A 72089-nucleotide genomic window follows, 5' to 3' on the forward strand; every position below is an offset into this window, starting at 1 on the left:
GGAAACAACAATCAGGGTGGTTGGAACAATGGAAACCAAGGAAATCGGGGGCAAGGCTTTCAAAGGCCCCCCAATGTATGAACAACCGAACAATCCACCCCTATTTCCATTCCAAGGTCCTAGTTCTTCCAACAATGAAATGGGGAGAATTGAAATAATGTTTGAACAGATAATGAAAAAGAATGCTGACTCAGATGCCCATTTGGCTTCCCACAATACTTCAATCAGAAACTTAGAGGTACAATTAGGCCAAATCTCACAATCCTTGAATACTCGCCCTAAGGGGGTTCTACCTAGTGATACGGTAGTCAACCCAAATGGTGGGAACAATTCTAGGCATGTAATGGTGGTAACTATAAGAAAGGGACGAGGCGGTGATGTGAATGCCTCCAAACAAAAAGAAATTTTGAGTGATGAAGTTGAGTTGCAAAAAGATGAGATTCCTTTGGTGGTTAAGAATGTGATTGATGAGAACGTGACTAAGGAAGTGAGTATTGATATCCAAGATGCCGAGGTGGAAACTCAGAATGACGTGAACCCGTCTAGGGAATATGTAATAGACATGTCAGAAACGGTTGTGCCTAAAGCCAAGGCTCCTTTGCCAAGGCCACCTCCACCTTATCCTCAAAGGCTAGCGAAGAAGAAAAATGAGAACTAGTTTCAGAAGTTTATTGACATGATGAACAACTTATCCATCAATGTGCCTTTGGTGGACGCTCTAGAGCAAATGCCAGGTTATGCTAAATTCATGAAAGATTTGGTGACAAAGAAAAGATCCTTGGATTGTGAAACTATCAAGATGACCCACCAAGTTAGTGGAATAGTACACTCAATGGCTCCGAAGCTAGAAGATCCCAGTGTTTTCACCATTCCTTGCACCATTGGGAGTGCAGACCTTGCAAAAGCTCTATATGCTTTGGGGGCAAGTATCAACTTGATGCCCTACTCAGTTTTCAAGACTTTGGGTATTGGGCAACCGAGGCTGACATCCATGAGATTGCAAATGGTGGATAGAACAATGAAGAGACCATTGGGTATAATTGATGATGTTCTTGTTCGGGTGGACAAATTTATCTTGCCGGTTGATTTTGTGATCTTGGATTGTGAGGTAGATTATGAAGTTCCTATCATATTGGGAAGACCTTTCCTTGCTACTAGGAAGGCCTTAGTTGATGTGGAAGCAGGGGAACTCACCTTCCGGGTGGGTGATGAGAAAGTGGTCTTTCATGTGTACAAGTCAATGAAACAGCCCAACAGTTCTAAAGTGTGCTCTTTTGTGGATCTTGTCATGGTAGTGATAGTTGATGATACTAGTGCAATGATCAATGTGGAGGACCCTCTAGAGGCGGTATTGTTGAATCTTGATGTATATGAGGATGAAGGTCGGGTGGAGTGCATCAATGCTTTACATGGAATGGGCTCTTACCTCCAGTATTGGAGTTGAATTCGTTGCCTCCACACCTCAGGTATGAATTCTTAGGCCCTAGATCAACTTTGCCAATTATTCTTTCCTCTTGTCTTACTAACATGCAGGTAGATGCCACATTGGCAGTGCTCCAAAAGCAGAAAAAGGGAATTGGATGGACCTTAGCTGATATTCAGGGGATAATCCCCGCCTTTTGTATACACAAGATTATTCTTGAAGATGATGTAAAGCCCTCTTTGGAACATCAAAGGAGGTTGAACGAGGCAATGCAAGAAGTTGTGAAAAAGGAGGTGATCAAGTGGTTGGATGCCGGGGTTGTGTACCCCATCTCTGATAGCTCTTGGACTTAGCCAGTGCAATGTGTGCCGAAAAAGGGTGGTATGACTGTGGTTACCAATGCACAAAATGAGTTGATTCCTACCAGGACTATCACCGGGTGGAGGGTGTGCATGGATTACCGCAAATTGAATAAAGTGACCCGCAAGGATCACTTTCCATTTCCTTTTCTTGATCAGATGCTAGACAAACTTGCTGGGCGTGTCTTCTACTATTTCTTGGATGGGCATTCTGGGTACAACCAAATCTTGATTGCTCCGGAAGATCAGGAGAAGACCACCTTCACTTGTCCATATGATACCTTTGCTTTTTCTAGGATGCCATTTGGGTTGTGCAGTGCACCGGATACATTTCAGCGGTGTATGATGGCCATATTCACCGACATGGTGGAAGATATTTTGGAGGTGTTCATGGACGACTTCAGTGTTGTGGGTGACTCGTTTGATGAATGTTTGAAACATCTTGATAGAGTGTTGACCCGTTGTGAAGAAACAAACCTTATGCTTAATTGGGAGAAATGCCACTTCATGGTTGAGGAGGGCATAGTCCCTGCCATAAAATTTCAAAGTATGGTATAGAGGTGGACAATGCAAAAATTGAAGTGATTTCAAAGCTCCCTCCCCCTACTTCAGTCAAGGGAGTTAAAAGTTTTCTTGGGCATGTGGGGTTCTACCGAAGATTTATCAAGTACTTTTAGAAGGTAGTGAATCCCTTGTGCAAGTTATTGGAAAAAGATGCCAAGTTCGTGTTCAATGAGGGATGTATGCAAGCCTTTGAACTTCTCAAGCACAAGTTGACCACCATTCCTATTATTACCGCACCTAATTGGAGCTTGCCTTTCGAGCTTATGTGTGATGCAAGTGATGTTGCGGTTGGGGCGGTCTTGGGTCAAAGAGTGAACAAAATGTTTCATCTAGTGTATTATGTGAGCAAGACAATGAATGATGCTTAAGTGAACTGCACGGTGACTAAGAAAGAGCTTTTGGCTATTATGTTCACAATGGAGAAATTTCGGTCGTATCTCATGGGTGCCAAGGTCATAGTTCATATCGATCATGCCGCACTACGGTACTTGATGACGAAGAAGGATTCAAAAGCTAGGTTGATGTGATAGGTCTTGTTACTTCAAGAGTTTGATTTGGAGATTGTGGACCGGAAGGGTAGTGAAAACCAAGTGGCGGACCACTTGTCCCACTTGGGGAAGGAGGGGAGGCCTCGTGATAGCCTAGAGATCAATGATTCATTTCCCGATGAGCAACTCCTTTCTGTGTCGGTGAATGGTATGCAATGGTTTGCGGACGTTGCTAATTTCCTTGTGACTGGTATAATCCCGTGTGAGCTCTCTTCTAACAAAAGGAAGAAGCTCAAACGGGATAGTTTGGACTTCTATTAGGATGAGCCGTAGTTGTTCAAGATCTGCATGGATGGTATGATCCAAAGGTGAGTCCCGGAGGAGGAGCAATTGAGTATCTTAAAGGCTTGTCACTCCTCCCCATATGGTAGTCATCACAGTGGGGTGAGGACCGCTTCAAAGGTTCTTAGTTGTGGGTTTTACTGGCCAACTTTGTACAAAGATGCAAGTGAACTTGTAAAGAGATGCGACGAATGTCAAAGAGCGGGTGGAATTTCGAAGAAAGATGAAATGACTCTCAATACAATCCTTGAAGTTAATATTTTTGATGTGTGGGGCATTGATTTCATAGGCTTGTTTTCTAGTTCGTGTGAGAACACATACATTCTAGTAGCAGTTGACTATGTTTCAAAGTGGGTTGAAGTCGTGGCTATACACAATAATGAGGCCCAAAGTATTGTTGCATTTCTCAAGAAGAGCATTTTTACTGGGTTTTGCACTCCTCGTGCAATCATAAGTGATGGGGGGTCTCATTTTTTTAATCAAGCTTTTGACACTTTGCTGGCAAAGTATGGTGTCAATCACAAAGTTTCTACTCCTTATCACCTCAGGCGAGTGGCCAAGTTGAAGTCTCAAACAGGGAAATTAAGAGTATATTGTCAAAGACGGTCAGTGCAAATAGGACCGATTGGTCAAAGAAATTGGATGATGCTCTATGGGCTTATAGGACTGCTTACAAGACTCTGATTGGTATGTCTCCATACCGGCTGGTGTTTGGGAAAGCTTGCCATTTACCGGTTGAGTTAGAGCACAAGGCCATAAGGGCTTTGAGGAAGCTGAATCTTCAATGGGATGTAGCAGCCCAGACTAGTTGTTTTAAGGCCCAAATCTGCCCCAAAGTGTCTTGGCCACCCCACCTGATTTTAATGACTTTTCTTACTCTTAGCAACCACCCTACCTAATTGTAATGACTTTGTATGCCTTAGCAACCACCCTGCCTAATTTTAAGGACTTTTATGCCTTAGTACTCCTATAAATAGGGAGTTCTTCTCATTCATAAGATACTAGATTATTGATTAAGTATATCATACTTTGAGAGTTCTTTTGAACCTTTGTTACTTGTGCTTTGAGATTTATTTTTCAACCTTTACTAGTTCATAGTTCAAGGTAGTAAGATTACTTCTCTTTTATGATATCTTTGATTTCTTTGTGGTATTCTTAGAAGGCGATTAATACTAGTTATTAATTGTTGTCTCAAGTTACTCGTAAAGTGGTCAAGATCCGAATCTATTGTTTTGATTTGCTTTTTAAGTAAAGGCGTTTGATTTCTTCCATAAATCAAGACGTTGTTACTTTGATCTTGTCAAGGCTATAGAACTTGCTTTCTTGGAAGTTCTTGGAATTCTTTCCTTGAATTTTTCCCATATCCTTTATTTTCATCTCTTCAATTGTAGTTGTTCAATTCCTTGTTGTTATTGCTTCCGCATTTACTTCTCAAATTCTTACTCTAATTTGGATTCCCGGCCTAGTTGTTATCAAGTGGTATCATAGCGGTTTCTATCAAGATTTTGTTCTTGATAAGTCTTGGGATTTCTTAAATACTAAGAGCAAAAAAAAAAGAATTAACAAAAAAACAACGAAAAATTAGTTTATAAGAAAAAGATATAGAATTGCTTGCTCTCCAAAAACAAAGGAAACAAGAAAAGGGGATCCTCGATTTTCTTACACTTTCTAATCTACATATTTATCCTTTCCTTTTTGTTCATGACTTGTTTCAACCGATCCTAAAAGTTCTAGGATTTGGTTCCTTTTTTTGTTCCCAAAAAAATCTGAATTTTAGTACTAAGAACTTCATACAAGTTGGGTTTAACTATAAATCTACAAAGTATTTTGTCCAAAGGTTATTCAAAGAGAAAAAAAGAAGCTAATTTGTGTGATACAGTTTATTTTTTTTAAAGATGTCGTGTACAGGTAGTGATGATGAACAAAGGATTATCCAAGAAGCCAAAATCAAAGCAAGAAATAATTTTACCTTGTAAGCTATGCATCAATAATTCGAAAGGTGGAATTTTCAATTCTAAGAAAGTTAAACTTGTCGTTGTTGAATTTTCTAACTATACTGCTATTTGGTGGAAAAAGCTTACTAGGGACAGATTGCAAGAAGGACAAGCACCAGTTGCTACTTGGGCTGAGATGAAGAGGGAGATGAGGAAGAGATTCATACCATCACACTTTCAAAGAGAACTACAACAACGTCTTCAAACATTGAAGCAAGGGTCCATGTCTGTGGATGAGTACTTTAAGGCTATGGATATGCCTATGATCCAAGCCAATTGTACGGAGGAAGAAGAGGCTACAATGGCTAGGTTTTTAAATAGTTTAAATATGGAAATAGCCCACGTAGTAGAATTACAACAATATGTAATAATAGATGGATTAGTTGATTTATCTGTATAGGTAGAAAATCAAAATAATGAAAGTAAGCTAGCTCATGGAAAGGTCGGACAAGCACCATGTCCAAGAAGCCATGGCCAAATCATGAGATAAAGAGTTCTTCTAGACCTCAATAAGACAAGGGAAAAGGTAAATTTGAGAACAAAGGGGGAGGTAAAACCTTTAACCCTAAACCTTTTACACCTTCTAGTTCTATTCTATGTCAAAGGAAAGGGACATATGATGCATGGATGTCCAAGTAGAAGAAACATCATTCTAAAAGAAGATGGAGGATATGAGAGTGAAAAAAGTGAGGGAGAAGAAGAGAGAGATGTGAGTGATGAAATGATGTAGAACTACCTAATGATAGCATGGTTGGGGTAGTTAGGAGGATTATGTCCATCAATTTGGGACGCAATAGTGAAGAACAACGAGAAAATATATTTCATACTAGGTGTGGGATAAAGGGAAAAACTTGTTCTATGATCATTGATAGTGGTAGTTGTGCTAATGTGGTGAGTTCATACTTTGTGGAAAAACTAGGACTTGAATGCATGAAGCACCCTACTTCCTATAGACTCCAATGGTTAAATGATAGTGGTGAACTAAAGGTAAACAAACAGTGCATGATTTCATTTAATGTTGGAAGATATGAAGATGATATTCTTTGTAGCATAGTACCTATGCAAGCTTGTCATATATTACTGGGTCGTCCTTGACAGTATGACAGGAATGTTTTTCATGATGGAGAAAGAATAGATATTCTCTTGAACTAAGTGGCAGGAAATTTACTACTACACCTTTATCTCCTTCTCAAGTGTTTGAAGATCAAAAGAGATTAAGGGAAACAATGGGAAAACCAAGAGGAGGGATAAAAAGTGAGCTTGAGGAAAAATAAAAAAAGGAGAGATGGCCCAGAGAAAGAGAAAGAGGGCAGCAATTTGAGAGAAGAGATAAAAAGGGGTTCGAATGAAAAAATAGACAGTCTTGGTGAGAGGAAAGAGGCGAAGGAAAGAAAAAAATACAGTTTCTATATAAAAGCCAAAGAGTGTTTAAATGCAATAAAAGAGGGGCTGCTCATAATAATACTTACTTACAAAGAAGCTTTAATTAATTCAGAGTTGCTAACTTCTTCTTTGCCAAGTAGTATTTCTTCTCTTTTGTAGGATTTTGAAGATGTCTTTCCAGAAGATATTCCTTATGGATTGCCACCTTTACATGGCATTGAGCATCATATTGATTTTGTGCCTGGATCACAAATCCCAAATAGGCCAGCCTGTAGGAGTAATCCAGAAGAGACAAAAGAACTTCAAAGGCAAGTTGAGGAGTTGCTTGAGAAATGCTTTGTGAGAGAGAGCATGAGCCCTTGCTCGGTTCCCGTCCTATTGGTACCAAAAAGGATGGAACTTGGAGGATGTGCGTGGATTGTAGAGCAATCAACAAGATTACGGTAAAGTATCGCCACCCTATTCCTCGTCTTGATGACATGTTAGATCAATTACATGGATTCAAAATCTTTTCTAAAATTGATCTAAAAACTGGTTACCATCATATTCGAATGAATCCTAGAGATGAATGGAAAACTGCTTTTAAGACCAAATATGGGCTTTATGAGTGGTTAGTTGTGCCTTTTGGCTTGACTAATGCACCTAGCACTTTCATGAAATTAATGAATCATGTTTTTAAGGATTTTCATGGAAAATTTGTTGTGGTGTACTTCGATGATATCTTGGTCTTTTCTAACACTTTAGAAGAGCATGTAGAACACCTAAAACAAGTTTTTGAAGTTCTTAGAAAGCAATTTTTATTTGTTAATCTTAAAAAGTGTACTTTTTATGTGGATCGTGCAATTTTCTTGGGTTTTCTAATTAGTTATAAAGGATTTGAGGTTGATGAAGAGAAAATCAAAGCAATAAATGAATGTCCTAAACCTAATAGTGTAACTAAAGTTAGGAGTTTTCATGGACTTGCTAGTTTTTATAGGAGGTTTGTTAGAGACTTTAGTACCATTGCTTCTCCTTTAACTGAAGTTATTAAAAAGGATAAGATTTTTAAATGGGGAAAAGAACAAGATGATGCTTTTAACTTGTTGAAAGAAAAGTTATGTTCTGCTCCGTTGTTACAATTGCCTGATTTTTCTAAATCTTTTGAAATTGAATGTGATGCTTCTGACAAAGGAATAGGTGTTGTTTTGATGCGATATTTTAAACTTGTTGCCTACTTTAGTGAGAAGTTGTGTGGAGCCACATTGAACTATTCCACTTATGACAAAGAGCTATATGGTTTGGTAAGGGTTTTAACCACATGGCAACATTACTTGTGGCCAAGAGAGTTTGTCATTAAAACTGACCATGAATCCTTGAAATACTTGAAGAGTCAAGGTAAGCTTAGTAGAAGATATGCTAAGTGGGTTGAATTCATTGAAACTTTTCCTTATGTAATTTCTTACAAACAAGGGAAAGAGAATGTTGTTGCTGATGCACTTTCAAGAAGGTATGTCTTAGTTTCTACCCTGACTTCTAAATTGATGGGTTTTGATCAAATCAAGGAATTTTATGCTAATGATGTTGATTTTGGCAAAAAATTTGCAGATTGTAAGTTAGGTCCTTTTGAGAGGTTTAATCTCCAAGATGGGTTTCTCTTTAAGTAAAATAAGTTATGTATCCCTAATTGCTCTTTACGCAAAGTATTTGTAAGGGAAGCACATTGTGGAGGACTTATGGGACACTTTGGAGTCCGAAAGACATTAGACATACTTGCTGAAAATTTCATTTGGCCTGGAATGAGAAAAGACATTGAAAGAATGTGCACGCAGTGTTTGGAATGTAAACAAGCTAAATCTAAAGTGTTACCACATGGTCTTTACACGCCATTACCTGTTACTACTTCACCTTGTATTGATATCTCTATGGATTTTGTGTTAGGTCTGCCTAGAAAAAGGTATGGTAAGGATAGTGTATTTGTTGTGGTAGATAGGTTCTCCAAAATGGCTCGTTTTATTTCTTGTTTAAAGACTAATGACGCTTCACATGCTGCTGATCTTTTTGTAAAAGAGGTTGTCAAATTGCATGGTATACCTAGAACAATTATTAGTGATAGAGATGCTAAGTTTTTGAGCCACTTTTGGCATGTATTTTGGGGGAAGTTAGGCACTAAATTGTTGTTTTCTACTTCTTGTCACCCACAAACTGAAGTAGTTAATAGAACCTTAGGAAATATGTTGAGGGCACTGTTTTTAAAGGTAAATTAACTTCATGCGAAGATCACTTGCCTATTATTGAATTTGCTTACAGTAGAACAATCCATTCTTCTACAGGTATGTCTCCTTTTGAGGTTGTTTATGGATTTAATCCCCTTACTCCACTTGATTAATTACCATTACCTACTAATGATATTGCTAATCCTGATGATAGGACAAAGGCTGAGATGATGAAAGAAATTCATGAGCAAACAAGGCTTGCAATTGAGAAGAAAATAAGCAAACTTCCTTGAGAAAGAATAAGGGTCGAAAACAAGTTATTTTTAAACCAGGAGATTTAGTTTGGGTTCACTTTAGAAAGGAGATATTTCCTTACAAAAGAAAGTCAAAGCCGCATCCTAGTGGAGATGGTCCATTTCAAGTCCCTGAAGGGATTGGAGACAATGCTTACAAGCTAGACCTTCCTGGTGAGTTTCAAGTAAGTCCTACATTCAATGTTTCTAACTTGTCTTTGTTTGACGTAAGATCGAATTCGGGGAAGAATTCTTTTCAAGAAGAGGGGAATGATAGCATCACTGATGAAGATAGAGTTTTGGAAGCTCCAAGAAGGCCATTTACAAGATCTCAAGCTAAAGAATTGCAGACTAAGGTTGCTGGACTTCAATGGCAAATAAAGAAGCTTCTAACTATAGAGGAAGAGCTCAAGCCCAAAGGAGAAGAATTGTCTATGTTTTATAATTTTTTGGTGGCTCACACTGAAGTCCAAGAGAAGGAAGATTGGGTCACCCAAATAAGCCCTTGAAGTCCACCAAATGGGCTCAAAATGAGCTTAAAAGAGGTCCAAAAGGAAGTTTTACAAAAGGAGCCCAATTGGAGTCCAAACCAATGGCCCAAACTAATTTTTTTAAGGCCCAAATCTGCCCAAAGGGTCTTTGCCACACCACCTAATTTTAATGACTTTTCTTACTCTTTAGCAACCACCCTACCTAATTGTAATAACTTTGTATGCCTTAGCAACCACCCTACCCAATTTTAAGGACTTTTATGCTTTAGTACTCCTATAAATAGGGAGTTCTTCTCATTCATAAGATACTAGATTATTGATTAAGTATATCATACTTTGAGAGTTCTTTTGAACCTTTGTTACTTGTGCTTTGAGATTTATCTTTCAACCTTTACTTGTTCATAGTTCAAGGTAGTAATTCTCTTTTATGATATCTTTGATTCCTTTGTGGTATTCTTAGAAGGCAATTAATACTAATTATTAATTGCCACTGAAATCTTCTTACTGAAAGCCCTGCAATGAGGGAGTGTATCCTTTGGAAATGGGAAAAAGGGGTACATTCTTAGTGTTGGAAAAATTGAAAAGTCGCTCACTCACTCAATTGAGAATGTATACTATGTCAATGGCCTCAAGTACAGTCTCTTCAGTGTCTATATGTGATAAAGGAAATAAGGTGGAATTCTTGTCCAAGATATGCACAGTTACAAGTCTAGTAACTGGTGAAGTAGTACTGATGGCCAAAAGATACAAGAATATCTATGTTGCTGATTTTGAGTCTCTACAAAATGGTGATCTGAGTTGCTTGAAAGAAGTTGATGATAATGTTGAACTGTGGCACAGAAGACTGGGGCATACAAGCTTTTCTCTACTAAATAAGCTAATTCAGAAAAGAAGGGACTACCACTACTGGCTCTTCAGACTGGCTAGTAGAAGCAGTAGTTTTGCCTTAAGGATCTTTGCCTTTGGGGTTGTCATCACCCTTTAGGCTGTACCAGGAGAAAGGCATCTTGGGCTTCACCTTCATATCAAACTTCCTTTTCTCCACATCTTGGTCCTCATAGTACATAGTCAAGAAATTTGGGAATGGGTAGGATCTTTCACCTTCATTCACCACCCTTGTAATCACCCTAGACATAACATTTCCGATGTTGATCGAGTACCCCGCCATGATAGAAGCCACTAATATTGCCCAGAGATAGGAAGAGAGTTCTCATGAGTAGTGGGGTCTAGCCTGCTCCAAACAAAGGTCTCCCACCCTTTTGCCTCGAAGTTCAGGGTTCTCCTTAAATTTGGACTCCTGTTGTCAACCATGCTGGGGTGGTACCTGGGATTGCCAAGTAATCTGCTACCCACGGACGGGCTGCCTCATCCAATGCTACCTTTTCTAAGTATAATGTTTCATATTCCTTCGGAAAGCGCAGGTATTCATTGATTGTTTTCCCATCAAACTTTACTGTCAAATTTCGCACCTTAGTCACTTTCATGCCCTTTTTTATGTGGGAAACATTAGCGTAGAACTCCTTGACTAGCTGCACATTTTCCTCTTCAACGTTGCCTATAAAATAGTCCCAACCCGATCTCGCTCTGAATTGCCTCTTCACATTAGGGTTGTAAGGCAGAAGATCCTTGTCAATGAATTTCCGTTCAAGTATCAACTTCCTCTTGGGCCACCACTCTCAAGATTTGTGGTAAGCAATCTCACTGATAAATCTTCTTTTCCACAACTCATGGTTTCTAGTTCTCTCCACACCCCCGGGTTGTGGCACACCCCCTCCCTCTTCATCCGGAACCTCATCGTCGACGGGATCATCTCTAGGTGAAGAACTAGTAGGTGAAGTAGATGCTACACTATCACTGCCCTCAGCTAAGCCCTCAGACGACTCAAAAGAAATTGGAACTGAAGATTGAGCAGTAGGAGTGCCCGGAGGTGAATCTCTCAATTTGTGCCTCTCCGGCCAGTCAGAGAAATACTTTGGCACTGAGTCAGAGTCAGATGCCTCCCGGGAGGGCAAATACTCACTTCTCTCTAAATAGGAAGCAGCTCTAGCTGCAACCTTTATTGATCGTCTAATGTCCTTAATTGCCTGTCGGACTTGGGGGGTCAATTTGATCATTCCTCGTCCCCTACCCAGGGAGGACTCTCCTTTGCCTTTCTGTTTATCACCTCCGCCTCGTGATTTAACCATCATCTGCAAATGGAATTCAGTTAAAGCTTGTTAGTATCACAATGTTAGGAGAAACAGTGAAGAATATAATTGCAGACAACTGACTGCAGACTGCATAAAAAGCAATGCAGCCGTAAAGGGACTACCGCGGACCGCACAAAATGGCACCGCGGTCCGCATTGAGGTGGGGGTCAGAATACCCACACTCTGATTAAGGGCACCGCAAACCGCAAAAATTGTTGTGCGGACGCGGTAGGTCATTGCGGACCGCGAAAATTCGACTGCGGCTGCAGTCCTCAATATCAACCTCCCTGAAGTTTTACCACCGCGATCCGCACAAAATGGCATCGCGGGCCGCAGATAGCCACCATAGACTACAAGAAATCCACCACGGACCACGGTAAGCCTCACTCAGCAACACCAACCTAGGGTTTGAATATTTATCTCATTTTTAGCCTAAATTCACATATTATTAATCCCCTAGGTGGTTAATCATCATTCTTTACTAATTAACCCTAATATAAACATCATTAAGTAACTCTAAGCTAAAAATTGAAAGAAAAAGGGAATAAAAAGAAATAGAAACTAAAAAATTAGAATAAAGTAAAACAAAATTGAAGATTAGGCCAAGAGTTGTTGTACCAGAAATGAGATGCACATAGATGATTGAAATAGTGTTTCAATTTGCACTTAGGGCTAAGGATGAACAGTACTTTTTACTATTTAGAGCAAAAATGAGCGAAAAGGGTAAATAATGGCCTGAGGTCCTATTTATAAAAAAAAGAACCTGGACCCACTATACCTACCCACCGAGGACCACACAAAATGCACTGTGGTTCGTGGTACTCAAACATATGAAGCACTGGAGAGGCAGGCACCGCGGACCGCAAGAAATGCACTGCGGCCACGTTAAGGCACCGCAGACCACATACAATGCATTACGGTTGCGCTGACAATCTTCAGAGAATCTCCACTTTTTACCATTCAACACTGCGGACCGCAATGAAATTTTGCCCCCCAAAAATGTCATTGCGGAAGCAATCCAAACTTCAGAGAGTGCATCATTTTTCCAGTTTAGTCCTGCACTGCATCAAAACAATCCTACACACATATACAACCAGTTAGACCAAAAGCAAATCCTATACTAAAAAGAAAATCAAAAAGAAATACACATGGGTTGCCTCCTAAGAAGCGCCTGATTTAAAGTCGCAGCACGATACAGGTTACCATCAAATTACATTAAATGGATCAGTGCCACCACGTGGCTGTCATAAATCTTGCCAAGGTTGATAACAACTAGGTCGGGAATCCAAATTAAAGTAAGAATTTGAGAAGTAAATGCGGAAGCAATAACAACAAGGAATTGAACAACTAGAATTACAGAGATGAAAATAAAGGATATGGGAATAATTTCAAGGAAAGAATTTCAAGAACTTCCAAGAACGCAAGTTCTACAGCCTTGACAAGATCAAAGTAACAACGTCTTGATTTATGGAAGAAATCGAGTGTCTTTACTTAAAAAGAAAATCATAACAATAGATTCGGATCTTGACCGCTTTACGATTAACTTGAGACAACAATTATTCCATCCATTTTTCGACATTGTGTATGGATGATGATATAGAAATTGAGTTATCCGAGCCTTTGGAGGAGCCAATGAACGAGGAACAAGGTCCTTACATTCTTGAATTCTTCATGCCAGAGAGACAAAATTACATACCTCATCTGAAAGCTAAGAAGTATAGAATGCGAAATTGGTTGCTTTACCCAATTACATCTATCATATCACCCTGAGAGCGTAACAAGAAGCTTGAAGTCAAATTAAGAGTTCAATTCATAAGTTCGAGGTGATGGCAAAAATGGTTCAATTCGTACCGCGACTATAAATTAGGCACTTGTTGGGAGGCAACCCAATTTTACTGCTTTTTTTTACTTTGGATTATTTATTATTTTTATAGTGTTGTTTTGTTATGTAGAATTTTTAGCATAGGAAGCAAAGTCATTGGAAGAGTACAAAAGCGAGTAGATGGTTGGAACTAAGTGTGGGGTGCCTGCACAAAGGACCATGCATGGGAGAAGTCTGAGTACCCCGTGAGCCGCTATTGCTTCGGTCTTTGGCCTTTCAGGAAGTTTCTTGTCCACCCTCATTAATTTTTTGCTTTATTTGTGCATTGGGGACATTGCACTCTTTTAAGGGTTAGGAGGGAGAATTCCTCTAGATAATTAGTAGTAGTATGTTAGTAAAAATGTTAACTTCTTATTTTGATTTTAGCTTCTTATTTTTGTTTTCATAGTTGTGTAGTATTTTAGTAGGTTAATATTTTTTTAAATGTCAAAAATAAGAAAATTCGAACCTGCACAAGGTGCTTATCAGTGGTCAGTCCAGCAGACCTGGCCCGAGCATGTCACAACCGCCACGCCCTCCTACAGCTTGTTTTGAGTGTGGCGATACACTCCATATGGTGAGGGTTTTCCCTAGACTTAGGATAGGTGCACCTCCATAGCCTTCTCAGCCACAATGTGCTCCACCAGGTCCTCAGGCTATGATTGCAGCACCAGCTGCCAATCCACATGCTCAGCCAGCCCGAGATGGAGGTCGGGGTGGCAGGGGTCGTCCTAGAGGGGGAGGCCACGCCAGATACTATTCCCTTCCTGCCCGTACTGAGGTTGTCGTCTCTGATTCTATCATCACAAGTATTGTTCTGGTGTGTCATAGAGATGCATCGATTCTATTCGATCCAGGCTCCACTTATTCTTATGTGTCCTCTTATTTTACCCCGCATTTGGGCGTATCTCGGGATTCTTTGAGTTCCCCTATTTATGTTTCTACTCCTGTGGGTGATTCTCTTATTGTGGACTACGTTTATTGGTCGTGTTTGATTGCTCTTAGTGATTTTGAGACCAAAGCCGATTTATTATTGCTCAGCATGGTAGATTTTGATGTTATCTTGGGCATGGACTGGTTGTCACCCCATTATGCTATTCTTGATTGTCATGCCAAGACCGTGACGCTGGCTATGCCAAGTGTGCCGCGAGTAGAGAGGAGAGGTACTTTAGATTACACTCCCAGTAGAGTTATTTCCTTTATTAAAGCTCAGCGGATGGTTGAGAAGGGTATGCAGCGTATCTAGCATATGTGAGAGATGTCAGTATTGATACCCTTGCAGTTGATTCACTCCTAGTAGTGCGGGATTTCCCTGATGTGTTTCCAGCTGGTCTTTCGAGCATGCCGCCGGATAGAGATATTGATTTTGGCATAGATTTTTTGCCGAGCAATCAGCCCATCTCTATTCCTCCTTATCATATGGCTCCTCCTGAGTTGAAGGATTTGAAGGAACAGTTACAGGAATTGCTTGATAAAGGCTTTATTCGGCCCAGTGTGTCAGCTTGGGGTGTTCCTATCTTGATTGTGAAGAAAAAGGATGGTTCTATGCGTATGTACATTGGTTATCACCAATTGAACAAAGTTACAGTGAAGAACCAGTATCCTTTGCCTCGTATTGATGACCTGATTGATCAGTTACAGGGTGCTCGAGTGTTTTCTAAGATTGACTTGTGTTCAGGTTATCATTAGTTGAAGATTTGGGAGCCAGATATCCCGAAGACTGCTTTCAGAACTCGGTATGGTCATTACGAGTTCCTTGTTATGTCATTTGGGTTGACCAATGCCCCAGCAGCATTTATGCATTGGATGCACAGTGTATTCCATCCATATCTTGACTCGTTCATTATTGTCTTTATTCATGACATTCTGGTGTACTCCTGTGGTCGGGAAGATCATGAGCAGCACCTGAGAATAGTGTTTCAGACCTTGAGGGAAAAGAAATTATATGCGAAGTTCTCAAAATGTGAGTTCTTGTTGGATTCTGTGACATTCTTGGGTCACATAGTATCGAGTGAAGGGATCAAGGTGGATTAGATAAATTACTCTATTCATAGAAATACTAGGGGTGTTTATATTCTTGATTCCCCATGAGAATTATTATTATCTTCTGTTCATGGGTCTCAGAATAATACGCAGTTGAAAAAGGTTATCCGAAAGGAATATTGAGATTATTACGTCTTTTTCATGCATTTCACCCACTGATACATATGCATTGACCCATAAATAGAAGGCGTTATATACGCGTATAAATGTAAATATATGTATATGGGATATGGTAAAAGGTTACGGCGTTATATACGCACCACCACCTGATCAGTTGGTATATGTTGATGATGTTGCCCATAGTGGCCGAGACGATATGATGGGATGCCCTCAGTGGCTTGATGATATTATGTACACCCATACGCATGTGCATGACATTATAAATGTTTCAGAATTTACAAAGTTATTCAGATTTAAAGATGTGTTTCTTTATTCCATGTTTCATCTATGTCTTTTATGTACTAATTTTCATGCCTTATATACTCAGTACATTTTTCATATTGACGCCCTATTTCACGGGGCCTGGTTTCACGCATGCAGGTGCAGGGAGGCAAGCTGACGGTCCCCCTTCTTAGGATCCCTGATCAGCGAGAGTTGGCTTGCTCCACTTGATCCGGAGCTGCTTTTGATTTTGGTACGATACTTTTGTATATATACATGGGTATGATGTGGCTCAGTCACGTCTTTGTACAGTTATATTTCTAATAGAGGTCTGCAAACAGTATGTCTAGTTGGATTGTATGTGTCCTTGTCGGCTTTCAGTTTTGGATGTATAGTTGTCTATAGCAGCCTTGCCGGCTCGCCCACTGTATTCTGCATGTATACGTACACATGCCTTGTTGGCAGGTTTCCTTCATGTATGTTATTTTCATAATTCAGCAAATGTTATTCAGGTTCATATCTTAGAAGCTTGCTTAGGGGTGTTTGATAGGTAGGACTCAGGCACCCGTCGCGACCCATCGGTTTGGGTCGTGACAAAAGTGGTATCAGAGCAGTTCTGTCCTAGGGTTGTCTACAGACCGTGTCTAGTAGAGTCTTGTTTATGGGTGTGTTGTGCACCACACTTATAAACAGGAGGCTACAGGACATATAGGATATTATCCTCTTTTTTTATCTTAGATCGTGCGATATAAGAATTCAAGTTCCTAACGATATGTTATATTTTCAGCAATGCCTCCAAAGACTACAACCGCCCAGAAGGGAAAGTCTGTGGCTGGTGAGATTATTAGTTGAGCGCCACGAGTTACCAGGGCTCGGGGAGAGTCTCATAGTGAGGTTCCATCTCAGACTTCACATACCCCACCCTTTCTATTAGAGTTTCGAGAGGCACCAGCTCTAGCACCCGCCGTTGTACCTCCAGCTTCTCAGCCAGATGCACCGGGTCAGGAGATGAGAGATGTTATTCCGTTATTAACCCGATTGGTAGCCGCACAGGCTTGGCATCAGAAAATAGGTATTGGTCATGTAGATAGGTCTATCAGTGCGAGGGTTCGTGACTTCATTAATTTAGACCCTCTGGTATTTACCGGGTCAGATCCGAACGAGGACCCTCAGGTATTTATTGATAGAGTGCAGAGGACGTTACGGGTAATGAAGGCCACTGTGATTGAGTCAGTTGAGCTAGCTTCCTATAGACTTCAAGATGTTGTAGTTAATTGGTACGAGTCTTGGGATTGTCCAGAGATGAGGATGCCCCTCCAGTAGTATGGCAGGAGTTTACAGAAGCTTTTCTTCGTCATTATCTGACACCAGAGCTTAGACGGGCCAGAGTTGATAGGTTCTTGACCCTTCGATAGGGTAACATGAGTGCTCGAGAGTACAGTCTTCAATTTGATTTGTTGGCTAGGTATGCTCCCACTATTGTATCTAAGATGGAGGATCGGGTTCACCGGTTCATGATGGGATTAGAGCCTCACTTGATTAATGATTGTATGTCGGTCTCACTTCAGCAAGACATAGATATTTCTCGTATTTACGCATACGCTTAGGGTGTAGAGGAGCGTAAACAGAAACATAGGGCCAATCGTGAGCATGATAGGGCCCAGAATAAGAGAGCGAGCTCTTCGGGTCCTTCATGTGAGTTACGAGGTGGTCAGAGGCAGCAGTACCCAAGGTATCCAGCCCAGCCATCAGCTAGCGCGCCCCCTCAGTTTGGCGGTAAGAGATTTGATCATTCCTCATATTCATGGTCTGGTCTGAATTTTAGGGCCTTAGGTTCTCAGTATAGAGGTGAGTTAAAATCAGATGAGTCTGCCCTTTCCACGATGTGCTCAATGTGGTAAGCAGCATACCGAGCAGTGCCGTATAGGATTAGGTGTTTGTTATACTTGTGGTTATCCGGGCCACGTTATGAGGGATTGTCCGATGAGAGGTAATGTAAGCATAGCTCAGCCAGCGGGATCTGTAGCCGGTTTATCACCATCAGTACGCCCCCTTGGGCAAGGTCCACAAGCACCAATGAGTCGTGGTAGAGGAAGAGGCGGAGCATCTAGCTCGAGAAGCCCTCAGAACTGCATTTATGCGTTGGCAGGACGTCATGACCAAGAGTCATCGCCTGATGTTGTTACAGATATATTATCAGTCTCCTCATATGATGTATATGCACTGATTGACCCAGGTTCCACCTTATCATACGTTACTCCGTTAGTTGCTAGTAAGTTTGGAATAAAACCTGAATTGGTTAAACCTTTTGAGGTGTCTACACCTGTTGGGGACTCAGTGATAGCTAAGCGAGTATATAGGGGTTGCATCGTAGTGGTTCATAGTCGATCTACCGTAGCGGACCTAATCGAGTTGCATATGGTAGAATTTGATATTATAATGGGTATGGATTGGTTGGATTCTTGTCATGCCAACGTTGATTGAGATCAAAGATAGTCCGATTTCAATTTCTAGGGGAGCCTGTTTTGGAGTGGAAAGGCAATATAGTGTCGCCGAGAGGTAGATTTATTTCCTATCTCAAGGCAAGGAAGATGATCAGAAAGAGCTATATTTATCACTTAGTTCGGGTTCAGGTTGTGGAAGTAGAGTCACCAACCATTCAGTCCATCCCTGTGGTTAATGAGTTTCCCGATGTTTTTTTTATGAGCTTTCGGGTCTCCCGCCAGAGCGAGAAATTGAGTTTGCCATTGACCTACTACCAGATACTCACCCAATATCTATTCCTCCCTATAGAATGGCCCCCGCAGAGTTGAAAAAGTTAAAAGAACAACTAAAGGACTTGCTTGAAAAAGGCATTATCAGACCTAGTACATCACCGTGGGGAGCACCTGTGTTATTTGTGAGGAGGAAAGATAGTTCCTTACGGATGTGTATTGATTATAGACAGCTGAATAAGGTGACGATCAATAATAAGTACTCGCTCCTGAGAATTGATGATTTACTCGATCAGTTGCAAGGTGCCAAGTGTTTTTCAAAGATAGACTTGAGGTCCGGGTACCATTAGGTAAGGGTTAAGGATGAAGATATTCTGAAGACAGCATTAAAGACTAGATATGAGCACTTTGAGTTTCGGGTTATGTCGTTCGGTCTGACCAATTCCCCAGCAGTATTCGTGGATTTGATGAACTGTGTGTTCAAACCCTTTTTAGATCTGTTCATAATTGTATTTTTCGACGATATATTGGTGTATTCTCGTTCAGAGGCTGAGCATGCAGATCATCTGCGTACTGTGCTTAGAGTTCTACAAAAAGGGAAGTTGTATGCAAAATTCTCTAAGTGTGAATTCTGGTTAAACACTGTAGCTTTCCTTGGGCATATCATTTCGAGTGAAGGCATCTGGGTGGATACACAAAAGATTGAGGCAGTAAAGACTTGGCCTAGACCCACAACACCGACGGAGGTTCGTAGCTTTCTTGGTTAGGCAGGTTATTATAGGAGATATGTAGAGGGATTTTCTTCCCTTTCAGCACCTTTGACAAAGTTGACTCAGAAGGGAGCAAAGTTTCAATGGACTGATGCTTGTGAACGGAGTTTCCAGGCATTAAAGGACAGATTAACGTAAGCACCGATTGTAATGCTTCCAGAAGGGATTGATGGTTACGTTATCTATTGTGACACTTCAAGCGTTGGGTTGGGTTGTATGCTGATGCAACATGGTAATGTTGTGGCTTATGCTTCTAGACAACTAAGAAAGCATGAGAAGAACTACCCGATCCACAATTTAGAGTTAGCCGCGGTGAACCCGATCCACAATTTAAAGTTAGTCGCGATGATTCATGCACTAAAGATGTGGAGGCACTACTTATATGGAATTCATGTTGACATCTATACGGATCATAAGAGCCTCCAGTACATCTTCAAGCAAAAGGAATTGAATCTACGTCAAAGGAGATGGTTGGAGCTACTTAAAGACTATGACGTTGATATTTTATACCATCCGGGAAAGGTGAACGTAGTAGCTGATGCCCTTAACCGTAGGTCTATGGGTAGCCTGTCGTATTTACAGCCAAAAAAGAGGGGAATAGCCCATGAGGTTCATCAGCTAGCTAGTCTTGGAGTTCGGTTACTGGACTCAGGTGATATTGGAATTACTATTCAGGATACAGCAACATCCTCTTTAGTAACTGAAGTAAAGGAACGCCAGTACGAGGATCTTGTGTTAGTTCATTATAGGGATACCGCTCTTTAGAAGAAGAAGACACCGTTTGATATTAAGAAGATGGAGTCCTCAGATATCAAGGGCGATTATGTGTGCCTAATGTTGTAGGGTTGCGTCGGCAGGTTCTAGAAGAAACTCACTATTCTTGTTATTCTATCCATCCAGGAGCAACAAAGATGTATCATAATATCAGGGAAGTGTATTGGTGGGACGGAATGAAAAAGGATATAGCAGAATTTGTTGCTCAGTGTCCTAACTGTCAGCAGGTTAAGATTGAGCATCCAAGACCCGGTGGGTTATTGCAAGCTATGGAGATTCCGACTTGGAAATGGGAAATAATAAATATGGACTTCATCGTAGGCTTACCTCGTACCCAACGTAAGTTTAATTCGATATGGGTGATTGCTGATAGGCTTACAAAGTCAGCCCATTTTCTTCCCGTTAGGACTACATATTTCTCAGAGTATTATGCAAGGCTTTATATTAAGGAAATAGTACGACTGCATGGTGTCCCTGTATCTATTATCTCGGATAGAGGAGCTCAATTTACAGCTAACTTTTGGAGGTCCTTCCAAAAAGGATTGGGGACTCAAGTAAGTCTTAGTACAATATTTCATCCCCAGACAGACAGACAGGCTGAGCGTACTATTCAAACACTAGAGGATATGTTACGAGCTTGTGTAATAGACTTCAAAAGTAGATGGGATGATCATCTGCCGCTTATTGAGTTCGCGTATTATAACTACCATTCCAGTATTCAGATGGCTCCATATGAAGCTCTTTACGGACGGAAGTGTAGGTCGCCTATAGGATGGTTCGATGTTGGAGAATCTAAATTACATGGGCTAGACCTGGTTTAGCAGGCCATAGAAAAAGTAAAATTTATCTGGGATCGACTGTTGACAGTTCAGAGTCGTCAAAAATCATATTCTGACGTTCAACATCGAGATTTAGAGTTCGGGGTTGATGACTGGGTATTCTTAAAGGTGTCACCTATGAAGGGTGTGATGAGATTTGGCAAGAAAGGCAAACTTAGCCCATGGTATATTGGGTCTTATAGGATCATTCGGAGAGTGGGCCAAGTAGCTTATGAGTTAGAATTGCCCTCAGAATTGGAGTCTGTCCATACGATTTTTCACATATCTATGTTACGGAAGTACATTGGTGATCCTACCCAAGTGGCGTCCACGGATGATGTACAGATTATAGAGGACTTGTCATATGAGGAAATTCGGGTTGTCATCCTAGACCGACAAATCCGCAAGCTGCGGAATAAGGAGGTAGCCTCCGTGAAAGTACTTTGAAGGAACAACAATGTGGAAGAAATGACTTGGGAGGCCGAGGAAGACATGAAGTCTAGATATCCCTACTTATTTCCTCCTCCAGAGAAGAGTCCGACTGAGACGTCATAACCATAAGGTACGTGTATAAATTCTTGTGTTGGTTATTGTCGTTGGTCATGTAAGGACATTGTCGTTATTCATAATTATGGTCATGTGTGGCGTTGGGTTATTAAGCTTCTACGGGGAGAGTTGGTAGTGGTGTTGTTACAGAGACAACCCTGCCAAAGTTATATAGATCATGGGGAGTTAAAAATTCAAGGACAAATGTTTCTAAGGGGGAAGGATGTTACATCTCACATTTTCGTACATTAAAAGTTTTGTCTTAAGTTAATTGACGTAGACTCGGGGATGAGATCATTTTGACTTTAACGTATTTACACTATTTATAACAAGCGATAAATAAGTGATATGAAAGATAAAGGGATACACGAATTAAAAAAACGAGTTTCGTTGAAAGTGGCCAATTTGAGATAAAATACGGGTCGAGCGATAATATCCGATAATTATGAACTAGTACCATATGACCACGGTATTATAATTTATAAATTATATTAAAAATAAGTAGAATTTTAAGTAATTTGGGGTAATTTTTAAATTATGCGGGCAACTGGTTAATTACCGAGTAACAGAACATTACTCAGTTAACTAATAAGTGAGTAAAGATTAATAATCTTCACCACACTCCCCACGTAGCAGTAGGCCACTATTCAAGCATATGACTAATTAGTCATATAAGCTTAGTAGGCCCAAAACGTGTAAACCACTGAAAACTTATAAGAAATGTTTGGTCATTTTCAAAGCTTGGTCATTTAAAGGCTTGGTCCTTTGAAGCTTCGTTCATTTTAGTCAGAATGAAATTTAATTCTTGCTTCCTAAATTCAACTCTCCAAGAACAGGCGCCAAGTTTCAAATTCTCCAACGGAAATTCTTGCAAACAGTTATAACAAGAATTGATTAAAACCATAGCAAAGTAAAATTTTGCGGTTCTAGTACGGTGCAATCTTCTCCAACAATATTATACGGAATTTTCCCTACTCCAGGTATGTTAAGGCCATCCCTTCTTTCTTTTGGCATGACCCAAATTATACAAAAGAGATGGGTAAACGCACAGTTTCCATAAATTATTCTATTCATAGAGATACTAGGGGTGTCTATATTCTTGATTCCCCATGAGAATTATTATTATCTTCTATTCATTGGTCTCAGAATAATACGCAGTTGAAAAAGGTTATCCGGAAGGAATATTGAGATTATTACGTATTTTTCATGCATTTCACCCACTGATACATGTGCATTGACCCATGACCAGATGGCGTTATATACGTGTATATATGTAAATATATGTATATGGGATATGGAAAAGGTTACGACGTTATATACGCACCACCACCTGATCAGTTGATATATGTTGATGATGTTGTCCACAGTGGCCGAGAAGATATGATGGGATTCCCTTAGTGGCTTGATGATATTATGTACACCCATACTTATGCACGACACGATATTTATACGCATGTGCATGACATTTTTAATGTTTCAGAATTTACAAAGTTATTTAGATTTAAAGATGTGTGTCTTTATTCCATGTTTTATCTATGTTTTTACGTACTAATTTTTATGCCTTACTTACTAGTACATTTTTCGTACTGATGACTATTTCATGGGGGCTGCATTTTATGCCCGCAGGTGCAGGTAGGCAAGCTGACGGTCCCCCTTCTTAGGATCCCTGATCAGCGAGAGTTAGCGTACTCCACTTGATCCGGAGCTACTTTTGATTTTGGTACGATATGTTTTTATATATACATGGGTATGACGTGGCTCAGTCCCTTCTTTGTAAAGTTATGTTTCTATTAGAGGTCTGTAGATAGTATGTCTAGTTGGGTTGTATGTGGTATTGTCGACTTTCAGTTTTGATGTATAGTTGCCTATAGTAGCCTTGCCGGATCGCCCACTGTATTCTGCATGTATATGTACACATGCCTTGTTGGCAGGTTTTCTTCATATATGTTATTTTCGTAATTAAGCAAATGTTATTCAGGTTCATATCTTAGATGCATGCTTAGGGGTGTTTGACAGGTAGGACTCAGGCACCCGTCGTGGCCCATCGGTTTGGGTCGTGACAATAGTGCCTAAAGAGCAACGTATAGTAAAACTCCCTGGATCTCCACACTTTTGTGGGAGTTTATTTTGTAAGATTGCACTACAATGCTCTTTGAGATTTACCACTGAGGTCTCTTCTATATTTGTCTTCTTTGTCAGGATCTCCTTCAAGAATTTGGCATAAGCTGGCATTTGTAAGAGCATTTATGTGAATGGTAGGTTCATATTAACTTGTTTCAGCATATCAAGAAATTTCTCAAACTGCTTGTCCAGCTTTTCTCTATGTAGCTTCTGGGGAAAAGGTAGAGCAGGCATATGCTTGCTCTCTTCATGTTCCTCCCTTCTCGAATTCTCTTCTTTCTTCTTTTTCTCAGCTCCCTTCTTGTCTTTCTTCTTCTTATCAATATCAATTTTCAGTTGCTCCCCACTTCCTTTTTCAGGTTCCATATCTTTTTGGACTGGGGTGGGCTCTTTCAACACTTGCCCACTTCTCAGGGTTATAACATTCACTGTTTCTTTGGGGTTTCTCTCTATATCAGTGGGCGGGGTACCTGGGAGTCTCCCAGATAATATTGTTGTAATTTGCCCCCCTTCCTTCTCTAGATTTCGAATTGCTACCCCTTGTACTTCAAATCTTTCATCAGTTTTCATAGTAAAGGCCTTCATGAGATCTTCTAGACCAGGCTGAGTGGGATATTGAGGTTGAAACTGCTGCCTCTGCTGATTCACAAAACCAGAGCTCCTTGTCCTTAAAATCTGGGGTTGTTTTGTTGCCATGCATTTGCAGTAGCCCCAGGTGAACTCCATGAAAAATCGGGGTGCTTCTGACCCATTGCATTGAAGTTATAATTCCCCACAACATTCACTTCCTCAGTTAAGGCTTGACACTCATGAGTAGGGTGTCCTCTTTCACATATGTCACAAGCTGCATGAGGTTCACTATGTATGGTGGCTAAGGTTAGCTTTCGTATTTCTTTGGCCATAGCATCAAGTTGTACCTGCATAGAAGTATTAGCATCAACTTGGTGCAAACCAGTTGATCTTCTTCTTTTAGCGCTCTCAGAGGGCCACTGATTTGCATCTTCAGATAACTCATCAAGAATTGTAACTATCTCCTCTGGATTCTTCTTCATCAAAGGGCCTCCAACTGCATTGTTCAATGTTCTACGTGAGGCCAGTGTCAATCCATCCCAAAAGTCCTGGAGTTGCATCCAGAGTTCAATTCCGCTATGTTGACACTTTTGCACTATCTCCTTAAACCTTTCCCATGCTTCAAACACGGTTTCAGTCTCTTTCTGGAAGAAGTTATGGATTTCTTTTCTAAACTCGCTCGTCTTAGCTGAGGAGAAATATTTATCAAGAAATTTTCTGGTCATCTCCTCCCATGTTCTAATCGATTCCTAGGACAAGCTTCCAAGCCACTGCTTTGCTTCATCTTTGAGTGTGAAGGGGAATGCTCTTAAGTAAACTGCATCTTGTGACACACTATTGTATTGAAATGTGTTCATAATCTCCTCGAAGTCTATTAGATGATTGTTTGGATTTTCATTCATATTTCCTCAGAAGACACAGCAGTTCTGAAGGGTTTGAAGCAACCCTTGCTTCAACTCAAAAGTGTTAGCTGCAATTGGAGGTGGTCTAACACTTGATAGTCCTTGGTTGTAGACCGGTCTAGCATAATCGCCAAGTGATCTCCCAGTCCCAGGAGCTATATTTCCAAACTGATCTGCAACCAAGGGTTGATTTTGAGCAATTCTCTAACCCCTCTCTTCTTCATAGACTTCTTCTACAGCTCAAATAGCTTCTTCCTCAGCATTCCATGTAGCCTTTTTCTCTTTGTTGGGCTGCTTCTCTTGCAGCCAAATCCACATTTTCATCATCACCGATTCCAGCCATAGTTTCTTTGGTTGAGGATTGCCCAACCTTTTCTAACTTCTCAGTGAGATTTCTTTCCTTCCTCAGCTGTCGCAATTGTTTTTTATCTCGGGCTCGTATGGTTGCACTTTTTTCACAGAAGCTCGAGTCATGCACCAATCTAAACCTGCAACCTGCGCACAGTCAAAGAACACCAACGCCCGGCAATGACGCCAAAAATTGACGGGTGCAAAACAACACTTATAATTATGCTCGATAATCAAATATAGTATAGTATAATATTATATCCACAGGGATTGGAGTTAAACAATATTTTCGTAGTTTCTAGTTTAATTGCCATCCAAGATGATCAAAAGTTGAGTTTGATGTGATTAGTACTAAAATTAACTAAGAATTTAAAGCTATTGACTAATGACAATCGACGTAAGGAATAAGAAAAGAAAGATATCAATGGAGAAGATAAGGTTTTGATAGGATAGGTGCAAGATAATTGTTTGGGATCTAACTCTAGATAATTCACTTCTAATGTTCAATTGAGTCTCTCGAATTCACTCAATTATTAGTTCAAATGTTTAGTAGAAACACCTCTTTCGATTAAGTCTCAACCTCTCAAGATTAACCAATTTAAGCTCTGTAAACATATGCAAGAATGCGTAGTGGATTGGTCATTCGGAGAACCTCTCTCGATTATCCGCCTAACTAGGTTCAATCAACAATTCAACTAGCCTCTTCCGATTACTAAGAAGAATTAATGAATTCAACCAACAAAATAATGCAAAGATATCAGAAGTTATGCCTCTCTCGATTACATGAACAAGTGAATATAGATGCAACAATTAAATCACCCAAAACGATTCAATATATAAAACTAGAGTTATAATCCACAAACAAATATCAATACACCAAATCCATCAAACCCTAAAGAGAACTACTCCATAGATAAGGAGCAATTCATCACATATATGTTTAAGTTAAAGGAAAACATAAAACGATCCAAACTCGAGTCTTGAGTGAGGATTGAATGATGAAATCCTTGTGTTTTTGCTTCTCCCACTCCTCCTTACCATCCTTAGTTCTAAAATATGTCAAAAGTCCATAAAATAAAGTTTTTCCATGTATTTATACCAAGTAGGGTCGGACCCAGATGAAACCACCTTCTCCTAGCCGAAATAGGACATTGGCTCTGTAAAAATTACATAGGCGCGCCGCATCATGCGGGGCATTAGTGGGGAAATCCAGAGAGCTCAACTTCTATCAGGTAGCCAAAAATACACTACGGCCTCGCACTATGCGTCGCATCATTGCAAATTTCTTAGAGTTTGCTTTTTGCTCGATTTTTGAAGTCCAGATGTAGTTCTCGACCCCGAACGCGATCTCGGCTTAATCCTTTGGGCTTTTACTCAGACTTCAAAGATCCAGATAGCTCGAATTAGTTCCACAACATTTACATAGCTCGGAATCACTCCTACAAGGCATAAAATACACAATAAGTACAAAACACTAGCGATTAAAGCTCAAACCCAAGTAAAGTGCAGTGAATTAGAATGGAATAAGCGACTAAAATATGAGATTATAGTCCACCATCACTCAGCACCCAGATCTAGTTCAGCTGGCTCTTGTGAAGCTTGTATTGCTTCTAAGCTCGTTAAGGGCCTTATCACGATTCTCTTCCATCTAATTTTGTCGCAATGTGATGTTTCTATGTCCATTGAGAGCCTTTCGACAGTATCAGCTAGATTCTTGATATCGAAAGCCATTACTCACAGCCCGAAGAGTTATGCTCTGACCAAATGATGCAGCTGCAATGGAGCAGTACAAATTTGGAAGAGAAAACTAATTTAAAGCTAAAGCTAGAATTAAACTAGGAGAAATTTTCATTGACAACAAACCCTAAAAGCCATTATAATATATAAATGATGAAATCAGAAATAGGATAAGATTGCTAAGCAAGGAACTAGTAGGAGCTCCCTTCCCAGCTATCTTGCCAGTTACCGTATTGATAGAGGATGGAATCTACTAAAAAGACCTAATAGTAATAATAGAAACTTGATAAATAAAAATATTAGGGACTAAAATGCTAATGGCAAAACTTGGACTCTCCTCCTTTAAAACTAACTCCAATGGCTAAGTGCAACTCCAAAAACGAAGGATACCACTTCTCTGTTGCGATACGCATCAAGGAAAAGCCCCAATTAAAGATCCAAAAATAGAAAATTTAGAGACACTTTTTGTGAAGTCAGGTTCCAAGATATAGAAAAATCTATTCAAAACAAAGCAATCACAGACACTCATGTATTCTTGGATCATAACATTGGCCTTCAACCACCACTGGCATCCGTACGATCAGAATCAAGATACCAGATTATGTGAATATCTATCTCATCTAAGGAGAATCTCTCATTGGTTACATGGGCTGATTAGTCCTCTAGAGAGTGAGTTGATAAATAATGTCTCTACGGCAGGTTTGGTGAATTACGTGGTGACTTCGACCCTTAATGTAAATTTCGACTTAGAGTTATCTTCATTCAATATGGCTTGACTCTGTTTCTTATATGCTTCATTTTGCAGAGTACATTGGTTTCTATTGAGCTTATGCAGAGAGTGTTGGAGCATATAATACTATCTCAGAGTATAAGAAAGCCACCGAAAGACTAAAGGCTGAAAATAAAAAGATATCAGGTCATCAGGAAAAATCGATTACTAAAGAGTTAGAGCAGATGGAGGCAAAATTAAAGGAATAGGGAATCTCTTTTGCTAAACAATTTTCTAAAGCAAGCAAAGAAATTTGGAGTCTCAAAGCTGCTCATTCAGAAGGACATATACTCAGGCTAGCTTGTGGAAGAGTATTCTAGGGCCATAAATGATCTCCAAATATTGAGAGATAGAGTAAAATCTCTTAAGATGGCACTTGAAGTTTCGGAAGCTGCTCTTAAAGATTTGAAAACTTAAAATGCAGAGCTATAAGCCAAGAATGAAAAAACGTCTCCAGACTATGAAGATCTCAAGATCTAGTCCGAGATTGATCCGAATTGAATTTTTTTAAAACCCAGTTAAAAACTTAGGAAGAAGCTCATGTCGCAATACCCAATATTAAAAGGAAAATTGAGAAAGCCAAGCTAGCAATAAAGAATGCTCGGTGAGCCATGAATTCATCTATCTTTGAAGGAGATTCGTTAGAGGAAGGGGTGCTTCTTGACCAACAGGATGAGACAGACAAAGAAGAAGACACTGAGCCACATCCTACCTCTCCATTTTCTCAAGCTAATCACCTCCAAACTGCTCTGTCAACTTCCCAATTAGCTAATCTGGATCCTGCCTCCCATGAATCAAATGATTCCTGAGAATATATCTTTTTTTGTGCCTTGTACAGTTTGTCTGGACTTTTTTGCCTTGAAGTATCAATGAAACCTTGCAACTCATATTTTTGAGTTTGAGTATTTCGTACTTTAAAAATAGGCAAAATACATAAACAGGTCTTCAAGTTTTCTCAACGGTTAGCCAGACACCTCAACTGACCCGTTTATCATTTTAATACTTTTTCTCCACTAAAGTACGACTTCGTGAATCCTTCACGCTGACATGGCAAAGTGTGTGCTTTATACTTAATTCTAAGCGCGTGAAATGCTCAAAATTAAGGTTTTTTTCTTTTTTCTTTTAATTTAACTTTATTTTATGTGGATTCCACTGTATTTTATTTTTCATACATTAATTTCACTTTCTTCCCAAAATATTTCATCTTCACCAAACCTCTTCCTTCCGCCATTAATCCACCCCCTCTTCTTCATAAACAATTACTATCAATAGTGGTGTAAAAGCTAACAACAATGGAGCTATGTTCAATTTTTGCAATGTAACCTAGTTCAACAATGGAACCTGGTTGAATTTTGCGTGCCTAAGCAAAAGATAGAAACAATGGAACCTGATTCGTCTTTGCAGTGATCCAAGCAGCTACAAGACCTTTAGGCAAATCGCGAATCTTGCCGAAAATGCCTATTTCCATCATCCCTTCCAAACCCCAAAATTCTGAAACCCTAGCCTTAAATGTGAAAGGCCCCGAATTGCTCGTCTTTGCTTCAAATCAGCAGTTGATACAAAATGGATGAACACAATTATTTTGGTTCTTAAATTTTCTGTTGGGTAACAACATTGGCTCGATACAAATTTCACAGGTAAAATTTTGATGTTCATCTGGTAATTCTGCCACTGCAATTTCTTGTGCTTGGTTTTGTTCTGAATTACTTTGGCCATGTTTTTGCAGTATGTTTCCCATTATTAGTGTGAGTGGTGTGTTTGATTTTATTTTTTTTGCAATTTCCCTCTTCTGCAAAGTAGTTGCTGAAGAAAACTGGAGACGAGGAGGAAGGGCCGGTGGTAATTCATAGAGATGGTGATTAAAGGAGCTTTTTCCATAATTATTGTTCTTCTTTCTTTTTTAAATTATTATTATTGCTTTTTTTGTTTTGTTTTATAATAGGTGGAAAATTTTTTAATTAAAATTACACATGGCATTTTCTCGTTTGTTCGTTTGAAATGGATCCGAGAGTGCATTTCACGCGAGGTGGGCTGATGAGGTCGGGTGTTTAATTGACCTACTTTATTGAAGACTTGAAGTGTCCAACTGAAAATGGGGTCAGTTGAGGTGTCTGGTTAACCGTTGATGACAACTTGAAGGGCCCGTTTATGTATTTCGCCTTAAAAATATTTTTGTCTTTCTCCATTTTCAGAGTTACCATTTCTATTGAACGTTTATACTTAGTCGCATTGACTTAAGTTAATTTCTATTTATTTTTTTCAAAGCAAGAATTTAGAGCCTAAATGTTAAGTATTGGGCTTAAATATAAAAGAGGACTTTTTTATATTTTTCGATACTTGTGGAGATGACATCTCATTTTTATTTAGGCGTAAAATGAGATAACAAACCCGGATGGATATCTAGTCTGAAGGAATATCGATTTCGAATTAGAATCGTGAAAATACACTAAGTAAAATGGGACATACGTACGGATAATATAAGTAATATTCGAAATTCTTATTAATTTGTACAAGACAATTGATCCTTATACAAAGTACGAATAGCAAGTCACTTTAACACACTTGACTAATGGATAATAAAACAAAATACAACGAGTTGTTCGAAAGGCTTTACATTTGATCAAAATGGTCGTTGTAGGACCGAATACAAAGTATGTAAGATATAAATGCTTTTTCGGAATGAACTTGTTCCGATTGCATCACTTCATGTCATCTTGTGCAAAACATTTCCTGAAGTAATTTTTTAACTGATCTTTGGTCTTCGTAATGCATCTTGATAATTTATCTTCACGGCTATATGGTGTAGTCCTCTCCCCCCCCCCCCCCCCCCAGCACAGTATTTGTGTTGTAGGTATGAAAACTCTAACATCCGTTTAGTCGCTTAATTATCTTAATCCAATTGCTAGACTCTGTATTCTAATAACTTCATCTTTCATTGGTCCATTTCCTGAAAAGGAAGCATGGGAATCTCCCAAATATGATTGGGGGGAGGGGTAGTGGCAGGGAGAGAAAATATATAAGCGATATGGTGGAGGGGATGGAGGAAGGAAAAGAAAAAAAATTAAGCTTTCATGCGCTTTTCCACAGTGAGACTCAAACTATGTGTCATGTCAGCTAGTTGTGTTTAATAGACACATTTTACTTAAGTTTAGGTGTTAAATAGGTACAATCTCAATTAAGATGTCTAAACGGTAATTAATATCATGTTTAAAGGGCTACATATGTATTTGGCCTTTAAATATTGTCGTATTAGGAGGGAAGTAGAAGCGTTTCAAGTATTAATCAAGCAAAATCCATTGATAACTCGGCTTCCCAGAAATCAACTCTAAGATCTCTGCAGTCATCTCTCTTGCAGAAAGTTAAGCACAATTATGTAGTTACAATTCTTGATGCATTTCAATTGAGAAATCCGGACTATGCTTTTTCATCTATCGTCAACTATATCATTCAGTATGGTTAAAATATTAACACACGCTTTTCATTCTCATGATTCATTTGAAAGCTATTTCCGAAACTGATATGTGAAAGGAACAGCCATGACAAAGAAGCTTTGTGCAGTAGGGGGATAATATCATAATCAAAATTTTGATGTCGATAAGTTTCAAAACTTGTAGTGAAGTATAAAGAAAAAAGTGACATTATTACTCATCAGTGAGTAACCAAACCAAGTGCCAAGTGGAGGTGAAAATAGTACCAAGTGAAAGTGAAACTTAGCCCCTTGCATTTATGCAGCACAGGGCTAGTAACCCGAAACATTTTGCTCCATACCGATCAAAGATGTTAAAAGGAAAAGGATACGTCATAACTTGAGCTTGACCTAAGTAATGCCATACCTCTTAATCAAAGATTACCTCTGTTTCAATGGATGTAGTGGAGGAACTCATCTCAGTGTGAAGTTTGTTAATTTCTATTTGATGTCAAATTGGCACCCGTGATAGTGAGAAAAGAACTGAGCAAACAAATTAATCTTTGCATGTCGTGGATGGATTCAAGGAATACATGAAAGTCAATGAAGATCACAAGTTAAATAAGCAAATAAAATTTTCTGAAATAAGCTTCTTAGAAACAATAATTTCTTGCAAGCAGTATGATTTATTGATAGTTGTAGGCTCTAATTCAAAAAAATCTTTCTTTCTTCAGATATCATTTTTAGCGCCATTTTCTACAACCTTTCTTGTTATCATGCCTTATCTAGTGGTGCTAACGAACACCGTAAAAGACACTGAGATTGAAAAGGAGAAAACTAGTAAAAGAGAAAGGTAGAAGGAGATAGAATAAGAAGTTTCTATGTACTGAAGATGAAGGGAAAAGAAGAGGAACTCTCTAGTCTCTGCAAATACTATGTATTAGAAGCAGGAGCAATCATCATGTAATGATAGTGGAAGCAAATAAAACATGTCCAAACAATGACAGAATGGTATAACTAACAAAATTAAAGCACAAAACCTCGCCAGTCATCTTTGGTAGGTCGTTAGCAGTCATATGTTAATTGTGTATTCAGTGGTTTCCAGTTCAAAAGGCAATGCATTGTACCAAAAAGAGAAACTTTTTGATACAGTGGAATTCATATTTATATAGAGAGAGGTGTTGCAAGTAGTGTGCCTGGAGGTGTTACCACCAAATGATATTCATACAAGTTTAATGGTCGGATTCTTCTTCATTGTCTAAGCTGAACCAAATTAATCGATATGCTGGTAATGTAAATCATATTACACCTCTGGCAGTGAGCGTGAGTATAGATATATATCTTCGATTAATATATTTTATAATAATATGTTTGAAGCCAGTGAACGAATACTACATCTGCCCAAAAAGTGACCGAGTCCTTGGGGAGTTATATATGCCTGGTTCCCAATTCCCATTTCAACAAGTGGGGTCTGGGGAAGGTAATATATGCGCAGACCTTAACCCTACTCCGAGGGAGTAAAAAGGTTATTTCCGATAAATCCTCGGCTCAAGAAGACGAAAAGAGACAATATATCAATATCATCAACAGAAACCATAGAAATAATAACAACATTATAAGAACCAGAAAATAGATGAAAAGCAAAAATAATAACTAGTAAATAAAGATCTGTCACTATGAAAAAGGAAGAGTAATGCGAACACAACATTGACCACATAGCAGTCTAAGACAATATTCTATCAGACTAGCCTCACACTGGTACGAATTATAAATATACTCCTAATCTACAAGATTAATACTCGACCTCCACAGCTTCATATCAAGGGCCATGTCCTCGGAGATCTGAAGTCACGTCATATCCTGCACGATCACCTCTCCCTAATAACTCTTAGGCCGCTCTCTACCTCTTCTCGTTCCCACTAAAGCCAACCACTCGCACCTCCTTACCAGGGCATTTGGGCTTCTCCTCTGTACGTGCTTGAACCATCTGAACCTCGCTTCCCGCATCTTGTCTTCTATGGGAGTCACGCTCACCTTCTTCCGAATATCTTCATTCCTAATCTTATTCATCCTAGTGTGACCGCACATCAACCTCAATATCCTCATTTCTGGTACTTTCAACTTCTGGATATGTGAGTTCATAATTGGACAACACTCAGCTCCATAGAACATGATCGGTCTAACCACCGCTCTATAAAACTTACCTTTGAGTAGCGGTGGCACTTTCTTGTCACATAGGACTCCAGATGATAACCTCCATTTCATCCACCCCACCTCTATACGGTGTGTGACATCCTCATCGATCTCCCTATCCCCTGGATAACTGGCCCAAGGTACTTGAAACTTCCTCTCTCGGGGATGACATGTGATTCAAGCCTCACATCCATGCTCACTTCTCTCGGCTCAGCGCTGAACTTGCACTCTAGGTATTTCATCTTAGTCCTGCTCAACTTGAAACCCTTGGACTCAAGGGCATGTCTCTAAACCTCCGACCTCTCATCAATACCGCCTTGTGTCTCATCTATCAGAACTATGTCATCAGTGAATAACATACACCATGGAACCTCCCTTGAATATAGTCTGCTAGTGCGTCCATCACCAGGGGAAATAAGAACGGGTTGAGCATAGATTCTTGGTGTAACCGTATAACAACCGAAAAATACTCCGAATCGCCTTCCACTGTCCTAGCCCGAGTCTTAGCTCCATCATACATATCCTTAATCGCCCTAATGTAAGCAACCAATACACCTTTAGCCTCTAGGCATCTCCAAAGAACCTCTCTAGGAACCTTGCCAAATGTTTTTCGCAGATCAATAAACACCATGTGCAGATCCTTCTTCCTATCCCCTGTACTGTTCCACCAACCTCCTAATATGGATAGCTTTCATAGTAGAACTACCCAGCATGAATCTGAAGTGGTTGTCGGATATACACACTGTCCTCCTCACTCTCACTTCTGCCACTATCTCCCAAACGTTCATGGTATGACACCATAATTTGATACCCCTATAGTTGTTACAACTCTGGATATCACCTTTGTTCTTGTACAACGGAACCACCGTACTCCACCTCTACTCATCTAGGATCCTCTTTTTCTTGAAAATACATTAAACAACCCAGTCAGCCACTCCAAACCTGCTCTACCTACACCTCCAAAATTCTATCAGAATTTCCTCTGGCTCAGTCGCTCTACCCCTACTCATCTTACGTATAACCCCCATGACCTCCTCAACCTTGATGCATCTACAGTACCCAAAGTCACGGTGACTCTCGGAATGCCCAACTCGCCTTGCATAATATCCTGATCTCCTTCTTCATTCAGAAGTTTATGAAAGTAAGCCTGTCATCTCTGCTTAATCTGAGCCTCTCTCATCAATACTCTACCGTCCTCGTCTTTGATGCACCTCACTTGGTTAGTCTCGAGCCTTCCTCTCTCTCACCTTGGCCAACCGGAATAACTTCTTCTCCCTGCCTTTGACCACTAGTTCCTCGTATAGACTACCAAAGCCACAGTCTTAGCCTCTGTGACCGCCAGCTTCGCCTCCTTCCTAGCTACCTTATACCTCACTCTGTTTGCTCTCCTCTCCTCCTCGCTTGTGTTCCCTATTAACTTCAGGTACGCCGCCTTCTTCGCTTTCACTTGACCTTGGACCATTTCATTTTGCCACCAGTTGCCTTTGTACCCGCCAGAGTAACCCGCCGAGACCCCTAACACCTCTATCGCCACCTCCCTTATATAGTCCACCATCGTCGACCACATATCGCTCGCGTCCCCATTACTCCTCCATGCTCCCATAGCCAATAAACTCCATTCTAACTCCTGGGCTTTTTTCGTCCTCGTGTAGACCTCTTCTTTCTTTATCATGATAGCGACATCTATCACCAATTTCCATTACCACAAATAAATTGTCAAGATTGAGGCACTTCAATGGTGGAGCAAAAAAAACTCGCAAGATACATATAACCTCTTGATTTGAGTCCAATTAAATTACAGTAAATAAACAATTTGTCTTTATCCTACGATCAGGCTTTGCTACATTAAGTTAGCTATCAGGGACTTGACATGAGAAATGGATGCTTCACTTGAATTAGGGTTGTTGGTTTGAAATTTAAACTTGATTATTAAAATGTATGAAGGTACATATATCATGTGCACAATGAGTCATCTAAAGGTGGAATCTTTTTAACAATTAGTATTCCATAAAGTTCTCATCAAATATTTCTTTTTTTTTTTTGTTGTGAACGATATATTGCCATATTTTTCTTCTTCCTTCTTTAGACCATATTGTCGAACACATAAATGTGGCAAAGGAAAGGCCAAAAAAAGCGCTTCATAATTGCCAACAAAATTCGAAAAGTTAAAATAAAAGAGATAAAGATATAAGAACCTAAAAAGAAGCTACTTAAGATAAACCCAAAAAAACATTGTCAAAGAGATGGTGAAGAGATACCATTGTTTCAATTCAGGGCTCATTTTCTGGAGTCACAGTTACCTTATGTAGTCAATATAAACTTATACTTTAATGCATACTAGGATTTCGAATATGACAATCTTACAATGAACCCTTACAAAAAGCGTACCTAAAGTGGAAGCCATTATCACGAAGCGGAGGCATTAATTAAATTGGTTTCTCGCCTCTTGTCTTGGCTTTTGTTACCGCCGCCTTTGGTAATGGAAAAGAAGAATAGAATAGGTGGTAACCCTAATGAATGGGGAGATGACCAATTTATAGAGGTTCTCACTTTCCGATAAGTCCATCAAGTAACCGATCAGACGGACGAGATTTTGTTATTAGTTAAATATTAATTAAGGGCCTTAAACCTATTGGGCCACACACGTAGGAAAATCTTACGTTCTCCTACTGCACTCAATAATCAATAATATTAATATTTAATAATATAAACATTAGTTTCATATAAGCAAATCCGTTTATGTCCATCATATATACCATAATACGACAAACTATGGAGGTTAAATATATTTTGTCCTTCTTCAAAATTTACATACTATATGGTACAAGGGATTCCCAGCGTCTCATAGAAAAAGAGTATGTAATGTAGAATTTGAAGAAGAGTATTTGACTTTTATTATTTTTATTCTGTTATGTCAATTGGAGTAGTGTGACTATGTTACTATTGATAGATTTCAATGCCATAAGATGTATGAATAATTTTCTATTCTAAATAGAAAGAAAGCCAAATTTGTCTAAATACTAGACATAAGGAAGCATGGGATAAATGCAGGGAACAAAAAATTCTAGGAGAGATTATACTCACTTTCGTATATACAACAGTAGCAACTTATCATACCAAGTCCATAAACTATAAAATATTATGGTCCACTGTAATGTCTCATTGAGACTTATCCTTTAATATCTTAAAATAATAATGTATACACCATAATGAGAAATAGAAATCATTAATGTACATCAGAAACACATAAATGAGCTCAGAGTATCAAAACATCATAAATACAGCTAAGACTCATTCTATGTACATATTCTTTAAATATCTTTGGATGTAAACCTTTCGTTAATGGATTTGCAATCATGCGCTCAATCCTAATATGCTCAAGTGACACTCCTTGTTTCTGAACTTCCTCTTTGATAGTAAAGTACTTCAATTCCATATGTTTGGCACCTTTGGAGTACTTATCGTTCTTAGAGAAGAATACTACTGCAGAATTATTATAGTAAATTTTTAGCGGTTTGGTAATGGTGTCGACATCTGCGCATTTGAATTAATATGATTTAATAAGCTCAAGAATAGAAAGTCTCATAAATATCTGATAAAAGCAACTGTAACTCTATTATAACTATCCCAAAATCCTGGTGTTACCGAGTAGAAAAGCTACTAAGTGCCTAACATAGTCTAAAACTCTAGTACAACTATCTGAGAAAAATAGAATAATATTGTACTAGCAATTACCTCGAAGTCTTCGAGCAGGTACTAGCACCAGATCTAGCAATCGCCACGTCCATATGTACCTAGATATGCACACGAAGTGAAGAGTGTAGTACAACCAACCCAATATATTCAATAAGTAACAGGACTAACCTTGGGCTGAAAGCAGTGATAAACTCAGAAGGATACAGGCAGAACCAAAATAATAACAACACTGATATAGCAAAGAGAATGACAGTAATAACTCAGAGAAACTTCCATATACATCTTGTTCACAGTGCAGAAATTTAGTCATGAATTCCCTCAGTACCAAGTTTAGAAGTGTTACTTACCTCAAATTGCGCAATTCAATGCTCCAACAAACCCTTTCCTCGCGAATCGGCCTCCGAACGACTCGAATCTAGTCACAAACAACTTAATATAATCAATACAAGCTATAGGAATCGATTCCATACAATAAAGCTAAGTTCTTTAACCAAATTAAAAAAAGTCTACCTAAAAAGTCAACTATAGGCCCACACCTCGAAACCCGGCAAAATTCACAAAATCCAAATACTCATTCAATAATGAGTCTAACCATACCAAAGTCATTTAATTCCAACCACAAATCGACCCTCAAACCCCCAAATCTTACTCTCCAATACCTAATCAAAAATCCCCCAAATTTCACCTCAAAAACACATAATCTAAGTTGGACCACAAATGGGTATTCAATATTAATGGACAAAAATGATCAAAAGTTGCTTATATCTTAATTTGTAGTGAAATTCCTCAAAAAATCTCCGCTAGCCGAGCTCCACAAGTCAAAACATGAAATAATACAACCCACGATTAGGGGTTTTTAAATCTGTCTAGGTGCTCCTCCTTTGCAAACACGGAAAATGCCTCACGTTCGCGAAACACAGAATTTCCCAGCTGAAATACCTCTTACGTGAACGCGAAGGCAAAATTCCTGGTGCCCCAGTCGTCATCATCATTCTACGTGAACGCTAAGCCCCTCTCGCGATCGCGATGAACAGACCCACTAGACCTTCACGAACGCATGGCCTTAATCGCGAATACGAAGAACAAAAACCTCCTACCCTTGAACAACTCTATGCTAACGCGATCTCTTCATCGTGAACACAATGAAAACTGCACCAAACACTAGATCAGCAGTTCTATAAGGCCAAAACTCAATCCAAAATCAATCGGAATCTCACCTGAGGCTCCCGGGACCCCATCCAAACATACCAACACATCCTAAAACATCATAAGAACTTAGTTGAAGCCTCAAATCACATCAAACAATATCAAAAATACTAATCGCACCCCAATTCAAGCCTATTGGAACTAATGGATTCCATCTTCTAAAACCAATGCCAAAACCTATCAAACCAATTCCGATAGACCTCAAATTTTTTACACAAGTCATAAATGACACAGCGGACCTATTCCAACTTCCGAAAACAAAATCCGAGCCTGATATCAACAAAGTCAACTCTCAATCAAACTTTTCAACTTTCCAACTTTCGCTAATTAAAGCCAAAACGACGTACGAACCCCCAAATAAATATCCGGACATTCTCCTAAGTCCAAAATCACCATATAAAGCTATTGGAACCATCAAAACTCCATTCCGGAGTCGTTTACTCATAAGTTAACATCTTGTCAATTCTTTCAACTTAAGCTTCCAACCTTGGGACTAAGTGTCCCAATTATTTTGAAACATCTCCGGAACCAAATCAACCACCCTAACAAGTCACATAACCACAAATGAACATAAAATTAGCAATAAATGGGGGAACGAGGCTACAATACTAAAATGACTGGTTGGGTCGTTACATTCTCCCCCTCTTAAACAAATGTTCTTCCTCGAACTGGTCTATCATCATACCTAGAGTCTCTAATAGGTGTGGATTTCTGCTCCGCATCTCCCGCTCGGTCTCCCAAGTAGCTTCCTCGACTGGCGGACCTCTCCACTAAACTTTCACTAAAGTTATATTCTTTGATCTCAACTTTTGAACCTGCTAATCCAAAATGGACACTGGCTCCACATCATAAGTCATATCTCCATCTAATTGTACCATGCTGAAATCCAAAACATAAGACGGATCATTGTAATACTTTTGAATTATGGAAACATGAAACACTGGGTGAATACTCTATAGACTAGGTGGCAATGCAAGTTTGTAGGCCACCTCTCCAATCCTCTTAAGCACCTCAAAGGGCCATTATACTGAGGGCTCAACTTGCCCTTCTTCTCGAACCTCATAATACCCTTCATGGGCGATACTCTGAGAAATACCTTCTCTCCCACACTATATATGAAATATCACGAACCTTCCGATCGGCGTAACTCTTCTACCTAGACTGTGTCGTGCAAAGTCGATCCTGAATCAACTTGATCTTTTCCAAGGCATCCTGAACTAGATCCGTGCCCAACAACCTAGCCTCCCTCAGCTCAAACCACCCAACTGGAGATCGACACCACCTCCCATATAAGGCCTCATAATAAGTCATCTGAATACTTCATTGGTAGTTGTTCTTGTAGGTAAACTCTACAAGTGGTAGAAATTGATCCCAAGAACTCCTGAAATTCATAACATAAGCGCGTAGCATATCCTCTAGTATCTGAATGGTGCGCTCAAACTGTCCATCCATTTGAGGTAGAATATTGTACTCAACTCAACTCGTGTTCCCAGCTCTCGCTGCACTTCTTTCCAAAATTACGATGTGAACTGTATGCCCCGATAAGAAATAATGTACACCAGCACACCGTGTAGGTGAACAATATCAAGGATATAAATCTCAGCCAATCACTCTAAAGAATAAGTAGTCACAACTGGAATGAAATGTGCGGACTTAGTCAACCAGTCCACAATCACCCTAATAGCATTGAATTTCTTCAAAGTCTGTGGGATCCCAACAACAAAGTACATAGTAACATGCTCCCATTTCTACTCAGGAATCTCAAGTCTTTGAAGCAAAACGACCGGCCTCTGATGCTCATACTTCACCTGCTGACAGTTCAAGCACCGAGTCACATACTCCACTATATATTTCTTCATTCTTCTACACCAATAGTACTATCTCAAGTCTTGATACATCTTCGTGGAACCCTGATGAATATAATACCGCAAACTGTGGGCCTCCTCAAGAATCAACTCACATAACCCATCCACATTGGGCACACAAATCCAACCCTGTAATTGCAACACCCTATCATCTCCAATGGAAACCTCCTTGGCATCACCATGCTGCGTCGTGTCCTTAAGGACAAGCAAATGGGGGCCGTCATATTGACGCTCTCTGATACGCTCATATAAAGAAGACTAAGAAACCACGCAAGCTAGAACCTGACTAGGCTCCGAAACATCTAACTTCACAAATTGATTGGCCAAGGCTTGAACATCTAATGCAAGCGGTCACTCACCAATAGGAATATATGCAAGGCTACCCATACTCACCGTCTTTCTACTCAAGGCATCAACCACCACGTTGCCCTTCCCAGGATGATACAAAATGGTGATATCATTGTCTATCTCTACTGCCTCAAATTTAGATCTGTTTGCTTGAACAAGTGATGTAGACTCCGATGATCTGTAAATACCTCGCAAGATACACCGTGGAGATAATGCCTCCAAGTCTTCAATGTATGAACAATGGCTACCAACTCTAAATCATGAACGGTGTAGTTCTTCTAATGGGGCTTCAACTGGCGTGTGAAGCATAAGCAATCACCCTACCCTCCTGCATCAAGACACACCCAATACCAATCCGAGAAGCATCACAATACATTGTATATGAACTCGATGCTAAAGGCAAAACTAGAATTGGAGTTGTGGGCAAGGTAGTCTTGAGCTTCTGAAAGCTCTCTTCACACTCATCCGACCACCTAAATGGGGCACCCTTCTGGGTCAATCTAGTCAAAGGTGCAGCAATGGACGAGAAACCCTCTACAAATCTGACCACCTAAATGGGGCACCCTTGACTTAAGTCGTAATTCTGCTCCTTTAGCTTAAAAAGAGAATGTTGTAATTGTGAATTAACAAGATAACTATTTTGTTGTGAGAATGTAATTAACTTGATTAAAAAAACCAAGTTTGTGTCCCTATCAATGCAATGTAATGCTATCGGTGTTAATATGATATATTTCTAATGGAAGGTCCTTTGATACGCAAATGGTTTCTAAATGACTACCCAATATTTTCCAATAGTTAGGTAGTATTTTCTCTTTATGATTTTCCCAAATATAAAAGAGTGGCAATTAAGAATAAATAATTTATGCCAAATAGAACTCACTTATTCCTAAGCGATTCTATTAAACAAGGTTTAAAGCCTTGAGTTTTTGATATTCAATTCTACCAAACCCTAACCCACTTTTCCAGGTAAATAGAGTAAAATGGAATTAGTCAATGTTTGCAACCACCAACAATAAATGAAGCATAAGAAATGAATAAATATCAACCAACCATTATATATATATATATATATATATATATATATATATATATATATATATATATATATATATATATATATATTCAAATGTTAAACACCCATTAACATTACACCCATTTAGGGTCCACAACCATAGTATTTAAAACTAGCTACTCATACTAGAATCCAAGAACAAAGCAATAAATAAAGTCATAAAGCTTACAAAGTTACACGACTCTCTCTTTAAAAGCTTCCAAAATAATGGTGTATTCAATGCCTTCAATGTAGCCTCTTTTTCAGACAAGATGACCTACAAAAATCATAGTAAATCTATTTATAATGGGTCAAAAGTTTGGGTCAAAGTTAGACAAAAATGCCCCTGCAGAACACATCTGCGACTGCAGAATGGTCGCAGATCATGTATGCAGTCCACAGACTTGCTAGGTCGCCGCATAATTGCGTGCCCAGTTGCCTAGTTCCCCATCGCAGATCCATTATGCGGTCCACATATTGATTATGAGACCGCAAACTTCATTGCAAATGCGCTCTCGCAGAATCTCCTGTTGCATTTATGCGGTCATTATGCGGTCTGAAGAAGAGTTATGCGACCGCATAATAGACCGCATATTCCTCTCTTCAAGGGCTGGAAAAACTGCTTCAGTCTGTGGTAGGTTTGCGGCCCGCACATCACTTCTGCGGTTGCAGACCTGCCGCATTTCTTCTCTTCTATGGCCTTTTGTTTTCTTTTCCATGTTTGTGGTTCTTTAAGTCTCGTACACTACAAAACACCAAAACTTCATAAGAAATAGTTAAAATACTTTAAAAGACGAGCTAAAGTCTATGTAATTAGTATCAAAAGTGTCGAAATTCTACAGCACATCAACACCCCCAACTTAGACGCTTTCTTGTCGTCAAGCAACTAAAACAAAATCATCCTATCATACACTACTCTATTTCCGACAGATCACAAAACAGCAGTGACTATAGATGGGGTTGACTATCAGCTAACAAGCATGTAATATCTTTTATTCACCTTCGTGGAAGACAACTATCATTTAGCAATTCCACTAATCAACTTGTAAACTTTGGGCCTCAAGCAAAATGACAGAATGCTACCCACAGCTAAGTGTGCACTTGTATTCTACTTCAAGAACCTAACTTCTGCTAAAACTTTTAATTCATGTGTGCACACCACAAAGAAAATCCCCAACTCACAAATTTGTTAAGGGAATACAATCAAACATTATTTCACTCAGAAAGAAAGCTAAATGCTACAAGTATCAGTCCATATGCTTGCCTTATTTTAATTCGCTTCTATCTCAGGAATAATTGGTTTAGATCACCAAGGACTTTTCACGGGTTATAGTGTAGGCTTCGGGACGGGTTGGACAAATATTTGGGAATGTAGTGGCTATATCCTCCTTGAATTCTACATACACTTTGCTTCATTACCACATAGCACTTATTGACCTCAAGTTACCGACATAGAACCACCTCAACATATTTCTTCAGTTTTCACAAGACTCCACTCCATTTCTCTCTTATTATATATATATATATATATATATATATATATATATATATATATATATATATATATATATATATATATATATATATATATATAATATTTTTTTCCTTCTTCGGAGCTTGAGTATCTTCATATATACAACTTTGAGGAATTTCCACTTAACACTGGCACCCCCAACTTAGGCTTTTAGCCTCATTCTTAATTGTTCAAGGAAGGATGGGTTCAAAAAAGGGAATTATTTCACAAAGGGGTAAAGGTTTGTAATGTGGTAGCCAAATAAAAGGTTAAAGGCTCAACGAGGGTAACTAGGGTAATTGATGAACCAGGGAGGTCAATTTGGTCAAAATTAGCTAGCAATCACAAATAGAGCCTAAGATCATTTCAGCACCCAATCATTAACCTGAGAGTTGCATTAAGAAATCAACCGGGCAAGTTGTAGACATCACAAGTTAAGCATATGCATTATATATATAAATCCTCACTCACTCACAACGCATGAATGTTCGACTCAGCATAATTTCATCCCTCAAATGAATGCAAGGCAACTCAAAGCTTCATCACACAATATTTGAGATTCTAAGTAGGCATAAAGTCAGAGAGCGAGCCTCGAGACACACATGCTTGAAACTAGACAATTACACCAAACCGATCAACATGCTTCTTTCTACTGTGCTGGTTCTACTATTACACCCTTGAAAAAGAACCCGACGAAGAAAAACCAAGGGGAATTCATTGCTAATTACTAAAGATGGACATTCAGCGTTTATATTACAAGTTTCATACAAACATTGGACTATCCTAACCCCAACTAAAAAGCATGCATTGTCCCTAATGCATTGAGAAAGTAAGAGCAAATTTTAGGGGTTTCCTGAGGTACACTAGGTGCTAGGAGGGGCCGAAACAATCGGAGCAGCTGTGGGGTCAGATGTTGGCACTATGGAAGCAGCATGTGGATCTTCTAACTGGACAGTAGATGGAGTATCTGAAGTGGCCGTGGGGCTAGAGGCAGTGGGTGGCACCTCAGATTGTGCAGTAGTGCCTGGGACCAACATAAGAAGCTCTGCCAATTGCAAAGCTGGGTCTTGGACCTAGGAGCTTCTACCCTCACCCAATTATGACTGTGTGGTCACAAGAGTGTCTTTGGCGACCATATCTACAACAGAATGTGCAATAGCTTTCTGCACACATCTTCTTCCTCCTCATCCGGTGTCTCTATAAAAACAGCAATCTGCTTGGCTTTGTTGTTCTGCTGACCCTCATCCTCCTCAAGTAACCCTTCCTCCTCAGTTTCCTCTTCATCAGTTTCCTCCTCAGACCCTTCGGATTCCTCTTCTGAATGATCCTCTATGTGCACAATAGAGCTTGCAGCTTGTGATGTCTTAGTACCATGGCTCACCTCAGGGGCCACCTCAGCTGTCATGAGGTTGTTGAAGTCAAGTCCAAGGCTCGGAATCTGGGAGGTACCAGTGCCCTGCTCCCCTGCCTCCGGAAGAAGAGAGCTAAAATCAAACTCCAGTTTTTGCACTGCAAGCAACTCTGACTTTAGCTTAGCTACCTCCCTCTTAAGTTGAGGCATGTCCCCAACTTCGCCTCGCTCAACCCTCTCAAGGCGCACTTCAAAGTGCTTGAGTCGATCTTCATGAGATAGATTTTGTTTTTGAAGACTAGTGATTGAGGTTTGGATTGGGGCCAGTGCTTGTTGGATGAGAAATGTAAGTTCTTTCAGTAGTTTGTCTACTTTGGCATTTGCATGTTGTGCCAGTAGACTAAGCTTTGAGAGTGCAGGCAATGAGGCAGTTAATGGTGTAGTGGCTTGTCTAGGAGTAGATGTGGAAGTGGCTGGTACGGAAGGAGTGTCTGATGAGGTAGCATGTGTTGCTGAGGATGGAGGAGGAGTGAGTGAAGGCTCCATTGGATTGTCGACCTGTAGCATCATTTATCAGGGTGATGTCAATATCCTGAACAGCTTTTGCTATGAGATCATGTTTGGGAATAGGAGGAATCGTTACAGCTTTACACAAGGCATGGATTAGGCATGGAAAAGGGAGCCAAGTTGTTGTCTGCATGCAATGAGGATTTCCTTCTCAATGCTTATATCTGTTTTATTTCTTGAGGGCATTAGATGGGAACAGACAAAACTTAGCCAGTACCGACCTTCTTAGGTAAGATCCCTCTTGTGGATCATTTGTTTAGATGCAATCCAGGGCGGAGTTCCCTTGGCTATGACAGAAGCTACCCAAGCACGCTCGGATTCCCTGTTTTTAATCTTTTCGTCATATTTTGCAGTGCCTGGCTCCCAATCCTCTAAGTATACATCATTGATTGATCTTGCATCATAGAGGACTTCAACTCCGTGGACTAAAACAGAGTCCAGCAACCTACGGTTTCTCTTTTGTTCTGTGTTCCTAGATGCAGCATAGGCAACATAGAATTCCCACGTGACTGTCTCATTGTACTCTCCTGGGACATGACTGAAGGACTCCCACCCCCTTTTTTTGATTTTTTCTAGTATATGGGGATAGTGTTCTTTTAAGCCGTTCAAGCTGAGCTTCTTCTCTTCAAGGATTTTTCTCATTCCTAAGCCTTCCCTGTACATGGTCCGAGAGCCGGAAACCCCAAACCTGAGATCTTCATCATTTTTTTGGCGTGCTTCAGCAAGGAGGTCAATAGGTGGCACAAGATCAGTCTGTGTCTCCTCCTCGTTAGACTGGGAGGAATGCTTAGATGTCCTTATGGCTGTGTTAGGCCGGGTGCGTTTGAATTGGTGTGCTTGTTGGCTCAGGGCAGCAGCCCGTTTGTTTCCTCGAGCAGGAGGTGATTGCAATATGAGAGACTTCTTTGGTGCCATTCTTGTCAATGAATTAGTGGGTGAGTAGTTGATATAGAATGGGAACATATTGAGAGAATTTAAAGGAAGCAAGAAGTATTTGTGAGGAGTTATGCGATCGCATAACAACTCTACGAGCTGCAAACCCATCGCTAAATTATAGCTCTCAAAAGCCAAAGAAGGAATGCGATCACAAAAGTTACCACATAATAGGTTATGCGACCGTAGAGTGGTCGCGTTTTTACATACCAGATGTTGCAAACTATCTACCTCAGTCTGTGCAATTTCATGGTCCACAAAATGAATCTGCGATTGTGAACCCAACCGTAGAAGCTCTTCTTAACAGGCCACTTAGGGCACCAAATGCGACGACTCTGCGGACTGCAAACCAGTTATGCGGACCGCAAAGATCATCATCCTTAATCAAAAGGTCGACCCACTCATTTTACACAGCTTCTAACATCTAAATTCCAAAATTTCACACCTATGACATGGAAAAAATTCCCACTCTGTTCTTTACTCCTATTGTACAGATTAAATCTTTGAAACCCAGTTTACCCCCAGCCTCAATTTCCTCCAAACAATGATTTGTACATCAATTATGCACACATTGATACCCTCAACAAGGGATTGAGAAGAAGGGGAAAAATGCAAAAACATGATATTCTTCAATGTAATTAAGCAAGAGAGGGAGTAACATTTACATACCAGATATCTGAGTAGTTGAAGAACTTGTTTTGAGATACGAACCAGGTGACCTCTTTCTGTGCAATTCCTTTTACTTTTTGTGATTTTGTGTTGTTAATATGGTGTTTTTGGTCTTTTTCTTGTTCTTCCCTTTTCTTTATCGCTTTGTGTTGTGCGGTGCTTGTGTGTGAGAGACATAGGGTGTGCGACTGAAGTACAAAAGGCCCTATGGCTTACTACCTGGGGGTTCTGCGGTGGAAAAGTGGATTGCATAACACATTATGCTGTCACATATGTGTTATGCTTTGAGTTATTGACTGCTTTGCTAAAACTTACTTCGTGATGCATTCTGCATTCGCATAATCGTTATGTGGACTGTAGAATTAGAAATCTCATTGTATTTTTGAGGGCTAAAATTGCATTTTCTTCTGAGTGTGTCTGCGACCACTATGCGGTCTGCAAATCCATTATGTGACCGCATAGTTACCGCAGACCACAGGTCCTTCGTTCCTTCAATATACTCATTTATATCCACAAAAGGGTTCTCTTCGTCGTATTCGGCCATGTTTACCTAGTAACACCAAGCAAAGCAAGCAAAGTGTTTTGGAGTAGAAGAAGACGTAAAGTAAAGCACACACTAAATAGTAATTTCAAAATTGTATTCCCCGGCAACGGTGCCAAAATTTGATATGCTTAAATTACACTTAAATAAATAGTGTAAAGCGGTCGGTGTCAAATATAATAACCCAACACGTTGTTGTCCTGAACCTTGATAGGGTTGCCTTTGATAACCTCATTGAGAGTTGTTGACATAATTTGCTTCCTCGCAATCCTCATTTGACAAGGGTTGCACATCTTCCACAACATTCGCCTTTTTTGTTTGGCTTTCAGTGAACATCTTGGTCAACACGTTGATGTTGGTAGCAAGCCGGGAAATTACTTGATCTCTCTTTTGGTTCTCCTTAATCATGTTGGTCAAGGAGGGAGTACCATATGCAATTCCACCCGTAGTGTCTTCCGAGTGCCAAGCTTGATTATGTTCTGCCATCTTGTCAATAATTTGTGTGACCCTTGAAAATGTTTTGTCCATAAAAGATCCATCAGCTACATTTTTGGCTATGGATTGGTTTAAAGGATCCAAGACCATGTAAAACTTCTACAATAAAATGTTGTCCGAAAAACCATGATTCGGCGACCTCACTAGATATAGCTTGAATCCATCCCATGCCTCATGTAGATGCTCTCCGGTAGTTGCTTGAAGAAGAAAATTTTATCCCGAAGCTCGGACTTCTTGCTTTGCGGGAACCATTTAGCTAGGAAAGCTCGGACGAGTTCAAGCCAAGAATGAAAGGAATTAGGTGGTAGATTTTGGATCCATTTCCTTGCCTCTCCGGCTAGTGAGTACTCGAACACTCTCGGCCTTAGAGCATTATTTGAGACGTTATTCTTCTTGTGCATCGCACACACACCCAAGAATGTTTTGATATGTTGTGTCGGATCATCATCTGTGGAATTTCTGAAAACTCCCTCTGCTTTGAGCATTAGGATTAGACTGTGTTCCATCTTGAAGGTGGCAATATCAACTCTTGGAGGGACAATGGCATTTGTATCCTCAATATACTCATCTATATCCACAAAAGGGTTCTCTTCATTGTATTCGGCCATGTTTACCTAGTAACACCAAGCAAAGCAAGCAAAGTGTGTTGGAGTATATGAAGACGTAAAGTACAGCATACACTAAATAGTAATTTCAAAACCGTATTCCCCGGCAATGGTGCCAAAATTTGATATGCTTAAATTACACTTAAATAAATAGTGTAAAGCGGTCGGTGTCAAATATAATAACCCAACACGTTGTTGTCCTGAACCTTGATAGGGTTGCCTTTGATAACCTCCTTGAGAGTTGTTGACATAATTTGCTTCCTCGCAATCCTCATTTGACAAGGGTTGCACATCTTCCACAATATTCACCTTTTTTGTTTGGCTTTCAGTGAACATCTTGGTCAACATGTTGATGTTGGTAGCAAGCCGGGCAATTACTTGATCTATCTCTTGGTTCTCCTTAATCATGTTGGTCAAGGAAGGAGTATCATATGCAATTCCACCCGTAGTGTCTTCCGAGTGCCAAGCTTGGTTATGTTCTGCCATCTTGTCAAGAATTTGTGTGACCCTTGCAAATGTTTTATCCATAAAAGATCCATCAGCTACATTTTTTGCTATGGATTGGTTTAAAGGATCCAAGCCCATGTAAAACTTCTACAATAAAATGTTGTCCGGAAAACCATGATTCGACGACCTCACTAGATATAGCTTGAATCCATCCCATGCCTCATGTAGATGCTCTTCGGTAGTTGCTTGAAGAAGAAAATTTTATCCCGGAGCTCGGACTTCTTGCTTTGCGGGATCCATTTAGCTGGGAAAGCTCGGACGAGTTCAAGCCAAGAATGAATGGAATTAGGCAGTAGATTTTGAATCCATTTCCTTGCCTCTCCAGCTAGTGAGTACTCGAACACTCTCGGTCTTAGAACATCATCTGAGAAGTTATTCTGCTTATGCATCGCACACACACCCAAGAATTTTTTGAGATGTTGTGTCGGATCATCATCGGTGGAATTTCTGAAAACCCCCTCTGCTTTGAGCATTAGGATTTGACCGTGTTCCACCTTGAAGGTGGAAGCATCAACTCTTGGAGGGACAATGGCATGTGTATCCTCAATATACTCATTTATATCCACAAAAGGGTTCTCTTCGTCGTATTCGGCCATGTTTACCTAGTAACACCAAGCAAAGCAAGCAAAGTGTTTTGGAGTAGAAGAAGACGTAAAGTAAAGCACACACTAAATAGTAATTTCAAAACTGTATTCCCCGGCAATGGCGCCAAAATTTGATATGCTCAAATTACACTCAAATAAATAGTGTAAAGCGGTCGGTGTCAAATATAATAACCCAACAAGGTTGGGGTCGAATCCCACAGGGAATAGGTGTAAAAAAATTACTTGAATAGTGTGAAACTTGACTTAAGTTGTAATTCTGCTCCTTTAGCTAAAAAAAGAATGATGTAATTGTGAATTAATAAGATAACTATTTTGTTGTGAGAATGTAATTAATTTGATTAAGGAAACAAAGTTTGTGTCCCCATCAATGGAATGTAATACTATCGGTGTTAATATGATATATTTTTAATGGAAGGTCCTTTGATATGAAAATGGTTTCTAAATGACTACCCAATATTTCTCAATAGTTGGGTAGTATTTTCTCTTTATGATTTTCCCAAATATAAAAGAGTGGCAATTAAGAATAACCAATTTATGCCAAATAAAACCCATTTATTCCTAAGCGATTCTACTAAACAAGGTTTAAAGCCTTGAGTTTTTGATATTTAATTCTACCAAACCCTAACCTACTTTTCCAAGTAAAGATAGAATAAAATAAAATTAGTCAATATTTGCAACCACCAACAGTAAATGAAGCATAAGAAATGAATAAATATCAACCAACCATTATATCTATATATATTCAATGTTAAACACCCATTAACATTACACCAATTTAGGGTTCACAACCTTAATATTTAAAACTAGCTACTTATACTAGAATCCAAGAACAAAGCAATAAATAAAGTCATAAAGCTTATAAAGATACAAAATTCTCTCTTCAAAAGTTTCCAAAATAATGGTGTATTTAATGCCTTCAATTTAGCCTCTTTTTCAAACAAGATGACCCACAAAACCCTTGTAAATCTATTTATAATGGGTCAAAAGTCGGGGTCAAAGTTAGATAAAAATGCCCCTGCAGAATACATCTGCGACCACAGAATGGTCGCAGACCATGTATGCGGTCCGCAGACTTCGCTGCATAATTGCACGCCCAGTTGCCAAGTTCCCTATCGCAGATCCATTATACGGTCCGCATGTTGATTATGCGACCGCTGACTTCATTGCAAATATGCTCTCGCAGAATCTCCTATTGCATTTATGAGGTCATTATGCAGTCGGCATAAGCGTTATGCGACCGCATAATAGACCGCATATTCCTCTCTTCAAGGGCTGGAAAAACTGCTTCAGTCTGTAGTAGGTTTGCGGCCCGCACATTACTTCTGCGGTCGCAGATCTGCCGCATTTCTGTCCTTCTATGGCTTTTTGTCTTCTTTTCCATGTGCTTTGGTTCTTCAAGTCTCGTACACTGCAAAACACCAAAACTTCATAATAAATAACTAAAAATGCTTTAAACGACAAGCTAAAGTCTATGTAATTAGTATCAAAAGTGCCGGAATTCTACGGCACATCAGTCTGCGAGCGCCGGGCAGGTATACCTTGAAATCTTCGAACTGTATGGTGCACTCACTAATGCCTAGACTTAGTCGAGGTACCTAGATCTGTACAAAGAAGTGAAGAAGCGTAGTATGAGTATACCACAATGGTACCCAGTAAGTATCAAGCCTAGCCTCGCTAGAATAGTGACGAGGCCAGGTCAAGATACCTACTAGGTCAAGCTAAACAAAACAATAATATAATAATAGGATGTAATGGAAAGTGGAGAATGAGTGATAACAAGCAGTTTAATATGTAAACTAATGATGGGATTTTAAGCAAAAAGGCAACAAGAAGGATACACATAATGAAAACCACAAATAATCAAATACGGACAAAACTGGTAAGACAAGGAATAATAAAAGCAACAAGAGTTGTTCAACCAATAAATTTTTTCAATATGAAATGTACAACAAGAATCACAATCGAGGTACCGCCTCGTATTCACATTTCACAATCTCAATCGCAATCTTTCCTTATATCACCATGTGAGCCTTACATTTAGTTTTGAAAATCATTTTTCCTGAAATAGCTACACGCGTTTTATCTCACCTTATCTCACCGCGTGGCTTCAAGTAGTTCCCTACTAGCAACATGCGTATCAAGATCACCTTATCTCACTGTATGCGTATCAACCCCTAGCATTATGCCACCGCATGCGTATTAATATCATAACACAATCACAACTTGCACCACAAGTGCCCATATGCCACAACTTACCAAAAAGCCAATAATACCAATGGTTCCCCAAAACATAGCACATGGTTCAACCACAAAGTATATAATAAACTCAATAACAACAAGATGAATAAGGATTACTCAACAAGAAAAGATACACCTCAATATGATAATGACTTTTACAACTTCAAAACAAATAACCCAATGGGAAGATATTCCATGAAATAACAACCTCAAGTAAGAGTAATTCAAAAATAAAGAGGTAATAAAGTAATAAGAAAAATAACAACTTCAACTAAAACCTATGAGAGAAAATATAACTAGTAAGAGGTAGAACAAGTGCTGCAACATCAAATAGAGCATGTAAGAGTAGATTAACACATGTAAGAGTAGATTAGCAATGAAAGATGTGACATGTTATAATAATTCAATTAAAGGCATGGAAAGAGACAAAATAGCCTAAACCAGTTAAACACCACATATAGCCTGTGTACGCATTCGTCACCGTAGACTTCCACATGACACAAATAGCACAATCAATCCAAATCCTAAGGGGTAGTTTTCCCCCACACTAAGTTAGGCAAGATATTTACCTCAAACAAGCTAAATCAACCCACTAGTAAGACTTTTCCGCAAAAATCCAACTCCGCACGGCTCGAATCTAGCCAAAATAACTTAATACCATAAATACAAACCATAGGAAACCATTCCAGATAATAAAGTTGCAATCTTTAAAGAAAATCAAAAAGTTAACTCAAAAAATCAACTTCGGGCTCGCGCCTCGAAACCCGACCAAACTTATAAATATCCGAACACTCATCAAATAACGAGTCCAACCATATCAAAATTATCCAATTCTGACCTTAAATCGACCTTCAAATCCCCAATTTTCACTTTAGGAAGTTTTACAAAATCCCCCATTTTTCTCACTTTATTTCACACAATAAATGATAAAACTAAGATGGGATCATGATTATTAACAAATCCGAGTCAAAAATACTTAACCATCAAGGCGTGAAAATCCCCTTCGAAATTGACCAAAATCAAGCTCTACAACTCAAATTATTTTAAAATGAACCAAACCCTCGAAATAGAGTACTATATAGTCTGCCCAGTTATTACTCTACACGATCGCGGAAAAGCACTCTCGATCGCGGAGAACAAATACCACCATCTCACAAAAGCCTCTTACGCGATCGCGAGAATACAGTCGCAAACGCGATAATCAGTCATCCTCAGGCTACGCGATCGCAGATGAGTCAACGCGAACGCGATGAACAATGCATGTCACAACACAGCCTCACCTTCCTTCTACGCTGTCACGATTCCACACCCGTGTTCGTGATGCTCAAACATCCCACCCTTCAGCGAACGGTCCTCATCCCTGCAAATGCGAAGAGAAAATATTCATCTGCCAACAAAGACTCTATGTGATTGTGACTAATCCTTCGGGAACGTGATGAAGGAAACCAGAAGCACAGAAAACCAGTAGTCTCAACAGATGAACGAATGGTCCGAACTCAATCTGAAACACACTCAAGGCCCCCGAGACCCCGTCCGAACATACCAACAAGTCCTATAACACAATACAAACTCGCTCAAAGTCTCAAATCATATCAAACAACATCAAAACCAATTGCACATCGATTCAAGCCTAATGAACTTCCAACTTCTAAAATTAATGCCGAAACACACCAAACCAACTCTGAATGACCTCAAATTTTGAACACAAGTCGTAAATGACACAACGGACATATTCAAACTTCCGAAACCAAAATCCGACTCTGATATCAATAAAGTCAACTCTCGGTCAAACCTCTCAACCCTCCAAACCTCAAATTTTCCAACTTTCACCAATACAAGTCAAAACGACATGCGGACCTCCAAATCAATATCCGGACATACGCCTAAGTTCAAAATCATCATACGAAGCTATCAGAACCATCATAACTCAATTCTGGAGTCATCTATCTAAAAGTCAAACTCCTGTCAACTCGTTCAACTTAGGATTCCAACTTTGGGACTAAGCGTCCCAGTTCACTCTGAAACTTATCCGGAACCAATCCAATCACCCCGGTAAGTCACGTAACTACAAATGAACATGGAGGAGGTAGTAAATAGGGAAATGGGGCTATAATACTCAAAACGACCGGCCGGATCGTTACAATTTCACAGCCATAATGCATGAATTGTGGCTTCAAAACCTGCCACAATTTTTGCTTCCAACGTGAATGTGGCAATGACAAACTGTTTTGCACTCGTCTATGATATTGCTCCTTAAGCTAATAGGAACAAATAACCAAACGTGAATTTTCTAGTATTTATACATCCAGCGAAATCAGAATTTGAGTATCCAACAACTTCCAAATGTTTGGATCTCCTATATATGAGCATGTAATCCTTCGTTCCTTTTAGGTACCTCAAGACTTTCTCTGCAGCTTTCCAGTGATCAATTCCTAGGTTACTTTGATATCTGCCTAGCATTCCGACCGCAAAGCTAATATTCGGTCTTGTGCAAGTCTGAGCATGCATCAGACCACAAACAATAGAAGAGTAAGGAATTGATTCCATTTCCTTTTGTTCTATCATTTTTAGGGCATTGCATAAGACTAAAGTTGTCCCCTTTTTGAATTGGAACAATTCCTGCTAAACACTTGTTCATATTAAATCTCTCTAGAATTCTTTCGATATAGCCTTTCTGAGGCAGTCCCAATAATCCTTGTGATAATGCCTCACCATATCTTTAATTTCAAAATTCTTAGAGAGAAATTCTTTAGTCTCATGTAATATGCCAAAATCATTAACAGCAAGTAGAATACTGTCAACATATAGGACTAAGAATATAAACTTGTTCCCACTGATCTTTTGATATATACATCGATCAACAGTATTTTTCATAAATCTAAAAGATGTTATGGTATTATTAAACTTTATATACCACTGTCGTAAGACTTGTTTGAGTCCATATATTGACTTCTTCAGCTTAAACACCATTTGATCTTTTGCTTTAGTCTTGAAACCCTCTGGTTGGTCCATATAATCTTCTTCCTCGACATCTCCATTAAGAAAGGCAGTTTTCACATTCATTTGGTGTAATTCTAAATCATAATGAGCCAGTAAAGCCATAATAATTCTTAACGAGTCTTTCTTTGAGACTGGTGAAAAGGTTTTTTTTATAGTCGATACCTCCTTTCTAAGTACAACCCTTGGCAATAAGTCTAGCTTTATATCGTTCTATATTTCCATTTGAATCGCGTTTGGTATTAAAGACTCATCTATACCCGATTCTTTTAGAATTTTTTAGCAATTCAACAAGGTCCGAGACTTTATTGTATTCCAATGGATTTTAATCTTCCTTAATGGCATCAATCCAATTTCCAAGACTCATTACTTTCTACGGCCTGTGAAAATGAAACCGGATCCTTATTAAGTCCAAAGTCAAAATCTGACTCTTGCAAACAAATCACGTAATCATCTGAAATAGCTGAGTTTTTTACTCTTTGAGGTTTTCTTAATGGAATTCCTTGTGGTTCATTTGTGTTAGATATTTGTGAGTTAGTTTCTTCATGAAGTGTTTCATCCAAATGTTGTTTGGCATTGTCAAAGTGTTCTTTAACAACTGGAACAATATTTGATATTTGTGTGAAAATAGGCACATTCGTGGGTAATAACATTGATCTTCTACACTTTATTTTTCAACACTCCCACTAACTTCAACATTCTCAATGAATATTGCATTACCAGCTTCAATAATTCTCGAACTATGATTTGGACAGTAAAACACATACCATTTAGATTTCTATGGGTAACCAATAAAGTAACCATTTACTGTTCGAGAATCTAATTTATTTTCTTATGGGTTATAAACTCTAGCTTCTGCTAGACAATCTCAAATATACAGGTGTCTTAAACTAGGTTTTCTTCTCATCCACTTTTCAAAAAGAGTCTTTGGAACTACTTTATTAGGAACCATGTTTAATAAATATATAGAGATTTTAAGAGCATACATCCACAATGATTTGAGTAATGAGGAATTATTCATCATGCTGCTAACCATATCCATAAGTGTTCGATTACGCCTTTCTACAATACCATTTTGTTGAGATGTTCCTGGCATAATATACTATGCACATATGCCACGTTCTTCGAGGAACTCTGCAAATGGACCTGGACATTGTCCTGATTCATTATATTTTCCATAATATTCACCACCTCTATTTGACCTAATAATTTTCACCTTTTTATCTAATTGCCTTTATACCTCATTAACAAATACTTTGAGAGAATCTGTTGTTTGAGATTTTTCTTTCAGCAAATAGATGTATCTATAACGTGAAAAGTCATCGGTAAAAGCGATAAAATATTTTTCTCCACCAAAAGATGAAAAATCAAAAGGTCCACAAATATCAGCGTGTATAATTTTAAGAAGCTGAGTGTTTCTTGTGGCACCTTTCTTACTATGCATGGTGTGCTTTCCCTTAATGCAATCCAAACATATATTAAGATCAGAAAAATTTAGATTCAGAAGAATCTCCTTCTTTACTAATCTTTCTAACCCTTCTTTGGACTTATGACCCAAACATCTATGCCACAAGTAAGCAAAACTTTCATCTAGTGAACTACGTTTAATTCCAAAGTTATGTTGAATAGTGAGAAGGGATTTAGAAAAACCAATATCAAGTTTTAATTTATATAAATCATCAATAAGAATACCAGAACTATAAAAAATAACATTCTTATATAAACTGAAACATCCATTTCCAAATTTTAAATCAAATCCAGAAACATCAAGTCTTGAAAGATAAATCAAATTCCAAGAAACTGAAGGTACATAAAGAGTTTGTAATAGATTAAGGTTATGTTCAGTCTCCATGATCAAACGATAAGTCCATATCCTTTCAATTGGAGCTTTCATACGATTTCCCATGAACAAGAAATCCTTATTTAGATTTGTGGATTGGATCGTAAGGAATCCATGCAACGTAATAGAAGTAATAGATACATGAGCAGTTACACCAGAATTAAGCCACCGGGTATTATTAGGAACTTCTACTAAATTTGATTCGAAACATATAAAAGTACTAATTGTACCTTTCTTTTCGAACCAAGCTTTACGTTTCAGGCAATCGTTCTGATAGTGTGCTTCCTTGTTACAGAAATGACACATATTTGCCTTATGTTCCTTCTTAGCCTCATGTGAAGCTTTATAAAGTATTTTCTTCTTCTTGAACTTGTTAGCTTTCACTTTAAGTCCTTTACCAGCTCCTTGACCAATGAGGTTAATTGAATGACTTCCTTGTTTCTTAATTCTTGACTCCTCCTAAGTAAGCATACTGGACAATTCACTAACATTCCGCTTATCCTTAATAGTGTTATAGTTAATTTGAAAAGGTCCATACGCAAGAGGCAACGAGTTCGGAATAAACTAACCAAGAAGGAGTCATCCACTTTCATCCCCAAGGTCTGAAGTCTTGCTGCAATGTTAGTCATCTCGATAATATGATTTTGCATACTACACGGCCATCAAACTTTACGGTCGTGAGTTCAACCATTAATGTACTAGCGAGAGACTTATCTACAAGAAAACGTTCTTCCACAAACTTCAGGTACTCCCTGGCACTTTCTGTTTGTGGAATAGTACTCTTAATGTTATTGCAGCGAGTCTCATAGGAGTGCTGCAAACAAATCGTGGATTGTCCATTAAGGGATTTGCAACGGTCCTCCGCAACGGCAGATCCGACGTTATGATATCGGGTTCATATGAACCCATTACTTTTCGCATGGAACATAAATTTATGCATAAAATCCATTAGAAATCACATCAAATAGTAGATATGAGCTCATTAAAAGTATAATGAGTTTGATGCGAAAAACTTTAAAGTTTTTATCCTAGATCCGCCTTTGGTCCTCCGATTTGAGTGAGTGTCTTGATACATGGGCATAGCACGCTGAAAACATCAAATTGGGAAGCTGAATTCCCAGAATAAGAAATGAATGAGTTACTTTCTTACTGAAAGAAACGGGAAACTAAGGATAGTTGACCTTTTCACCCCCTTGAAAATCAAACTACTCATTGTCCATAAAATTCCAGTCAAATGGAAACCAAATAGAAGTGCACTTCTTGGAGCAGGCTAAATTAGCACCTCAGACAAAACAGAGGAAAGGGGGATAAAAATATGTCAATTTACCGGAAGTAAGTCATGCCATTATCAATTCACAACTGGTATTGAACAGAATATGAAATGTTTTTCTTTTCTTCAATTCTAGCAGAAGTGAAGGACTTATTTATAAGGTGTTTCGGGGTCTCCATTGAAAGCACAGTAAAACTAATTAATCAAAGATAGAGAAAATAAATCAAAGCAAAGAATAAAATGCAAAATAAACCAGTACTTAAAAGCGCCATTGCTCTATCCAAAGAAAATAGAAAAATTGAAAATTATTACTAATATAGTAAAGTAGTAGTCACAAACTTGTTTCAGTATCTCCCACATCCATGTTTGATCAGTATTTCCCATATCCATCTTCAAGTTCCAAGCTCTCGAAATAGCGCCCACGCACTGACATAAACGAAGCAAACTCTTCTTCCTTTGGCGCATGAAAATAGTCTATCTTTTTTGTAACCAGATCATAAGTGAAGACTTGCTTGACAGCACGAGTTTGTAAAACTACTACAAGAAGCTTATCATCATTCCAGATTCCCAAAGGGATTGCCTCTTTGGAGAAAGGCTCTATAATAAATTTCTTAGTCCAAGATTATTGTTGAATGCCACTTTTATTCATCAGTGCCCATACCTCAGTACCCCTAGAAGCATCCTCAACGGAGACCATCATGGCAAGAGATCCCCTTAAAACCATAAGCCTTCTTCAAACATGTTCACGTTCAAATCCACGATCATCAGGAACGTCTACAAGTTTGAATTCGTCCTTAATCAAATCGAAGCAAATAATAAATTCCACAGCTGAAGTAGCCAGCCAATACACACAACCATCCAGCGAAATTTGAGGTCCCCATGCAACAGTTAGGCTAAGAAGGGTGAACGGTACAGTTTTCCATGGACCTGAACTCAGGGTATAAACCCAAGCCATTTTGGACGCATCATCATTACTCTATGGCTCAAAAGGGACTTTCAAAAGTTTATAGTCTTTGCTTTGTTGAACATAACCGAGTTTTATATAAGTATATCAGGAGCACTCAGAAGGTACACTGATGCACTTATACTTCCGAGTAGCAGGATTCCACAAGATATCTTCTGGTGACATATAGATATCCTTCATCAAATATATTAAACCATTGTAGCAAAACTCAAAATTTGCAGTCCTTAGCCTCAATAGCAAAAGGTAAAGGCAATGGGTTACTAAAATATATTGGATGAAGATGGAGTAAAGAGAGGTCAGGGAAGCAGACATAATTCTCTCTGTTGTAAACAATAAGGGCAGAGAAGCAGGATGAGAAATTTGATGGGAGAGGTGCACCTTAATGAAATGAGGGCTCTTAAGGAAATTGTACCATGATTTGCAGACAGACCTAAAGCGGAGCAGCGACTTCACAGGAAGCCTTAAGAGTATCTGCAACATTGCATCTTTGGGAAAACTGCAGGCCATGAGTGAGTACTCTTCTTCATCGTAGTTGTTGTTGATTTGATCCGCCATGAAATTAAGCTGTAAATTAATTGGTGCTTCACGTCAAAGCTTCTAGAGATGAGGAGAAGCTGAACCACAGCTTCTAAGAAAATCTAGTTCTAAACAGATATTTCACATACTAAATGAAACATTAATCACATTATTGTCAGACTCAAACACTTAATCGAGCGTAATCAACATGTAAAAACAGTATACAAACACAAATAATGAGAAAAAAGGTTCCTTACATTATGAGCTCTATGGCAAAGCAAACGAGTAACCTCTTATGTAGCACAACAACAACAACAACGACCCAGTATAATCCCATAAGTGGGGTCTGGGGAGGGTAATATGTACGCAGACCTTACCCCTACCCCGAAGGGTAGAGAGGCTGTTTCCAGGAGACCCTCGGCTCAAAAAAGCAATAGGAGATGATATATTAGTGCCATAAAAATGCGTAATAAAAATAACAACAACAATATATAAGAGATATGAAATATGAAATACAGGATACGAAATACGAAATACGAAATAGATGGCTGGTATAGTACAACTAGAAGGGAAAGCTCTGCATCAATAGACGACCAATGACATTCCTAGTCTAACTCCTAACTGGATAGTCTCCCTCTATTGTGCTGTAGAAATATTCACTCTCCCCTAACCTACAACCTTAATGCTCGACCTCCATAATTCCTTATCAAGGGCCATGTCCTCAGTAATCCTAAGTCGCGCCATGTCCTGTCTGATCACCTCTCCCCAATACTTCTTAGGTCTTCCTCTACCTCTCCGCGTGCCCACTACAGCCAATCGCTCACACCTCCTCACCGGTGCATCAGTGCTCCTCCTCTGAATGTGCCCGAACCATCTGAGTCTTACTTCCCGCATCTTGTCCTCCATGGGGGCCACACCCACCTTCTCTCGAATATCTTCATTCCTAATCTTATCCATCCTTGTATGCCCGCACATCCACCTCAACATCCTCATCTCTGCTACTTTCATCTTCTGGATGTGTGAGTTCTTTACCGGCCAACATTCAGTTCCATATAACATGGCAGGCCTAACCACTGCTCTATAAAACTTACCTTTTAGTAACGGTGGCACTTTCTTGTCACACAAGACTCCCGACGCTAACCTCCACTTCATCCACCCCACCCCTATACGGTGTGTGACATCCTCGTCAATCTCCCCGATCCCCTGCATAACCGATCCAAGGTACTTGAAACTACCTCTCTTGGGAATGACTTGAGAGTCAAGCCTCACTTCAACTCCCGCTTCCGTCGGCTCAACTCCAAATTTGCACTCGAGGTATTCCGTCTTCGTCCTACTCAACTTGAAACCTTTAGACTCAAGAGCATGTCTCCAAATCTCTAGCCTCTCGTTGACGCCGCCTCTTGTCTCGTCAATTAGAATAATGTCATCAGCAAATAGCATGCACCATGGAACCTCCCCTTGAATATGATGAGTCAGTGCATCCATCACCAGGGCAAATAGGAATGGGCTGAGCGCAGACCTTAAATTAAGTATCAAGACTAATTGCTTTTCTTTATCACACAGCTGCTAGGTTAATTAAAGCGTATGACTAATCCAAATTATTCTAAAGATTTCTATTTTTTCTATAAAGAATGTATAGGAATTTCCATCACAAGATTTAGAAGATCTTGTGTTGGTATATTTTCTTTACTATTTAATAATAGTATTATATTATTTAATTAATAGCACTAGGATTCGAATCTAGGTGTTGGGGTTTTTCTTGGTTGAATACAGGATAAGAAGACTACCTTTTTCTTTGTTGTGCTTCGCAATGTCGAGGTAAGGTCTCGTTTTTTTTTTTAAAGATTAAGACGTCTGAATCTGAATGCACGTCTGAATATTAAGATGTGGTATGCAGATCTGAACACTGGATGATTAACTTGAACAAAAAAAATTTATTATTTGAGATAAATTGAAATATTATAAGATATAAATTAATATTTTATGTAAGATCCAATTGTTAAACTATTTGAACTATAAATGAAAATTATATATAATAACAACAATTGTAGTAACGAAATGTAACCAAAAAAATATTTTGAACGTAAAGTATTCATACAAGATATATGACTTTTAGCTTCATTTAGTAATATTATTATTTATATTATCAAGTGTTAATTCAAATTAGTAAGATGTTAGCCATATGTTTGCAATGCATTATCTTGGATCTTGATATAAAAAACTTTATTTGCTAATACAAAGATTTGAGTAGTTTAATTTGAAGTTCTAGAATGTTTCTTATGTTAAAAAGTAAATATTCTTTGTTTTTTTGAAACCTTTTGTACTCAACCCGTATCTTGTTCATTCTGGAAACACGTCTTCCTATTCCATCTTTTCTCGAATCTCCTTTAACGGAAGAAATAGAAGCTCAAGAAGGAATACCAAAACCTATTTCACTCGCTGAGTCTTTTTGCATCCATGGCTGAATGGTTAAAGCGCCCAACTCATAATTGGCGAATTCGTAGGTTCAATTCCTACTGGATGCACGCCAATAGGACCCTCCAATAAGTCTATTGGAATTGGCTCTGTATCAATGGAATCTCATACAAAGTTCAGAATTGTCTAAGTCAAAATATTATTACGTATTTTACAACACTTTTTACAAAGTTCAGAATTGTAAGTCAAAATATTATTACTTTTTTCTCCAAAGTTCAGAATTGTCTAAGGCCTCATTTGTTTGCACTTAATGGATGTCTGAATCTTAATCATTCAGATCTCAGACATTAAGTGCGTTTGTTTTTAAAGTCTGAATCTTAATTATTCAGATCTTAATCATTAAGTGTTTTTGGTTTTTTTACTTCACAACCACTTGGTCTGAATAGGTCTGTATAATTAAGATCCATAACAGAGACTTAATTTCATTAAGATGCTATCACATATTCATTATTAACTGCCACCACCGCCTACCATTATCAACTACCACCATGCCGCCACCACCACCACCACCTCCACCACGCCACCATCATCTTCAATTATAGTCATCACCATTATCAACCATCACCACCTACTATACCCACCACTCCGACCATGATCATTCTCACCCACAATCAACATTCATCCACCTCAACTACCACAACTGACCACACTATCACCATCAACAACCACAGCCGGCACTACCCATCATTATAACCTATCACCGCCCACCCACCACCTTCCTCAGTCACAACTACTATCACCACCCGCCATTATTAACTATAACCACCCACTACCATTCTCAATCATAATCGCCACCACTATCAATCACTACTAGCTACTACCATGAACCATCATCATCAACCAAAACTACCACCAACCACCGCCTCTAGTCGGCATTCACCCGTTAGCCATCACCACCAACAACTATCATATTTTAATAAACTATATATTTTATTGATAGAATATTAGATTAGTTAGTATTTCATTTGAATTTTATGTTTATTAATTTTCAAATAAAGATAAATTTTATACAAGTTAAAAATCAAACAGTCTTAATTATTTCTATTCAGATCTTTATACACATCTTAATATATTCAGATGTGTATTCAGATTCAGTTGTCTTAATCTTAATACACATCTTTATATTCAGATGTGTATTCAAATTCAGACGTCTTAATCTTAAAAAAAAAAAATGAGGCCTAAGTCAAAATTGGGACTGTGAACGTCCCAATCTACAAAAGAGAAAAAAACATTGCTAACAATTTAGAACACGTCCCAATTAAGATTTACGATTTAGAGAATCGGGATGTCAACAAAATCAAGAAAAAATACAGAAAATTCAAAGATTCAATTAAAATAGAATATCCAAGAGTGAGAACAAGACACAAATAAGATGCAAGCAAAACCTTCTACTTTAGCCCCTTCTCAATCGTATTTTAAAAGGGGTTTTTTTAAATCCTAAACTCGAAACTGAAATTTACCATTAGAAAAGTGGAAACAAGATGGAGAATTCCAAGTAGAATTTTCAAAATCTTACCCAGAAAAAGAATCGGCGGCTGCTTGATCCTTGAAGAGAGAGACGTGTAAAGGATGAAATTTGTTTTGGGTTTAGAAGAAATAGAGCCCGTTTGGCTTAGCTGATTTAGAGTAGCTGATAAGTATTAGGTACTGAAAAGCATTTTTAAGTGCTGAAAATGATTTAAAAAATAAGCATTTAGGTGTTTGGATAAAAGTGCTGAAATTTATAATATGCAGCTGAAGAACTGGGTATAAAAAGAGTTTTGTTTTAAAAAGAAGTATTTTAGGGATAGAATAGTAAATATTTTGGTCAAACTTAAAGTGCTTATAAGCTGAAATTTGATAAGTTGGAGAATATCAACTTATGGCTTTTGGCTTATTTTTGGCTTATAAGCACCTAACTTATAAGCACTTTTAATTTTACCAAACGCGTAGATAAGCCAAAAAATGCTAATAAGCCAGTTTGACCGGCTTATAAGCTAAGCCGAACACCCTCATAGCCTGATGTCAAGAGAGAGAAAAAAGAGGCGTGTATTTTCGGTATTTTTAACCTCTGAACGGAATTAAGACTCAATTAAGGTCTGACCGAATCAGACCCAATCAGACCTATTCACACTTTTTAAAAATAAAAAAAACAAATATACTTAATGGGCTAAGATCTGATTCATTTAGATTCAGACCATTAAGTGCAAACAAATGATAAGTAAGGTATACGAAGGAAAAGGTTATTTGATAATGAACTGACCAAAAGGAATTCGTTTTTCAAAAAACTTTAGCTTGTACACAAATACAGCATCCATGTGAATTCATCTTTGTAGTTTTTCATTTCACCAGGCCGGTAAAATGATTTGAGTTCCGAAATTCATAAGATTGGGGATGAAAAGAAAGGGAGTCTCATCAATTCTTTTATTGAATATGTAATTCTGGTAATCAACAAACAATTATAATGCATTAGCAGTAGGTCCTAAAATAATTCTCTGCTAGTCACAAGAACCATACACTCGATAAAGAATCACAATGCGGTTAATATGAGTCAGAATTTCATTGAAATAGGACAGGCTTATAATAAGAGAATCGGGAAGTTGTTAAAAATCTTAATCTGTTCCAGAAAAGCATATGAAAGTTGGACAAAACGTACGAAATTCTGATGTAGGAATATGGAGAAGAAGACGTACCTGGACTTGGTGAGTTGACGAAATTAGATTGGCGAACTTTGACTCACATTCACTTCTCCTTTGTATGCAATGATTTTGAACAATGATTTTGATCGATGGAATTTCGCAGTTACAGTTTTTTTGGTAGGTTTAGGGATTTTGATCGAGAAAATGACACAAATGATCCCTCCCATTAGGGTATAGGTCTAAAATAGTCTCTTAAATTTATTTTTCAGCAATTTTAGTTCTTTTAGTTTATCAAAACAATTAATTTTGCTCTTCATCAAATATAGCTCTTAAGGTTTGTTTGGTACAATAGTGGAATATCACAGGATATATCATGAGATGGGATATTCTATGAGATTAGATATTCTACCTTTTACATGGGATAATTAATTCTACAATTTTAGTTTAAAAGTTATAATACCCCAAATCAAATAGGATAAAATTAATTTCAAACTTTATCGCCGAATTATAATCCTTATCCCAGATACCAAAAGACTCCTTACGGTTAGCTTTCATAGAAACCAAAAAATAAAATTAATCAAAAACATTACAAATATCCCATCCAAAAATTGCAGCATAAAAAACTGTACAAAACACTGAAATAGATTAATTATAACAGAAGTTGTACCTTAACACTTGTATTTGCAAATACAGAAAGTCAGGATAAACTAACAAATAACTGGATAAACTAACAACTATTGTTTATTAAAATATTTAACGATGACCAAAAGTGCTAACTGGCAAATTCAATGAATTAAAACTACTTAGGGGTATTTAATTAACTATTTTAGACCTTTGCCACTACAATTCTACCTTTAGTTTTACCATTTTGAATTAAAATCAATTGCTTAAGTACTAAAATAACCTAATTCCTAAAGTACTATTTCAATATTTTTTCGAGGAAAACACTCAAAAGATTAGGATGCTGAAACTAAAAAAAGAAAGCCTCAATTAAAATGAACAAATCTAGTGAAATATCACATTATAAAAGTAAGAGGTTGCTTCCTATAAGAAGGGGGTGAAGATGTTATGTTTAAACTTTTGGGGCAAACTGAAATATAAAACAATATCCCAAACCTTATAGCGCTCTCTCAAAATTCAAATTAGGTCTGTGCTGGATACCAATCTTTGCTCTTGCACCGGAGTTTCCATTTCCACTCACTGGTACTTGCATCCATCAATGTCGATTAACACTTCAATACAGTACAATGACCTCTTCTCCTCTCTGGTCTCTGACATCAAATCCTACAATGGCAAAGACCCTCTTTGCCCTTGGCTCCGGTAAGCAACCCTTGAACAAAACTCTCACATTTCTTTTGTATCCATTTCTCTGAGTTTTCAATAATTTACTCTTTTATTTTTTTGATTTGAAGAGGAATAAAGAAAATGAAAGAGTCACTACCTCCGCAGCTGCTGAAGGAGAAACTGCCACGTTTTCTTCAGAAATGTGCACAGACTTTTGAGTCCGATCGCCGTTATGCTAATGATATGCGTTATCTTCGTGTCTGGTTACGACTGGTAACTTCCTTTTTGTTTTTCTTTTTTGTTTTAAAAGAATCTATTAAATCTGGGATTTACAAATGAAATTTTTTTGCAGATGGAATATGTGGATGAGCCAAAAACGGTACTAAAAACCATGGAGTTGAATCGTATCGGGATGAAAAAATCTGCGTTTTACATAGCATATGCTCTTTATTATGAAAAGGTTAAAAAGTTTGAGGCTGCGGAGAAGATGTACCGTTTGGGTGTGCAGAAGTAAGTAACTAATAGTACTAGCTAGTTCCAATTTTAAATATATTGAGTTAATTAGTTTTAAGAATACTTTAATTCAAATTTCTTTATGCATCCAAGGACATTTGTATGATTATTAAGTTGTTATTATTGAAATGTGGGGAAAGAACTGTGATAAATGCTGTTTATTGAATCATTTTCACATTCAGTTAAATCGACATTAGCTTGCTTAGCAATATATTTTCTGTTTCTAAATTGTTGTCAAATTTCAGTGAAAAGGATTCTTCATTGTTTTGCATTTGCTTAGGGTTATCTAAAGCCATATTACTCTAAAGGGAAATGTATTGCATTCAGAAAAACTTTATTCATTTTGTCAACTTAGTGAAAGTCAATTATCCTTTCAAAGTGTATTGCATAATCTAATCCTAGGGTGCACACCAAATGTAATCTTCAGCCAGATTGAGTATCCTACTTATACACACTTTCTTCTTGAGCTATGATATTTGATACTCTAGAAGGTCTGTAGCAGTTTTGTTTCCTATGGCCAATTTCGGGATGTGATCAAGCAGTACTAGTGTAGGTGTGTGTCTTTGCACCATTAGTTTTGCTAATTTAAGTTTATTTACTTTACTTGCTTCTTTGGAAATTATCTGAATTATCTTGTGCATAGTTGCTGCATTGTATACTTTGTTAGATGTATTTTTAAAATCAAAAGCAGCATTGTTCCATAGAGCTATTTAGAAGAGAAATGGCCCAATGTTTTTTCTCACTCTTTTTCCTTCATGAATTAGGGATGTATGAGTTTCCTTTCTATCAATCCTTTTTTAATTTCAGGGCCTGTTATCAGAGTCCTAACAATTTATCTATCCTCTTAAATAATGGAATCTTTTTTCTATCGTTATCTGATTGCAACAGCTTAACTAGGTGCTAGCCCCTTTCCCTTCGCTCAATTATTTAAACAGTCTGACCTCGTTTATGTTTGTGATGTCTTTTTCCACTAAACAGATGACGAACAATTCTGAAAAAAAGTAGTTTCACATGTTGCTTAACTGATTTCGGTCTCATTATTCACTGAACAGCCTTGCAGAGCCACTTGATGAGTTACATAAATCATATGAGGAGTTTCTTCATCGCATGGAGCATCGTAAGAATAAGAGGATACAGGTTGGTTACATTGGTCATATTTGTCACAAACCTCTTCTTTTTGTTAATAGGAGCCGTTAACTGACAATGGAAAGATATTCTGCAGCGCCAAGAAGGAAAAAATAAAATATGTCCTCTTGGTGCTGAAAGCATCACTTTGAAGAACAATGAGATTGAGGAAAATAATGAGAATTTAAGTGGAACAGAAAACAATCCTATCAGCATCAGGGATCAGTTACCCACCGCACAATCCAAGCATTTAAATATGAAAAACAAGGTTGCCATTTCACAGGGCTACAGGAGAGAGTTTACCAGTGAAGATACAGTTGTTGTTAAATTTGTTGGTAATGCCATTGTTGGGAAGTCTGCTGTGGAAGATGCACGACATCATGGTCTGGTGGAACCTACCATTAATACGAAGGAGGCCATATATACAATTAATAACATGTTTCGAGAGCCATTAGAGCCTTCTCTGGCTGGAAAACAATCACGTCGAAACCAGCCAAAAGTTGATCAGAGATCTAACAATGGTTTTGAGGTATTTATTGATGAAAGCACAGATGGTGTTGTTGGATCATCTCACCAAACCTTGGCAAATGGTTCATCGGTGCCACAAGCCACTACAGTTAAAACTCAAGAGCCCATGCAGGAGCCATTTCTGATATTCATTGATGATGACAACACCGGCGATGTGATTGAGGGAATTCATGAGAAGGATAAGTCAGATATGGATAACACTGACAATTTGACTGGATGTACTATTGAAGAGAGGATTGAGAACGGTTTTGTGTTTCCGCGTCCTTCTGATGTTACCTCAGAATGTTCTGTTCCAAATTTTGAAAGGCCACCTCAAACAAGACTCCGTAGGGAGGACACAGTTGTATACAAATTTGTAGGTTCCACCATTTCAGAAGAATCACAGGTCGAAAATGTTTGCCATCATGGCCTCGTAGAACCAACAATTAACTTGAAGGAGGCTATGGATGATATTAATAGCATGTTCGGAAAGCCAATCGAGTTTACAAGGAAAAGCAGGCCAAAGAAACGGGAACAAGCACCTAAGATGGAGAGAGATGACAGTGGGTTCATGATACTTCCAGATGATGAGATACACCATCAACCAAAGAGTTCCCTGCCAACTTCCACGGCAAAAAGGGGAAGTGACTTGTTCGAGCAAACTGTGTGCACAAAGGAGGCAATGGATGACATAAATAAAATGTTTGCAATGCCACTGGATTTCTAAGATACTGGTACAGTCTTCATTTTTTATTTTTTTTTCAAACTGTATTAGTCTTCTTTATTTTCTTTTAAATATCCATGAGTTTTGAGTTTATTGACTGGTTTTGTTCTCTATTCTATCCTGCCTAAATTTTGAGATGTGTGAGATGGATCTTGTCACCCCTTGAAAAAAAGAGATGGATCTGACATCTTATTTGGTCAGACGAAAGCCATTGATCATAGATAGATAGATAGATAGATAGATAGATAGATAGATAGATAGATAGATAGATAGATAGATAGATAGATAGATAGATAGATAGATAGATAGATAGATAGATAGATAGATAGATAGATAGATAGATAGATAGATAGATAGATAGATAGATAGATAGATAGATAGATAGATAGATAGATAGATAGATAGATAGATAGATAGATAGATAGATAGATAGATAGATAGATAGATAGATAGATAGATAGATAGATAGATAGATAGATAGATAGATAGATAGATAGATAGATAGATAGATAGATAGATAGATAGATAGATAGATAGATAGATAGATATATTTCTAGAAAGTAGAAATTGATTGTACTCAAGACTCTTGTGAAAACATAGAACCAGGAAAAAAATCAAAATAGTACATGGTGGAAATCAATTAATATTCTGGTTTAGGAGGGCAATAAGCTGGTCGGAAAGCAAAGGGACCAGCAGCATAAATCACAGCCTCATAATTACTTTGCCTCAATGTTTTGTCTAAAAATCGGAGTGGAGCACCAGTGAGTCCATAGTTGATATTAGTGAACACATCACAGTTTTCCAGAGGAGAGGAGACAAGTTTCACGCGGCATGAATGGAGAGGATGGTCAAGATAAGAATGCCCCATTTTGAAGCCATCCAGCTCTGCAAATAAGTAGCCATTTTTATCCGTTTGAAATGCCTTATAGTAGCTTACTCTTTTCATGTAATTTTTGCAGATAACACTAACTTTAGCTGCTGCGATGGGCTTAGCACCTGAGAGAGACCATGATCCATAGTTATCACAGCTCTGGCAGTAGACCATGCCTTCAACTACCACTTGCGCTGTTTTCTCTACAGGCTTAGCTGGGGCTTTTTTATAGGCGGTTGTCAGTGGAATGGCTAATGCAAAGAGCAAAGACACGATCAGGATAAGTTGGCTGCTTGACATCTTCTTGAAATAATGTCGTGTAGCTTATGTCAGTTTTGGAATGTAATTCTTGCTTGATGTTAAAGTACATTTGAGTTGATACCTATATATAGTTTTAGGCATGGATTTGTTTGTATGCTCTGAATGTTGTCAAGGACGTGAATACTACTATATCACATTTGTAGAAGTTCAATGTTCATCCTCAATATTTTCAAGACGTGATGACCATGTTCAGAAGTTTATAGTTTGTATAATATTCTATGAGCTTCAATATGGTCATCCCCACGTAGAGTCATCTACGTGCAACCCACTTACCCCTCCTATAATATGGTAGGGTTAGGTGAGCCAACCTACTTGAAAATTTAATGAGATTACGGTTATCTCATCGAAGTATCATACTAGTAAAAGGGAATAATGCTATATTCGTATTCCATAAAGATCATCATTTTAATGTACTCTGACTATCCCAAATTGAATATTAATCTCGAAATACATGATTAGTATTAGAAAATTTAAATAACAATAATGCTTAATATTCAATTGGTCAAGATGTGGATACTTATGTTGACCTTTGCTCTTTCGAAAAATAAATAGAGTAGAGTTGGTGTTGAAAAGTAAAGTTAAATATGGTAACATATTATTTTTGCTCTTGGTCCTTAATTCCAAAAAAAAAAAAATTGTCACCTTTTGCTTTTGTCAAAGTAGAATATACTAATTTTGACAAAAACTCTTCAAAAGGTAAGGGTAGAACTAAAGGTGTCTAACGGGCTGGGTCAGCCCGTTTTCGGACCGACCCAAACCGGTTAAAACCGAAACCAGTCCGGATCGGTAGAAGGGGGCCAGGTGGGACTGGGTTATAGGGATAGGGTGGTTTGTACCGTTCACTTTTGAACCATCGGTTAACCCGACCGATCAAACCCGGTCAACGAACAATACTGTTCATCCGGTAACAATTTTTTTTAAGCTTGGGCCTCAGATTCTGACCGTTGGCAATGGTCCATTTCACAATATGGTCGTTGCCCAACGGCTGAAATTGACATTTAGCCCAATTTTGGGATTTATTTTTAAAAAAATTACCCTCCTTTGAAAAACTATAAATACACCCCTCCCCCTCTTCCTCATTTCTTCACTCATCTCTCAATTCTCAATTCAAGTTAAATCATGCCTCGTACTTCTAGAATGCGCTCATATGTTTGGGAACACTTTGAGGTAGTAGAAGAAAATGAAGAAGTTCAGAAAGTAAAGTGCAAGAATTGTGGTCAAGTCTTAAATCTTCATTCAAAGTCTGGCACAGGTAGTTTAAGCAGGCATATAAAGAATTGTCTTGAGCGTCCTCCGAAAATTCGTATTTAAGTTGATTTGAGACAATTTGTGTTATTTTAAAATTATTAGACGTATTTATGCTTAATGTTTTAGTTTGTTAGATTAATTTGAAGATATTATTATGCATGAAAATTTAGTTTTACTTTTTTTTTTTGTTAATTTACTTGTTAAATGCAAACTTCAATTTTGTAATTTTGAAATAAATGTAGCACTTGCAATTTATAAGTGCAATTTTTTCTCATTCATTGTATTCTTTATATTTTTACTTTATATTAATATAACTTACAATAGTTATACAAAAATAAAAATACAAAAAAAAATTAAAAATAACAATAACCTGGCCCAGCCCCATGAACCCGCAATCCTTACGGTTCAATTTTTACCCGGATGAACCCGAACCCGTTAAACCTGTATGCCCCAACTCGTAACCAGCCCGGACCATAACCCGTATGGATACTAAATTCCCCTACCCCACCCGGGTCGGCCCACCCGTTAAACACATATAGGTAGAACTCACTAAGGGTGTCTAACGGGCCAGGTCAGCCCGTTTCCGGACCGGCCTAGACTGGTTAAAATCGGAACCGGCCCGAACCGGTAGAAGGGGGCCGGGTGGGGCTGGGTTATAGGGGTAGGGGGTTTGGTCCGTTCACATTTTGACCACCGGTTAACCGGACCGGTCAAACCCGGTCAACGAACAACACCGTTCGGCCGGTTAACCGGCCTGGCCCAAACCGGTTTAACGGTAACAAAAATTTTTATTTTTTTATATTTTTAAATGTGGACTCAGATTCTAACCATTGGCAACTTCCCATCTTCATTGTATTCTTTATATTTTTACTTTATATTAATATAACTTACAATAGTTATACAAAATACAAAAAAAAAATAAAAATAACAATAACCTGGCCCGACCCCATGAACC

At 38.6% G+C, this 72089-nt stretch overlaps 2 protein-coding genes, 2 long non-coding RNA genes and 2 other non-coding genes across 6 annotated transcripts; 4 read left to right on the top strand and 2 right to left on the bottom strand.

Moving 5' to 3' along the window:
- The first annotated feature begins 24889 nt into the window (after positions 1-24889).
- Positions 24890-24993, top strand: LOC142182383 (small nucleolar RNA R71). The gene has a single exon (XR_012711218.1). It is a non-coding gene; the product is annotated as a small nucleolar RNA R71 (small nucleolar RNA).
- Positions 24994-29569: 4576 nt separating this feature from the next.
- Positions 29570-30398, top strand: LOC107791880 (uncharacterized). Its single transcript, XR_001649361.2, has 2 exons — positions 29570-29709; positions 29799-30398. It is a non-coding gene; the product is annotated as an uncharacterized LOC107791880 (long non-coding RNA).
- A 27793-nt stretch (positions 30399-58191) lies between these two features.
- LOC107777674 (uncharacterized) lies at positions 58192-64869 on the bottom strand. Its single transcript, XR_001646247.2, has 2 exons — positions 64596-64869; positions 58192-59496 (listed from the first exon to the last, which is right to left on the bottom strand). It is a non-coding gene; the product is annotated as an uncharacterized LOC107777674 (long non-coding RNA).
- Positions 61900-61973, top strand: TRNAM-CAU (transfer RNA methionine (anticodon CAU)). The gene has a single exon. It is a non-coding gene; the product is annotated as a tRNA-Met (tRNA).
- A 724-nt stretch (positions 64870-65593) lies between the features above and the next one.
- On the top strand, positions 65594-70042 carry LOC107777675 (uncharacterized). Its single transcript, XM_016597762.2, has 6 exons — positions 65594-65861; positions 65954-66098; positions 66178-66335; positions 67391-67475; positions 67561-68704; positions 69654-70042. The coding sequence occupies exons 1-5, from the start codon at positions 65761-65763 to the stop codon at positions 68695-68697; spliced, it is 1626 nt and encodes a 541-aa protein (XP_016453248.2). The 5' UTR covers positions 65594-65760; the 3' UTR covers positions 68698-68704; positions 69654-70042.
- Positions 69335-69865, bottom strand: LOC107777676 (non-classical arabinogalactan protein 30-like). Its single transcript, XM_016597763.2, has one exon. The coding sequence runs from the start codon at positions 69863-69865 to the stop codon at positions 69335-69337; it is 531 nt and encodes a 176-aa protein (XP_016453249.1).
- Positions 70043-72089: the final 2047 nt, after the last annotated feature.

This window comes from Nicotiana tabacum, chromosome 6 (assembly GCF_000715075.1).
Source record: "Nicotiana tabacum cultivar K326 chromosome 6, ASM71507v2, whole genome shotgun sequence".
NCBI lineage: Eukaryota > Viridiplantae > Streptophyta > Magnoliopsida > Solanales > Solanaceae > Nicotiana > Nicotiana tabacum.

Excerpts from the sequence above, each read along its gene's own strand:
- LOC107777675 (XM_016597762.2), top strand. The coding sequence starts at position 65,761 with ATGTCGATTAACACTTCAATACAGTACAATGACCTCTTCTCCTCTCTG. Across the intron at positions 66,099-66,177 it reads TTCGTGTCTGGTTACGACTG|ATGGAATATGTGGATGAGCC; the intron begins GTAACTTCCTTT and ends ATTTTTTTGCAG. Across the intron at positions 67,476-67,560 it reads GTAAGAATAAGAGGATACAG|CGCCAAGAAGGAAAAAATAA; the intron begins GTTGGTTACATT and ends GATATTCTGCAG.
- LOC107777676 (XM_016597763.2), bottom strand. The coding sequence starts at position 69,865 with ATGTCAAGCAGCCAACTTATCCTGATCGTGTCTTTGCTCTTTGCATTA.